This window comes from Oryza sativa, chromosome 7 (assembly GCF_034140825.1).
Source record: "Oryza sativa Japonica Group chromosome 7, ASM3414082v1".
In the NCBI taxonomy this organism is placed as follows: Eukaryota; Viridiplantae; Streptophyta; class Magnoliopsida; order Poales; family Poaceae; genus Oryza; species Oryza sativa.
In genome coordinates this window covers 17,539,458-17,610,454 of record NC_089041.1, presented here as the reverse complement: position 1 = coordinate 17,610,454, position 70,997 = coordinate 17,539,458, and the positions used below count along the sequence as shown (strand labels likewise).

At 40.1% G+C, this 70,997-nt stretch overlaps 5 protein-coding genes and 1 long non-coding RNA gene across 12 annotated transcripts; 3 read left to right on the top strand and 3 right to left on the bottom strand.

Annotated features, from left to right (window-relative positions):
* Positions 1–11,005: 11,005 nt before the first annotated feature.
* LOC136357381 (uncharacterized) lies at positions 11,006–11,510 on the bottom strand. The gene is made up of 2 exons (XR_010742718.1): positions 11,463–11,510; positions 11,006–11,399 (listed from the first exon to the last, which is right to left on the bottom strand). It is a non-coding gene; the product is annotated as an uncharacterized lncRNA (long non-coding RNA).
* A 3,931-nt stretch (positions 11,511–15,441) lies between these two features.
* LOC4343229 (uncharacterized) lies at positions 15,442–18,282 on the top strand. Of its 5 annotated transcripts, none has more exons than XM_015791980.3 (7): positions 15,442–15,693; positions 16,126–16,173; positions 16,843–16,958; positions 17,164–17,404; positions 17,505–17,592; positions 17,921–17,987; positions 18,068–18,282. In XM_015791980.3, the coding sequence occupies exons 3-7, from the start codon at positions 16,893–16,895 to the stop codon at positions 18,119–18,121; spliced, it is 516 nt and encodes a 171-aa protein (XP_015647466.1). In that variant the 5' UTR covers positions 15,442–15,693; positions 16,126–16,173; positions 16,843–16,892; the 3' UTR covers positions 18,122–18,282. The 5 variants fall into 5 exon arrangements, with proteins under 5 accessions (XP_015647466.1, XP_015647468.1, XP_015647465.1 ...); XM_066312185.1 differs by having other exon boundaries at positions 15,562–15,693; positions 17,169–17,404; XM_015791982.3 differs by lacking the exon at positions 16,126–16,173 and having other exon boundaries at positions 17,169–17,404.
* Positions 18,283–19,394: 1,112 nt separating this feature from the next.
* LOC4343227 (vacuolar protein sorting-associated protein 24 homolog 1) lies at positions 19,395–23,547 on the top strand. Of its 2 annotated transcripts, none has more exons than XM_015791976.3 (6): positions 19,395–19,621; positions 19,992–20,068; positions 21,771–21,873; positions 22,486–22,607; positions 22,789–22,980; positions 23,266–23,547. In XM_015791976.3, exons 1-6 carry the CDS (start codon positions 19,510–19,512, stop codon positions 23,347–23,349), a joined length of 690 nt encoding a protein of 229 aa, XP_015647462.1. In that variant the 5' UTR covers positions 19,395–19,509; the 3' UTR covers positions 23,350–23,547. The 2 variants fall into 2 exon arrangements, with proteins under 2 accessions (XP_015647462.1, XP_015647463.1); XM_015791977.3 differs by having other exon boundaries at positions 19,395–19,689.
* Positions 23,548–30,996: 7,449 nt separating this feature from the next.
* On the top strand, positions 30,997–34,821 carry LOC4343226 (serine carboxypeptidase-like). The gene is made up of 9 exons (NM_001403059.1): positions 30,997–31,425; positions 31,498–31,672; positions 31,790–31,909; positions 32,235–32,378; positions 32,473–32,623; positions 32,857–32,945; positions 33,020–33,278; positions 33,989–34,122; positions 34,333–34,821. Exons 1-9 carry the CDS (start codon positions 31,052–31,054, stop codon positions 34,459–34,461), a joined length of 1,575 nt encoding a protein of 524 aa, NP_001389988.1. The 5' UTR covers positions 30,997–31,051; the 3' UTR covers positions 34,462–34,821.
* Positions 34,822–35,064: 243 nt separating this feature from the next.
* LOC4343225 (mannose-P-dolichol utilization defect 1 protein homolog 2) lies at positions 35,065–40,211 on the bottom strand. Of its 2 annotated transcripts, none has more exons than XM_015791594.3 (8): positions 39,916–40,211; positions 37,340–37,493; positions 37,167–37,239; positions 36,948–37,014; positions 36,801–36,860; positions 36,462–36,522; positions 36,146–36,187; positions 35,065–35,519 (listed from the first exon to the last, which is right to left on the bottom strand). In XM_015791594.3, the coding sequence occupies exons 1-8, from the start codon at positions 40,087–40,089 to the stop codon at positions 35,416–35,418; spliced, it is 735 nt and encodes a 244-aa protein (XP_015647080.1). In that variant the 5' UTR covers positions 40,090–40,211; the 3' UTR covers positions 35,065–35,415. The 2 variants fall into 2 exon arrangements, with proteins under 2 accessions (XP_015647080.1, XP_066168455.1); XM_066312358.1 differs by lacking the exon at positions 39,916–40,211 and adding an exon at positions 39,024–39,489.
* Positions 40,212–41,811: 1,600 nt separating this feature from the next.
* LOC4343224 (NEP1-interacting protein 2) lies at positions 41,812–44,953 on the bottom strand. The gene is made up of 5 exons (XM_015789521.3): positions 44,574–44,953; positions 43,743–43,921; positions 43,324–43,407; positions 42,263–42,427; positions 41,812–42,172 (listed from the first exon to the last, which is right to left on the bottom strand). Exons 1-5 carry the CDS (start codon positions 44,749–44,751, stop codon positions 42,029–42,031), a joined length of 750 nt encoding a protein of 249 aa, XP_015645007.1. The 5' UTR covers positions 44,752–44,953; the 3' UTR covers positions 41,812–42,028.
* Between the last annotated feature and the right edge of the window lie 26,044 nt (positions 44,954–70,997).

Here is a 70,997-nt window from a genome sequence, read left to right as displayed (position 1 = left end):
CCTTGGACTGTATTTTTTTCCTTTGTAGCGCTCCTTGCTGTAATACTCGTAGCTCCTTTTAGCTAAGATAAGATTTCTCTCCCTGCTACGTGCATGATGAATATCCTACGCTGGGAGCATTCCGGGGTATATATAATTCTAACAACTCCGGCCTATGGATTGTGTGTAACCTAAATGTTTTCTCCTAATCAAATAACATGCAATCCTTTTGCGCATTCAAAAAAAAACTTCAGTTTTTAATTTGATTTAAGAGCATCTTGCTTTTTTCTGGACTAAAAGCATTTGTTTACTTCAAATACTCATCCCGAAATCCTTGCCCTTTCAAATGGTAGCAACAGAGTCTAATGCAAGATGTGTCTTTTTTTTTTCTTTGCACATAAGAACATATATCAAGCAAAAACAACCCATAGGAAAAGCCGAAAAGGGAACATAAAAGCAACTGTAAATAATTTATTTGCCATCAATTCTTACTAAATTCCAGCCTCGAAAGATCAAAGGCTATGAAATTCGACAATGAAGAAAAGGTAACCAACCAGTTCACCAGACAATTTCGAAACCTAAGAGAAAAACCACACATATGAATGATTGGAGCACCCCAAGCAATGGTTCCTAAGGAAATAATACCACCTTTTAGGACTCATCATTATCTTCTGGCATCTCATTGAGATCACATCCACAACCCCCAGTGCCAAAGCTCCTTGGAGGGCTAACTGGAGCAGGCAGCTCTATGTTGGCTTTGATCTCTTCTCCTGATATCTTCAGAGTTTCATCAACTAACTTCTCTACCTCTGGTGGTTGATCATTCAGATCAATGTGACAACCTCCATTACCAAACCTCATAGGTAGACTCATTGGAGCAGGAGGAGTCTCCACGCTTAATTTGACCTTGGGTAGCATCTCCAATGGCGCTAACGGTTTGTCAGTCATATTACCTAGCATCTCTAGGCTGGCCACCATCTCAGTGTTTTCTAACTTATCATGCGATGATATGGGATCTTCCACTGTGGCAATTGGCGCCTCTGGCTCGTACTTTCCCATGTGAAAGACCCTCAGTTGGTTTTGTTTGCCTGGATAGAAAATGGAAGGAAAAACAAAGTCAGTGATACATCAGTCAAGATCTATTGAGGTTAGATGTACAACATTTTCTCTAATACATAAATTGACAAATCATACTTAGGATGAACTAGAAGTGAAGTAAATATGGCACATACCATATTTACACTTCAGCGGTATATACCTAAAAATCTTACCGGCTCTTTGTTCCTCCCTCATACAGAAACTATACTACGTATAATAACATGTTATGCAAAGTACGTGGCAAAGTATTACAAAAGATGGATAACATGCAGGTCTAGCTTATATATGCAGATCACTTTATATTAGAACACGATCCAAAAAACCAACAAATACAAATCATGCTTATAGCAGAAGAACATATATGCGGTCAAATCAAGAGGATACAAGATAGTCTAGATACCAGTTGCAAGCACAGTAAAGAAAATCAATAACAAAAATTAACAAAAGCTTGGAAGATCTCAGCACACACAAACCGTTCTTCAAATGTTCACTCTGTTTTACAAGGGAGAGATCTGTTAGATCTGACATACTATCAAAGGAGAATAGTGACCAATATATAGGGGGAATTTTTTTATACTTAGGAAACAATAATGAGTATTAATGGGCACTTTACAGCAATATCTTTCTTATTTTATCTTTGGCAAAACTTTAACTTTCCCAGTCATTTTGTAGATAAAAACCAGCTCATTATTATGAATAGATAATTTCCTGCCATTCAAAGCAAAATAGAAATAAGTGACATCTATACTCATTTCTATACCCCGATGGAAATGGTAAATGATGTCATTATTCACACTCCCTTATAAGTTCTTATACATTAAAACTAAATGAAGGTACTTAAAGTGTAGAGTTGAAAAATAAAATCTCACAAGAGTTCATTTAATAATTCATGCACGTTTGTTGTGTGCGTACAAGGTTTTATCATAAAAATGCCTTTAAAAACTTTGCGACAACACTAAAATTCGTATATGCTTTATAACTTTTCCAACCATGACACCTCATTTGCTTTAAGTTAGCAACTAGCTTAGCTTTCTCTTCAGACAATATTTTGTATTCGTTCACATTTGATGATAAATTGGTACTATTCATGTTTGTATTTTGAAGTTGTGAAGCATGGTTTCTTCTTGTCATTTGCTCAATTGTGAATGGTGAGGTAGAGTAAGAGAGTGCTGGATATCTTAACTCGATTCTATCTCAGGTTTAATGTGTTCATTCTTATAAAAAGGAATAATCCGGCTTGTACGCCTAGACCAGATGTACACAACCAAGTTTGAATAGGTTTGACTATTGTAGGTTTGATGATGAGAATTTCTGAACAAAAATTGGTTACTAGTTGGGTATGTCGATGTGCATGTGAGTTAACCTTACTTAGTGGTGAAAAGAACCAGAATGTGCTCATGGGGTGGTATGGTTTAGCGTGATACCAATGGCAAGATAAACCATGCAGGAAGAATTGATACAACATGAATGTCACATTAAGTGATCCAAATCCAAAGTGAGGTTGTCTAAAATGAACCCGAAGTGAGAGAAACTTGTTAACCTGGAGAATGATTGATGGACCTCACAACTGAAAAGAATATACAGATTTTGTTGTATAGGTTATATTTCATTGGAACAAACAACACCATGTAGAGGGGGCAAAGGGGAAGCAGATGGCCTGGACATAGGTAGCTGTTACTGCAAAACACGGCGGCCTGGAAAATTTGCTTAACTCGAGTGCAGGTCCAAGTATCACCTCAAGTGTTAAGAGCGTGCTAGCTAGTTTAATCCTGCAACTAGCAAGGAAACGATAAATATAGTTAGATGAACGATAGCCGATCGGCCGATAAGCCGATGTTGTATTGTTAGGGCCTAGCCAATGCAATTAAACCAAATCAGCTCTGTCTTTATGATGAACTGAACAAAGCAAAACCCTATATATGTCACATCGGCTATAATACTAACTATCTAGGTTTTATCAATCATGTTTTAAACAGTATTATAAAATAGCCGATGATCCAATACTTAGAGTATAATAGATAATGCACTAGCTATTTCTCTAGTACAATCATATATAGACAAATCAATGTGAATAAATATACCAAATAATCATCAATCTCACATACAACAGTTTGATCAAGATTGATTAAGGCTTGATATATTTAGATAGAGTAATCTGTCTAAATAAGTGGCAAATGTATATAAAACAAACTAGAAAGCATGCATGTACTATATACTAGGTAAGATCGGCTGAAACTCCGATACTATCCTTAGTTATGATTAATTCTAGGTTAGTTTTTAGGGTTCTAGACAAGACTAGGGTTGATGCAACTCAAAATATGTAAAGAAACCTAAAGTCTAAACAATCAAGTAATTAATAAATTTTCAGGATGGTAAATACCTTAGCTAATTTAATCTAGCAAGGCGATCTAGCCGATACTAGTATAAACCCTAAGGCGAATCTTAGCCGATACGACTAAATCAAGATACTAAACTAGATTAACTAAGATATATGATAAATGACAGTTACAAGAACGAGATTAATACATCTAAAGCGACGTAATAGCCCTGATAATACAAACTATCAAGACAAGTTACCTCTTGTCGAGAGACCATAACTGATGCCCCGACTTGAAGCAAGAACTCGTCGAAAACTTAAAAGAAAAAGGTGGCGATGCGCCAAAAGTGGTACTGATTGGATGTTCGTCTCTTTTTTACATGGTCTTGGGTTTATATTTATACCCAAAGTACAAAACATGTCCTTTATGGACATGACTCAAACTTTCCTATTATGGACATGACTCAAAGATAAAAGGAAAAACAAACAAGTCCACATGGCGGACTCTTACCAATTCTCTAATTCAAACTGTCGATGTTTGATGTCGCGATTCCGGTATTTGCATAGTATGGGGATCGTTGGTACCAGGGTATATGCGAGATTGAGGTAAAAGAGATGGAGACGAGGATTTTTATACAGGTTCGGGCCCCTGAATTGTCAGGTAATAACCCTACATCCTGTTGGCCAAATCCGGTATTGCTCTTATTCACCATAATCACACCAGTACAATGTTTGGGGTAGCCTATCTAACTGTTGTCGACATGGCGGTCTGAAGGTATGACTCGTAGTCGACAACAGGGTAGTCTTCCTCCTCGAATCCGTGCCCAGCGAGATCAGAGATAGCACTTTCGTCTCTCCTGACAATATCCAGAGACACCATAGTGGACTAGCCGTGCTTATCCCTGAAGTCGATATCCGGCGTCTTGTCTTGGTGTATGTTGGCTTGTACGTTGATCTTCTGTCTTGATCTATTGTCCTGTGTATGTTGATTGTGGGTGTGTGGATTGTCCTCTCTCCTCCTAGGGGGTCTTGTATTTATACCCATAGATGTCCCCTTGTCCAAGTAGAATTAGGGAAGCCAATATACAATCCGAGTAATCCTTGTCGTTTCCATGTAGAACTCTGGTTGTCCTTCCTTATCCGGAACTCCTCCTATATCCGCAGGTTGTTTCCGTATAGGACATGGTATATGGTAGGTCCTGCTGAGATTTAGTCAACTACTATTAGGTATGTGGTATCCATAACCCTGACACAAACCGACATCAATATCTTAATTAATAGATATAGTTGCCTTAAATGGGCTCTATCCCTATACGACAATACTCAGCCATCTCAATCTAGGCCTAAATCGAGCCCAAGTCAAACCATATCGGCTCAATTGAATCCTATTCTGTTTCCAGCTGATGCGACATCCATCCGATGCGCAGTCCATCTTCAACCCGACTCGATCCCGCACAAAATCCGCTTCGATTTGTTTCTCCTTCTCCGAGTCTAATGCCAGATTCTGTTGTTAACAGTAGCTAAAATCCTCTCGAGCCACCCACGTGCTAGGCGCTCCGTCCTCGTCCACCGTGTGCTTCACTCCATAGATTTGGTGTAGAGTGTGGGAGACAAAGATGGGGACTGCAGCGACCTCTAGGATCTATGAAGCACTGAAGATGTTGCAACCACCACCTTGGGTCCATGCTCGTCCTCATCTCTGCCTCTACCACGTAACCCTCGTGGTACTCACCACCAACTTATCAAGTCCCCTTTTCTGGCCACCCTTTCCACTCGCTTTGCATTTCGCCGGTTCCAGTAGCGTCACCATTGCCAGGGCATTCATCCCTGACACCATCAACAAGGCCATTGGCACCGACAAGAAGGCCACCGAGTATGCCGATTTGTGTGATTTTCTGATCTCCTAAAATTGGCAGCTATTTTAGTCATGAATAAAAGACGAACCAAACTAACCAAAAATGATTTGCTCCGTTTTACTATTGTACAATGCATTTCAGCCTTCTGTTTTAGTTGACTGAAATTTCCTAAACAACAACATACCAACTCGAACTTTTTGGTGGGACCAAATACCTACCCTTAATTAGGGGTGGTTTATTCGGTTAAAGTGGTTCGGTTTCTTCGGTTATATAGAATATCGGTTTCTTAAAAATACCAGCTGAAGTATTCGCTAAAAAAAATGGAAACCACAGAAAAATAAATCGATGTATTTTGGTTCCGTTTCATGTTTAACAGGGAAAACTGACCTGCTCATGCGACACATGTTCCAAGAGGCGTTGGGGTGGCAAGAGATGAGTGCCCATGTGTCATTCACGGAGTAAACAACCTCCACGTGATACTTTAATATTATCACTAGAAAATAGATGCGGCCTTGCCACACAATGCACCAGCCAGTATGAAATATTCCATCCGTTATATATTGATCATCAATCGACTAAAATCAAAAATTTCAAGTTGATTATTATGTAATGTTGGTGTAGTATTACTACATCTAAGCATGAAAATTGGGTTTGCATGCATGCATATAGGCATTTGAGGTAGTAAAGCTCTCTTTTCTTGTTGGGGGGGGGGGGGGGGCGGGGGGGGGGCGAGTTAAAAATGTGCATGCTTCCTTATTCTTCACCACCACTTAAGTTTTTTTTTTGGTGAAAAAACTAATCAATATGAAATGGGAGGAATAAATAATATGGTCTTATAAGTACATCTATTTTCTCTATCTATTTAATGCTTGAAATTATAGAAATTTACCCTTTTATTCATATATTAATTGAAAGCAGCGAGACATTGAGATGATGGACATAAGTTGGAAGACGAATACGTGCGTACAAATTCTGAATTCCAACCAACCAAAGTAATGAAACTACTTATTTTCCCTCCACATGTGTATAAGAATCGAGGAAATCCTTTTTTTTAAAAAAAATAATTTTATCTTCTTATTCCTTAAATATAACGTTCTAAGTGCATAACATTAAAAAGTTCAAGTTACACAGTAAAGGAAACTAATGAATTGATTATTTGTTTGAAAATTTGGTACTCAAGGAGCATAACGTTTGCATCAAGCGGGAGCAAAAGATGTCGGTAGCATTCTTTTCCTAGAATTTTACCTCAATTTTCGTTAGCACACTTTTCAAACATCGGTGTGTTTCATGTAATAAAAAATCTTTGTGAAAGTTGCTTTAAAATATCAAATATATCAATTTTTCAAGTTTGTAATAATTAAAACTTAATTAATTATGCGCTAATAGTTATCTCGTTTTGCATGTCCGCATTTAATCTAAATCTTCGTCAGATTCGAATACAGTATTCTCATTTACTACTTCATTCTATCCTGGATAAAAGATTGCAAAGAGGCCTGGCTTTTTTTTATTATTGTCCTTCCCAGTCCGCAGTCCCCACTCTCGAGTCTCGACTCCTCCGCTGCTCTCCACTCATCAATTTGCTCCTCGCTCGACCTCGGTGTCTCCATCTTCGCCGCGGTACGACCGTATCGCTGCTACAACGGCCTTCAGTCTATGGCCTTCTTCGCATGAAGCTCGAAGGCGCCTGCGTCTGCAAGATTGAAGTTGCGCCGGCAACATCAGCAAAGAGAAATCTGCGATGCGCTCCCTGTCCCCCACCTCCTGCAATCCCTCATGCTTCTCGGGCCAGCGGCCGGATCCGCAGCCCACGATACCTTCGCCCGCCGCATCCGGAAGACAACTCCCATATTCCCAAGCCGATGTGATTATCGGCGCAAAAATCTGGTAGTGAGCTTTGGTGCTGGACAAAGCACCAGTGAGTGTGAGTTGTGCGATACAGCTAGCGTTGCTTGCGTCCATTCACTTGCTCTCTGCCTCTTTTGCTCATTTGCATCACCATCCAGTATCCCTTAGTATAGGCTCGGTGATTTTGGTACTCGCCTGCAGGCAGGCATGCATGCATCCTACTTGGGTATTTTCCTCTCTACAAGTTCAACGAAAGATCTAAAGAGAACCAGTGATCCTAGGGAAGACACTGCTTGATTTTCTTTGCTGAAAACATCTCAACACGTGCCTTAATTTAGCACCAATTGCAGGTAATTTTAACCAGTTCTTTGGTGTTCTAAATGGAAGGAGTATAAATAAAGGACACGAGCGGGTGGTTCGCCGTGGCGTCATCGGCCGTGATGCGCAGGTGGCGGAGGATCCGGCACGGCGCCACCGCTCACTCGCACACGCCGCCTCCTCTCCTCCTCCGCTAGCTAGCGCCCCTCCCTTCTCCTGATCCGGGCCGATGGCCAGTGCCGTCCCTCTTCTTTCTCCCCGGGTTCAATGGATTTGGCAAGTCTGTATTGGGACGGGCGTTCTCGAGGGTGACTCCTGTCGGTGAGATAGAAGCGTTTAGGAAGGGCAGCAGCATGGCGGCGGGAGGCACAGGGGAGGGCGAGGTGGCCGGGCGAATGTGAAGAAGACGAGCCCAACGCCGTTGAGGGAGAACATGAAGCGGGTGGTCGGCCGCAACGCGCGAGTAGCGGAGGAGCCGGTGGATTAGGGTCGAGCAATTCTGCAAATAAAAAATACAATAACTCCGTAGTTTTACGATGAGGTCCACCGCAACGAACTTTAGCCGTCGATACTTAATCAAACGGTGCAAGAGGAGTGCCAAGGAGACACGTGGCAGATTTCTAGAGAGGTGAAGCTTGATTTCTAGAGTGCCACGTGGCCCAATCAAGTGCCAGGATTCGGGCCCTGCAATCGGTATATAAGATTGGGTTAATGGGCTTTGGGCTACTCAAATTAAGTGGGCCTTGAGAGTTTCACGTTGAAAAAGATCACGGAAGGACTTGGAATAAGTTCACCGAAGGTCCCTCAACTTAACAACGAGATTTTTGAGGTCCCCTAACCATAGAACCAGAAATGTGTACCCCTAAACTTACACAAACTATGCACACAAGATCCTATGGCAGTATATATGGGTGGTTTCGCTGACGTGGCATCCTAGTCAGCAAAAAAAAAATGTTACGTGGGGCCCACATGTCAGCTGCACATCTTTTTTCTTCTCTTTTCTTCTCCTTCTCTTCTCTTTTCTCTCTTCTCTCTTCTCTTCTTCAGGCCAGCGGTGGGCAGAGCAGCGATGGGAAAGCGCGGATGCGGGCGGCAGGCGAGCGCGGTAGCGGAGGGAAACACTAGTGTGTACTCTCGTTCTGGCTCGGCCAGTCGCCCCACCGCCGCTCGCTTCCTGGCTCAGGTAGGGCTGCAATTTCGCGCTCCATATAACGCCGCTGTGGACGTACAGCAGAGGCCACGTGCAAACCCTGCCTGCGCCGTGTGTTGTCATACGGGCGTGTGGCGGTGGGCTGGCGGCCATGTCCCCGTATGAGGCTATGGGCGTAGCGGCGGCTGGGACGCAGCTATAGGCGGAGGAGGTGGCATCTTGGATTCAGTGTCCATCTTGGAGGCGGTACGTGGTGCCCCCCGAGTAGGGGTGTAAGTGGCTAACCCGCAAAACCCACTTATAGGCTAAAATAAGCTGCGAGCCCGCTTATTTTGACCTATAAGTGGGTTCGCGGCTGACCCACTTACACCCCTACCCCGAGTGTGGCGTGCCACGTGCTTCAGCGTTGATAGCGAGTGACATCGCATTCCCTCCGGCTGCATCGACCCTCTACTTCCAACGCTGTCGGCAAGCACATCCACTGCAACGTGCGACCACAACTCCTTCTCTGCATCCTCGTCGTCATGGACGAAGATCACCAACGAGAACAAGTAGCTCAAGGGACAAAAAAGGACAACCACAACCAACAAATCAAATCAAATCACCATACCAGCGCCGCACTCGAGGAGCGTCACACCGGTTGAGCTTTTCGCCACGGGTTGTGAATTACTTGTGGAGCAAGAGAGGAGAGGTGCATGGCGATGGCCGGCCAGGTTGTCACCGTCATCGTGTGGTGCGATTGCAATGTGGATAGCAGCACCCTGGCTAGGGACGACGTCTATGGCATGAACGATAAGCATCCTGTCGGGTCGACGAGTTCCTAGACCCAAGCTTGCCTGACGGAGCGAACGACGGGACACGCTCCTTGACAGGTTCCATGAGCGCACTAATCCTAGTGCTATGCCGCTACGCTCCGCCGCCACTCTCGTCCGCCATCCGCTCCGTCCACAGCCAGCCACCTCTCAGCTACCTCCGCTCCGCCGCCGCGCTCGCCCGCCGTCCGCTCTGCCCGCAACCCGCCGCCGTTCTGCTACCGTGCTCGCCCACCGCTGCACTTGCCCCGCCGCTGGCCCAAAGAAGGGAAGAGAGAAGAGAAGAAAAAAGATGTGCGGTTGACATATGGGCCCCACGTACTTTTTTTAATTTTTTTTTCTAACTAGGATGCCACGTCAGCGAAACCACCCATATATATTGCCATAGAACCTTGTGTGCACGGTTTGTGCAATTCTAGAGGTACACATTTTTTGTTTTGTGGTTAAGGGATCTTAAAAAAATCTCGCTATTAAGTTGAGGGACCTCCGGTGAACTTATTCCGAAGGGCTTTGAATTAGCAACGCTCCTACATAGTGAATTTTTTTTATTTTTAATTTTTTTTATTAAAAGTTTTACAAAAATAATTTTCCATTTTGAAAATTGACGGAAGTAGTCGCCTACCGCCCTCTGGGAAGGCGATTTTTAAAAATCGCCCTCCCAGAGGGCGGCGAAAATGACGTGGCAGACGGCCGTTCGCTCTCGGGCGACGGCCGTCAACGAAATTTGCAGGCGGCCCCCTTGCCGCCCTCCGCGAGGGCGATTTTGTACTGTGCGGGGGGCCGCCTGCAAATGGGCGGCGAGGGGGGGCATGGAATTTTGCAGGCGGCCCCCTTGCCGCCCTCCGCGAGGGCGATTTTCTACTGTGCGGGGGGCCGCCTGCAAATGGGCGGCGAGGGGGCATGGAATTTTGCAGGCGGCCCCCTTGCCGCCCTCCGCAAGGGCGATTTTGTACTGTGCTCTATATTTTTGTATAAATATCAATAGTTATCAAATCTTTTTATATTGAAAACTATACAAGATTAAAATCTCCAAGACTGGTAAAATACAATTTTATTATTTTTTAGGGCATATTTGGATTGTTACCGTACAAATATTTTGTTACCGTACAAATATTTTATTAATTTTTAGGGCATATTTGGATTGTTAGTGCCAAATTTTTCTTCACGACCAAATATTTGGTAAGGTAAAATTGCATTTGATCATATTTGGTTTGCTGCCAAAATGTAAAATTGTAGTGAAGAATGTTCTACATAATCTCAAATCTAGATTACGTATTACCAATGAATAGGCTTCCATTTTCGTGTGTTGTGTGCTAGTGGGAAAGAAGATATGAAGAGGTTGCCTTCAGATTGTCAATTATATAGCGTCGTTTTCACTGCAATATATGTGAACTCAATGAGATACATTATTCATTAGATGTGACAAGACGATCACGCGTGGGCGTGATTCACTTTATGTAAACAGGCAGCGCCGAAAGTTGATAGTGATAACTCGAGCTGCCGCTTTTCATGTGTGCTGTTGTGGACTGTGCGCGCTACTGGATCTGACACTACCGTGCAGCGCCGAAAGTGTGTTGTCGTGAGCATAAGTTGTTCTAGCACCATATGAATGAAAAGAACTATGTAGACGAGACAAACACAAGTAGTACTGCAGTAGTAATAGCAAAAGTAGTACTGCTTTACAAGTTTGTAAGCCAAAAGAAACGGTCACATAAGGACTGAAGAGGTAGAACACTACTGACGAGGCCTCTTACCCCTGTCCCTCCTACCCTGCGCCCTAATGTGCCCGTGGGAGTACGTGAGTCGGTCCGGGGGTACGGCACGGCCAACCCGTCCTGCCTGTACAGGTGTGACCTCTGGCTGCTCCTGAGTGTGCGCCTCTGGAGCTCCTCCAAGCTGAGAGGAGCCTAGTACGTCGTGGTGGTCTGCACCGTGCAAGTCGTCGTCGTAGAACTGGCTAGTAGGACCAGTCCTACCGGCGTGAGACGAAGAGGCCCCAGTACCGAAGATCCCGGCTGCAAATCCTGCTGGACAAGGACCATCAGTTTCGTACAGGTATTTAACAGTATTAATAAAAAGTAAAGTACCGTGTGGGCGAGGGATCGACGCTCCGTGAGAGGAAGAGCTGGCGAACGCACCCGAAGAGGTGGCGAACGCCCCTGCGGAGCTCGTGGAAGCGCCGGTCGTGCCTGCGGCCATGGACGGACCAATTTTCTTGTATCGATCCCTAAAGTACGCTTGCGTGCCGTGAAGGATGAATTCAACAATAGCAACCAATGGAAGTACCCGAACTCCTCGCATTACCCAGTTGTACACCTCTGCCAAATTGGTTGTCATTATGCCATACCGAGATCCATCGGTGTCGAACAATAGAGACCACTTCTCCTTAGGCTCATTCTCAATCCACTGAGTGAAATTTCTGATGGACGACCCTGACCTCCTTCTCATTGTTGGTGGGTCATCATGTAATGCACCAAGAGGTATGGGAGGCTCGTCACCTTCAACTAGTGGTCTGCGAGATTGCTCATCTGTTTGCTTCGTTGTCAACTCATCCAACTTGTCCCACAACTCATTAAATTTCTTCTCTTGGTTCTGTGCATAGAGCCTCTTAAAGAGCTCCATAAGATGCTTGTTCTTGAATTGCTTGTAGAAATTTGCACCCATGTGACGCATGCACCACCGACTCCGAACATCAGGCCACTTAGCTGGAAGTCCCTTCTCATCCCAACCGTTCTGCAAGTAGTCAATAGCCCGCAACATACCCGCATGACGATCATGTATAAGGCAAACGTTGGGCCTCATACGCACCACTGCAATGTGCACTCTCTCTAGGAACCAGTACCAGCTTTCAGTGTTCTCACTCTCTACAAATGCAAAAGCCATAGGTAGAACCTGGTTGTTCCCATCACACCCAATTGCTGTCAATATCTGACCTCGGTATTTACCTGTCATAAAAGTTCCATCTATGCATAGAACAGGTCGACAATGCACAAAAGCATTGATGCAAGCACCCAATGAGAAAAAGGCTCTCTGCAGCACACTCTTTGTTCGATCATCAACCGATGTAAATGTATGTAGGTCATAGTACGTATTATTATTCCTCTGGGCAATGGTGGCTAACAAACGAGGCAAATTATCATAAGAAGCTTCAAATGTGCCATACCTCATCTCAATGATCTTTTGTTTGGCTCTCCAGGCCTTTGCATAGCTTATGGTGTACTTGAATTTGTTCTCGATGTGCCTAATAATTGATTTTGGTTCAAAGCCAATGTTACCAACAACACTGCTGTACATCTCACTTGCCACAAAAGCTGAAGTGATGTTTCGGTGATACTTCTCCACCCCTTGTAAGTAGCACTTGTGCTCGGTCACAATGCTAACTTTCCAATAATCATTCCATTTACCCTTATATGCATGGACACGCCACGGACAATCTTCCTTCATGCACCTCACTTCATACACATAATTTGTTGACTTGACCACCCTAAACTCTCTCTGCAAGGAAACTGCCCAATGCTTCACCGCCTCCTTCATCTCATCCTTATGAGCATATCTTGCACCCTCAATTACCTCGTTCTCCTTATACTCCCAGGGTACATGATCACCATCTGATATAACAAGTCCAGAGAAGTCCTCATTTGCCCAATCAGTGGCCATTACATCACCTTCCTCATCGGATGATGCGTCGTCGTCCACTTCCTCATTATCCGAATCTTCCCTCTCCATTTCATCAACAATTATACCGACTCTCTCCCCCTCATCCGCCATGCCCATAGCCTGCTCCTCCCTTGGTTGATTTTCCTCATTTTGCATCGATGGTCCAACAACATCCCCTGCATTGATAGGACCCTCTACATCTTCGGTTTGCATTGAAACATTTATATCTTTCTCTTGTACCGATACAAATATAACGAGGGGCCATGACCGTTCAAAAGCCATTTCCACATACCGTCTCCAAGCATCAGTGCTGTCCATCGGCATTAGTTCCCAAAAATAACCTTCTGTTGCACGACTCACTACAACTGACACTGACATTGTGTAGACTTCTTGGTCTATTCTAAATCCTCTCAACAACCAACTATAAATTGACTGAAATGTTCTCTCCGCAGGCCTATCGATGCCCTTAGATGTCATTACAAAATCTGACAGATCAACACCATCTGGACCAAATCTAATATTTCCTTCACCGTGAACTATCTGAAATGTGACCTTACTTGACATTGTGCCTGATGAAAACAATAACTGCGTTAACCTCGCATTTCTGTACTACGCCCTAAGTTACATTCTCTACAATATTGTTCTCTAAATTTCTAAAATTACATTACATTCTCCAGATCAAACTAAACTACATCTTACAATTAACACTACTGTCTATGTCTCAATTCATACTATTATATTCTATGCTCTGGATCTTCACATATGTGCTGTGTGCTACAGATGTGCTAAAATATATGGAACTAAAACTAAAACGCAACATATATACTCAAACATAACATATTAGTACAAATGCAAAAGATGTATGGGAGCATACCTGTGATGAATTGAGCGAACCAGCAGGGCTTCGCCGCTCCCCTTCTGCTGCCCTCCCCTCTCTCTCTTTTGTTTTTTTTGGATTTTTAGTGAATATAATGAAATTTCACAGAGGAGGGACTGGGCTTTATAGGGGGAGAGGCAAAAATCGCCCTCCCCCAGGGCGGCAAGGGGGCCGCCTGCAAAATTCCATGCCCCCTCGCCGCCCATTTGCAGGCGGCCCCCCCCACAGTACAAAATCGCCCTAGCGGAGGGCGGCAAGGGGGCCGCCTGCAAAATTCCATGCCCCCCCTCGCCGCCAATTTGCAGGCGGCCCCCCGCACAGTATAAAATCGCCCTAGCGGAGGGCGGCAAGGGGGCCGCCTGCAAATTTCGTTGACGGCCGTCGCCCGAGAGCGAACGGCCGTCTGCCACGTCATTTTCGCCGCCCTCTGAGAGGGCGAGGGCGGTAGGCGACTCCTTCCGTCAATTTTCAAAATGGAAAATTATTTTTGTAAAACTTTTAATACAAAAAATTATAAATAAAAAAAATTCCCTACATAGTTTGGTTGTTTGGCTGCGTTGGTTTTAAGAATAGCAAACCAAACAAAAACCAACCATGGAACAAACGGAGAAATTAAAACCGAAGAAAAAACCAAACATAGAAAAAACTGCTACTTCGGCTCGGTTCGGCTCGGTGTCCGGTTTTCTATATTTTTTTCCCACCCCTACCCCCACCCTTAATCCAAGTTACTACCTATTCTCAGTCAACCCAACACAAACACTAAAATAAAGATAAATTCAATTTCCATTTGGATTTAAATTGAAGGTCCAACTCAATTCAATCTAAACACAAATATAGATATATTCAAACGTTGGTCTAGGAGCGATCGATCTCATATAGTTGTGATGAGTTTGGTGCTAAGACTTCCCCCTCAGTGGCTTGTGTTTGTATGGTCGGTGCATCATTCTCAACTATGCGCTCCGATGCACGGCCAAGCTTGATGGTCTTTTGTGTCTCCCCCCCTCCTCTTAATACTATTAGAATGCTATGCTGAAAAAGAAAAAAAATAGTACTGCTACACGTAAATACTCATGTACAACTAAATACATGTACTCGTAGATCAATTAAAGAAGAACATCTTTACATACGTACGTGAGTTGTTTAGTTAGATCGTATGCATACCATTTTCCAAAAAAAAAATTCGTTGAAGGCCAAGTCCATTGTGCAACGTGTGTCAAAAGGTCAAAACGTTTGTCTGCGCCTGCTAGTGCACTTGCACTTGCATTGCAGCAGGTAGGCAAAACGAAGACCACCCAAATCTTCCGTTCCCATTTTTCGTGTCCCTTCCATCATCCTTTCCCCCTCTATATTTTCGAGGCGGGGGCTCCACCGACCAAACGCTGCGCTCGGTCCACCACACACCTCCGCCTGCACGGATCACGACCGCGCGGTGCACGGCGTCCACGCCCCGTGGACCATGTCCACGGAGGGGAAGAAGAAGCCGACCCAACCTAACCCAACCCAACACATTCTTCCTCCTCCGCGTTTGCTCCAATCTCTTTCTCTCTCCTCCTCCTCCACCTGAATCTCCCTCTCTCTCCTCCAAGAACAGGGGCGGCGAAGCAGCTAAGCCGGATTTCGTGGTTGGTGGCCTCTCCCCTTCCACCACCAGGCTCGCCCCGCCGCTGCCGCGAGGTGCCCGGCCGCCTGTTTCTTCTCTCCGGTGCATTTCGATCTGATTCCCCCGTCCGATTTCGTGTCCGTCCTGCTTCACACCCGGATGGTTCGAATCGATTCTTAAGGAGGTGAGGCGTTTAATTTGTTGTTGAGCTACGTGTAAATCCCCCCCTTTACATATGCGTGGAGAGATTGGAGCGGGCGTATGGAGCTTCGCTGAGCTCACGGCTTCTTCGGGATAGGCGGGGGAGGAGGGGGTGATGGTGCCATGGTTGGCATGAAGCTTCGTTTCTCATTTTCCATGGTGTTGGAATGCAGCTTCTCAGCTTGAGCAATTTGAGGGAAATATTGTCAAACCCAGGGAGCGTTTTCTCAGAGCAGTGATTATAATTTTTCGGTTTATTAGCATTCTTTTTTTAAGTATACAACTTCCTATTTTCATGTAACTATATATTTTCAAGGATTGTTACTGTTTAATTTGACATCACGGCTGCATGGATCCATTTCCTCCTAGATAGTTGCAGCTTCAACTCAATCTGCTTACACGCCTTTCTTGTTAGTGCTATAGGTTTATCGAGAACCTCATAAATCAGCTGTATTTTGTTCAGGTAATGACCTTCCCCCTTATCAAATGTCTCACCTGGAATACCTACCAGAACGTTATGGAGCTGGATAACTATGATTTCTCAACAATTGGATTATTCTAAAGCGTTAGTGGCGCCTGTTTTCTTGTAACGGTGTGACCTGTTGCAGATTGGTTGCTTTAGATTAACTTTGTCTGTGGTGATGCACCATGCATCTGATTAGTCAAAACTAGCATCCAGTAAGCGATGCCAAAGTGATTGAATTGGACATAGCATGGAAGCTTTAGAGTGAATGTGTTAATTGATAAGTGTAGTCCCTCCTTTCATTTGTTAAAAGTCTCATCTGTTTATTTGGACAAAAAAAAATCTTTGGTTGTTATAAAATGGAATACTTATGTGTTGAAAGATGAAAGCCATTAAGCATATGTCATGTCAAGTTGATCTATATGTCAACAAACAATTTTTAATGTCAAGTTGAGAGGCTCTGTTTTTAACTTGATCTTAAGGTGAGTTGTTTAGCTACTTGCTGAAAACATAATTAGTCGTGCATTGTCTGCCCATACCATATATAGCTGCAACAAGGTTATCTTACTGTGCAACTGCACAAATTACAATGACTAGTAGTTGTTCATTCCTCAGTATTAGTAACTTTATTTAAGTGAAAGTTTTATAATATTCTATCTTTTATTTCAGAAACAAATGAATCGTGGCGAATGAAGAGTTTAGCGATGTGCCTTAGTTGAATGGTTCCATTGCCACCCTGTTTGGCTGATTTTGTTCAGACGAACTCATCTTCAAGCTTATATGGGGTAGGTTCTCCTCGTGTTTACCTGGAATAAACTTAGTATCATGTTTTTTTAAGGGAAACTTTAGTATCATGTTCATATCTCCTTCCATTTTCAATTCAAATTAGGCCACATTATATCCTTTGCTTATTCATGAAGGACTACTATTTTCAATGCTATCATTGGGGCAATTCACACCTCAAGCATTTCTGATGTTTACTTCATGCAGTACAGTTGCTGCATAGGTAATTTGAGCAAGTCCCAGCCACTTCCAGATTATAAACCAAAAACATCTGTAAGAAAGAAGCCTCGCCATTTATCTATTGGAAAAAGAAGGCAATGCTCATCAGGCCTAGAAGCAATGGAGAACAATGTTAGTGTATCCGTGTCCCTTGAGGGGAATATATCATCACTTCCCAACTCTATCATCAATGATTCTAATGGGAAAGATACCTCATTCATCAACCATGGTATGCATGATTTTAACTTCTTAGTTTCTTGAGTTGCTCAGTTCAATAGCTTCTATTTGTAGTTATGTGTATGTGTTCTATAAAAATCTTCTTTCTGCAGCGGCTATAGCATGGGCCGAGATGAGAAGGCAATGGACCGGAGACCAGGAGAAAGTTCCTAAAGAGGCATCACAAGAGCCAATAATAAGGTTCGGTTTCATCTTCCATCTGTTTGCAGTTTGCTCACACGTGACTTGCATTAGTGGATATGGAAAGTTTTTTCATAAACTGGGTTGTTCATTCCCAGTTGTGAGTTCTAGTTATTCAGGGATGGTTTGTAACTACCCCTGCAAACAAGCGCGTAATTTCATCACAATATTCTTTGCCAAGGCTGTAAATAAAGATTGTAGCTGCCTTACCAAATATTCATTGCCAAGGCTGTAATAAGTTCTTGATTTCTTATTCCATGCCACCAACTTCTTTTCTCACACCAGCCATTAGTACAATGATTAACACCTTTATTTATGTTTATCACAGCTGGTGCACAACATATGATGATCTGTTGTCGACAAGTGAGCGTTTTCCGCAGCCAATCCCGTTATCTGTAAGATCCATAACCAAAATGTTTCTTATATTCCATAGATTATTTACACGGTGATCTCCTGACCTACAAAATTCTTGCAGGAGATGGTTGATTTTTTGGTTGACATATGGCATGAAGAAGGGCTCTATGATTAGTTGGGTTTGACTGTTTCTAATAGTTATCCTGAAAAAAAAAAAGAAAAGAAACTACAAATTAGTAAGCAGGATTAATCTCAAATTGGGTATTGGAAAAGAAAACTGTAATTGTAAAAGCTACAAAATGGTGTTGATATGATTTTGTGCTAGTTGGACCTCAAGCTCTCAGATGTGTTGCTATCTGCTGAATGACCCTATGACATGTAACTGTCATAGGTAAAAACTGAAAGGCACATAAACATTGTTTGTAAACACGGCAACTTCACAACAAACATCCATTTTCTTGAGGTTGAGGTCTCGAGGAGCATTGGAAAATTTCCCAAATGCCAGAAAAAGTTTTTCTATGACCGATGTTGGCCTCTCACATGTCCGTAAACAGCAACAGGGGTAAAAACGCCACTACCTGCACCTGGCGTGGTTTGACCTTGTTCTATTAATCCCTCCTCTCCCACAAGGGGAATGAGCCTATTCTTGTTCGATTAATTCCTCCCACAAGGATATTGAGCACCTATTCAAGATAATCGGTAGGATCGTTTTTTGATTTGTAGTATCATAGTATCCCGATTTAGAAAATACACATTTTTATATTAATATATAATATGTTGTATAAATTAAAACATATAATATCGATTTTGATAAATTTAATTGGTTTTTAATGTAAACTTGAGCATGTTTATTCACATTATTTTCAATCCATCTTTTTTTAAATAATGTTTTTTAGGATCGTAGATCATAGGTAACGTAGTGTCGGGATACCATCTAAGATTGCGTAAGATCATGTGGAAATGAATAGTAAAATCAGGTTACTATGATTATTAAGATACAAGGTGAGATCGGTATTGTTATGACTTCGTAGGATTGGGATAGCAACAACCTTGCACCTATTATAGTGTGGAACTATTCCCTCGAAACCCTATTTTTGAGATCTTGTTTTTGTTTGGTTAATCCCTCTCACAATCCCCTCCAATTCTCGTTTTAAATTTCCCAAAATTACATATAATTTGATAAAATTATCAAAAAACTACAGATTTAGAACCAATTTTATCAAACAACTACAAATTTAAGATGGACAGCCACCAAACCACATATTTAGTTTTTAAATTATCACAAAACTATATGTTTTATACCATGTTAAGTGCAATATTATAACATTTATAACTCTTAACATAATATTAGTGGTGAGGATTTAAACTGTAAAATCTATAATTTTACTTAAGTTTTTTTTTTCGGGTCAAAAACAAATGGAAGTCTCTCACGCACACAGACGGTTTTTGCCTTTCCCTTTTCCCTTTCCTCGCTCCTCGTCCTGTCTGGCTGTCTCTCCTCCTCCCCGCGTGGCGGCGTCGGTAGATACCGCGTGATTCATCCGGCGGCGGCGAGCTCCGCCGATGGAGAAGGTGAAGGGTCTGCTGAAGCCGCGGCCGACGCCGCAGCAGCAGCTGCGGGAGTGGCAGCGCAAGCTCCGCAACGAGTGCCGCGTCCTCGACCGCCAGATCCGAGGTTCGCTCCCCCATCTCCTCCTCCTCCCCCGACGCGCGACCCGACCTTCACGCGAGGTCTTTGTCTAGGTGTGTTCTCTTCCATATGATCGGGGGGGGGGGGGCTTATACTTCTGAATCGGGCAAGATTGTTTTCCTTGTTGGTGCCTCTGATTAAGCCGGCTGCGGTAAACATTTGCGTTGCCTCAGCGAGCAAATCGCGGGCTTGATTAGCGTTAGCAGCGCCCGTTTCTGCGATCGCTGGGACAAATTCCTAACCATCCCTCTCATTCGTGCCACATATGTTGTTTATTAATACTAGTCTTGTGTTCGTAGATGTTCTCGTGCCACATATGTTGGTAATTAGTAGTGTTTGTCTCTTGTGTTCGCAGATGTGCAGAGGGAGGAGAAGAACGTGGAGAAGTCTATCAGGGAGGCTGCAAAGCGCAATGACATTGGATCCGCAAAGGTGTGCTGTACTAATCATGCTGCTTTTGCTTAAGCACTCCGGTTTGTAAATTGTGATGCAGTACACACGAACATCATTTTTTTTACCCCCTTCTGTATATGCCTATATGGCTGGTTGGATCCCATTCGTCAGTTAATGCAAGTTTAAAGTTGATTTAATTTTATTACGTTGAGCAAAATGCTGCTCATTTGGCTTTGCAAACATCGAACCTGGTAGGGGAATGTGGACACTGCTTAGATTGTAATTGTTCGCTAAAACTTTTGGACCTACCATGTGCTATACCTCAGGTGCTCAGAACCATGTCGCTTTGATCTCATTGACATGTGGAATACACATACTATTTTTTTCTTTCTGCTGTTTAGTTGCTATCCAACTATGAACAACGTACCCTTTTGGTCTTGTATCCCACAATGGTAAGTTAGAGAGTAACTGTGAGCGTTATCCTGACTCCTCCGACCTTTGTTCCATGTCATTTGATGTTAGCTGCAGGATGCATTATTGACATACTCATGTGAAGCTTGCTAAGAAAACCAAAGTCTGGATTGATAAAATAAAATTCCATTTAGAAGTTCAACAATTCAGTAAAATGATTTTAGAATGAACAGCACATGAGTATATGACTTGATGAGTAAAATCGTAAATATTCTTATTCCCAGTAAAGCATGCCTTGTCATGCCTTGTGCCAGAGCACAAACTGTAGCAGTGGTTGACTGGAGGCTTTGGTCTGTAGCCGCCAACCAGGGCCACGGTGAATAGTAGCTGTTGTCATGGGATAAGCATGCACATGGTACACGAGAAGAACAGAAACAGAGGAAGGGGGAGATTAGCTATTTGCTTGTTTGAGTAACTTAAATTCTTCAGGCCACTTGTAAAGAGGTGTGCTGATCCTAACAATGCGAAACTAAATCTGATAGCTTACCATTGGACTAGTAAACTGAATCAAATGGATAATGGTTGGAGCCAAGATGGAGCTGACATCATTGGGCCTTGGCGCTATGCCTGGTGCAGGAACAGTCCCACATGGCATACCATAAATGCATACTATGACTGTATGATATCATTCTTTTAACTTCCATGTTTTTTTACAGTAGGAATTGACATAGTAATTTAGTTGCACTAGAGTGGGTCCATGTGTATGTTGGTCGATTGAGACAAAACATCAGTGTACATGCATCCAAAACCATAATGGTATAATCACAAATTTACTAAATCCTAGATAAATGGTTGGTTCCACTTCTCTATTGTTTTGGTTTCTATTTTTCATGCACTTCACAATATAAAAGGCTAATTTCTTAAAATTTTTATTCTATTTATGTTGTCACTTTCTCTTTATGTTGTCTTGTGGTATATGTGTCTCCATTTATCTTGCAATTACTACTCTGATGTTAATACACATGTAGAGTTCTCTTGGGTTATGATGTTTCTTGAACACTCAAGTACTCAACTCATTCTGTATACACAGATCTGTCCATACACTTTTCAATTGTTACAATGTTACATAGGGTAAATTATTAGTTCCTGAAAGCTCTCCCATTAATTTTCATGATGAGCATGCACTAGTTCTTATACATCAATATATGTTTTTGTCCCACATATGATGTTGAGAGTTTCAGACATTATCCAGTGCCAAGTTTTTACAGTTGGCAGAGTAAGGTGAAGACCTTTGTACTGTTGATGTGAATATTTCATTTTTATATGTCAGGCTCTTGCTAAGGAACTAGTGAGGTCAAGACGTGCTGTTAATCGTCTCTATGAAAACAAGGCTCAACTAAATTCAGTATCAATGCATCTTGGAGAAATTGTTGGTATGTTCTTTTTCTTTTTATGAGCTGATAGAGAGGATTTATTAGCAATTCAGCCTAACCTTCATCGTATCAGCCCACAAGTTCCTTGCAGGCAATTACATTACAATCTGTTAGAGCTAACTGAATTTCTTCACTACTTATCTGTTCGCGCTGATACTGGACTGGAATACTGAAAGGATTCAGTCACAGTTTAAATTGAAATTTGCATATGCCACTGAAAAGTTTTATCCCTTTGTAATTAAAATTCGGTGCCTCACTGGTATGTAGGATCTCACCCACCTCATAAGCACCTGATTGTAACATTTTCTACAGAATTGGAACATAAAATTGTTAATTTTGGACTTGTTTTAGTAACTGTGTAGCACCTGACAAAATCAGTTTCTGTGCTCATGTCATTTGATATGTAATGCAGTATATTTTATAAAGGTTTGCTTGTTAGTTGTTAGCATGTGAGTGAACTTAGGTCGAAGCCAGGAATGAGAGAACCATTCTTGTTACCTTAATACATTTCACTTCCGTTCTGTTGAGATCTCCAAACATGACTAAGGAGTAGTACTTCATTTATTTGTTTTGTTTATTACAAACTATTAACTTCTGTTCATGCAATTTCAGCAACGGCAAGAACTGTCGGTCATCTGTCAAAAAGTGCTGAAGTTATGAAAATCGTTAACAATCTAATGAAAGCTCCAGAATTGGCTGCCACCATGCAAGAATTTAGTAAAGAAATGACAAAGGTAATCCGCTATTTCTGTTTTCTTAGTTCAATATGTACCATATCAACCATCTCTTCCATTTCTTGTGCATAGTTTAAAGACGTCAGGTCTGTTACTCTGCACTGATATTGATCTTTGTGTTAAACTGGCAAACTGATCATTGAGCCATGTGCTTGAACTCACTGACCTTTTTGCACTCTAGGCTGGTGTGATGGAAGAGATGGTCAACGATGCAGTTGATTCAGCTTTGGACTCTGAGGACATGGAGGAGGAAATTGAAGAGGAGGTTGACAAGGTTCTTGCTTCAGTAGCTGGGGAGACTGCCTCACAGCTACCCGATGCTGTGAGGAAACAGAGGATAAACCAAGCTTCAACAAGCAGGGTCCCAGAAGAGGTAGATGCTTCACACTTTTGTTTGTGCGTTTTGTTGTTAGGATGGCATGAAAAATCAACTGTGCAAAATAGTAGTCCTCCAGAAGCTATTTACTGGAAGGTTGCTTTTGAGTAGTTAAGCTGTCCTATATAGACAGCAACATCCTTATTGTAGTCACTTAATAATACTAAAATGAATAGATTCGTAAACTCCAGCAATTTTATCTGACAAAAATATCCTTTTGTTATGGACCATTTTATTATTTAAATTATTAAGAGCAATTATGTTTCTTTTTCTATTTTGTAGCGACAAGCTGTTGCTGAGGGCGCTGATGATGATGAGGAAGATCTGGAAGAGATCAGAGCACGGCTTGCTAAAGTGAGGTCATAACATTCTAACTTTGGGAGTTCCCTAGATAACATCCAGACCAATCTATGATAGATTGGCCTCGGTTGACCAAGTTTGAACTAGCAATGTACTGTTGTATACTTGTATAGTAAACATCCTGTATCTTGATCTGTCTAGAGACAAAAAAAAATGAATAATGTAATCTCCTGGTGGCTCTATCGAGTATCGACTTTTGTAGGACTCCCTTGTTTCAAATTACTTGTCACTTTTAGCTTCGTTTTTAAGTCAAATAATTTTTTTAATTATAACCATCCATTTTTAGAAATTCATATAATTTAACAAGTGAAATAAATATTAGCTTGTAGTTTTATTTTCTAAAATCGAGTTATGTATTTAATTCCTTCCTTTTAAAAAATACTTTCCTAAAAAAAGAAAGAAAAAGCACATTTCTCTAAAAACTTCAAGTGTTGTTGTAGCTCTATCTTGAAGGCACTCCTTTGGTTTTCGATTTGAAGGTATGAACATAAAAGGACTATGCTAAACGACCTTTAGACAACGCGAAATCTATTTCGAGAACGCTCTCGGTTTAGCTCTACAGCGCGACGCATCTCAGAGCCGTCTAACTGTGCACGTCGCTATGATGTCCATCCACATGGGTGTCTTTTTCCTTTCAAATAAAGTTCACGTGGGTGTCTTTTTCCTATTCAAATAAAGTTTCCTCTCAAATTACTTATCTGATGTACAATCCGATTACACCATTGTGTTCATTACAATTAAATCTTCACAACAAGATCTTACATGATTATGTTACGATGAAAAAATATTTATATTTGTAAGTTACTTTTATCATATATATATAAGTTACTTTTAGATTTGAATAAATTACTTCTTAGACATATAAAAGTAAATTCAATAAAATCTAAAAGTAATTTACATAATTCTAAAAGTAACTTAAAACAAAACAGAAGTGACTTTGTCACGACATTAGAAGTAAATTCGTTTTAGGGATAAAATATGACTTTTTAGTTAATTCCATAATTTGTGCTTATTAATTTAATTTCTAGATAGAGTCATGTTTTTATCTCTACAACGGATTTACTTCAAATGACATGCCAAAGTTACCTTCGTTTTGTTCTAAGTTACTTCTATAACATATATAAATTACTTGTAGACTTACTGAATTTACTTTTAAATTTATAGTTTAAGAAGTAACTTAGTGAAATCTAAAAATAATTTAAACATATCATAAAAGTAATTTGTGATTTTTCATCAAAATATAATCATGTGAGATCTTGATGTAAAGATTCAATTGCAACGAACACAACGGCGTAATCGGATTATAAATCGAATAAGTAATTTAAGAGAAACTTCTCTAAGAAGGAAAAAAAATACATAGATATTGAGTGTACAAGTAGCTTTTTTTTTAAAGAAGGGTGTCTCTCTTTAGCACTATCCAGCTAGCACTCTCGGTGTAGTCGCGTTCTTTAGATAACCCTAACTTTTCTTAAAACAAAATGGATGTTTACTAACTGGATAAAAAACATACGAAGGATCTGGATTCTATTTTTTTTGGGCCAAAATTTGGATATTTACAATCTTATATTTATAATATGATATTTTTGGAATTTTTATCCAAATTTTAGAAGTTTTTATCCCAAAGGTATTTTGGTCATTTGGACAATATTGTACGGTGCTAATGGAGGCTAACCGGACGGTGATGGTAAATCGTAAAAGTTAAGCAAAAGTCGATGGCATGTTGTAGAACGTAACAAAGTTAGTGGCAAATCGTACACCTGTGACAAAGTCAGTGGCATATAATGGATTCTCTCCAGATAGATATCAAGCGATAGACTCAAAAATTCGAAATGATAGCTTTTCGCATGGTTTAGGAGGGTGAAACCCTCTGTTTTAATGACATACTAATTGACTTGTGAACCCAACCAACAACATAACCTTACTCGACTGATTGACTAGCTTAAAGCCACAAGAAACTACTACTTTTGTCCCATAATATAACAACTTTTAGCGATGTAACTGATTATACCCTTGTCCAGATATAGAGCTAGAAATTGTTATATTTTGGGATGGATGAGGTATCCGAAATTGTCCCCGGAGGATAATGGCTTTATCCATCCTCGATATTTATGATATTAAATTATATAAATCTATAGTAGTTGATCCAAGTTAGAAATTTTTGACTTATCACAAAGCTAAAACAACAAGTAATTTAAAACAGAGCGAGTATGTTAGACCTCAAGGCCTCAATTAGTTATGAGGACCTTGTGTACCATTCTTGAATGAAGAAGTTTGGCGAGTAATCGGGGACTTGCCTTTTGTCAAGGCGCTGGCGTTGGATGGCTTCATGGGCCGATTCCATAAGAGCTGCTGGCCGACTATCAAGAATGAAGTTATGGCTGCCCTCCGAGAGCTCTATCTGGCCAACGGTAGAGGTTTTCATCTTCTAAATGATGCTCTCATCTTCCCCCCGTCAAAGAACGGCGAGGCCATGGATGTTCGGGATTTTTGGCAGATCAATCTCGTTCAAAGCTTTAGTAAACTCTTCTCAAACCAATGGTGGGAGGGGGATTAACCCAATTCCCCCATAGACTATTTTCCATGTGTGAAACGTTCCCCACTTGCCGAACAAGGACTTAGGGTATTGCATGAGAGACCTATGAACCGAGGTGATCTAACCGTAGCGACCACCTTATCTCGATGGCTTTTTTAATCGATGTTATATGGTTTGATGTTATGTGAATAAAACAACAAACTGGTTTTGTGATGCATAAGGCTCTATATCTAATAATAGGTGAATGCTTTGCATCGTGCGTCCAATGGAATCGGACGCTACATTGGAAACCCACCCACATGTGAGCAAATTTCTAGCGCAGGGAGAAAAAAAAGAAAGAAAAACAAAGGGAGGGAGTAATATTTAGATGAGAGATTTAAAATAAATTATTTAAACTACTTATCCAATCATATTTTGATGAAAATAATATAACTTTTTTAACTGTGCGAATTCAATGCTTCAACTAGACTTCATCGTTTTTGCACATTTTAAGTTGTTTTGTTGCAATGGATCTTTTTAATGTTGCACACCATGTTATCATTGTTTCAATTAGTATTGTTTTTATGTTTTAGTAGTTCATTTACAAATGTTGCATATGATGTTATTAAGACGTTTCAATAAGCATTTTGTGACGTTTCACTAATTATTTCACGAGTGTTGCATGTAGTGTTTTTTAATATTTCAGACAGTATTTTGTGGTGTTTCAACTGTTATAACTCAATGTTTTATATATAATATAAAATGTTTTAATTTAAAAAATGATCATATATTGTTTTAAATTACAAGTGAGATATTGTTATAAAGTTTTAATTGAGGTGAATATAATGGTGCAATCAGAATGCAAATAGAATAAATAATTTAAACTTTTACTAAATGAAGTTGCTATAAAAATGAGAGTTGAAGAGAAGAGCGACATTCAGATTCTGTGCATGCGGTGAAACAAGGATATAGATCGATGCATGCATGCAGCACAGAGAGACGACGTGCATGCATGAAGACAAGGGAGGTGAAGTACGTGCATACTGATGCATGAAGATAATGAAGTATGTTTTGTGTAGAAGCTTGAAAAAATGGAGGGGAGGGGGTGCCCCATTTTTTTTTAAAAAAAGTTCAGACGCACAATTTGTAGTAGCATCCCTAATAGTAATGAGTAAATTTAATAAAACCCTACCTATTATTGTGCAAGTTGTATAAAACCACATGGAATTTGGTACATGTCGACGGGGGATACCCGTAGACCGGATGAATAAGGTATTGGGATACGTTGGTACGAGGATCTATACGATACGACATCAAGCGAATAAGTAGACAAGGATTATACTGGTTCAGGCCCCTCGCAAGGTAATATCCCTAATCCAGTTTATATGAGATTGATATGAAAAAACCACATATTACAATAGAAGACCGATGATCACGTGATTACCGGCGAGATCCTTGTCGAGATGGTTTCGACGAGATCTCCCGACGAGTAGGCTTCGCATCCTCTGGTTCGTAGACTATGGTGTGTGGTGTTGGTGTTAAGATTCGATGATCTCGACCCCTCAGGGGGTGCGCCTTTTATACCGTGAGTCACCTTAGTCTCTAAGTAGAACTCGGAGACTATGGACCCTGCATGATATAGCATAAACCCAATCCTCTCTGAGTAGGACTCTGCTATTTACTTGCCCGTGAGGATAATTACCATAATTTCTTGTTAATTTCCTTATCGTATACGGAAGTATATCATACATACGAAGGTATGCCGTATCCGTATATCCCATAAGTCGTCGGATAGGAGGTATGCCTTACCCGTAACCATGACAGGACATGACACATAACTCTTGGTACTATGATCCTAAAGTTTCACGAAACAACGCCATTAGCCAAATTGATACTCTTGTATCGAAATTTTGAAAAGGTATACTTACATGGATGTAACATTTATATGATAGAGAAAGAACTCATAAATTTACATAATTTAAGATATGATTGTAGAACTCAAAGGTGTAGTAAATCAAAATCAAAATGACAAATAGTGTGATTTTTTGAAACTTTATGGTTGATACATAGGGTTATTTGCCACATGCCAAAACCACTGTGTTTTTTTTGTAACTTATACGCCATAATACTTGTGGTTAGGTAAAATTTACTCAGTAATAATAAGCAGCGCTGCCTATGTGGCTAGCTAAATTATTATTATTTTTTTGAATTTATTGGTAACATTTTATGAAGAATGTATTTGCAATCACCACGACATCAATCTTCCTATACAACTTCTTTTTCCTAAGAAACCTAAGAAAAAAATATACTCCCTCCGTCCCAAAATATAAGCATTTTTGGACTTCGATACAATCTTTAAGACGCTACTTTGACCAATAATATCTATAAAAATAAAATGTTTTAAATAAAAAAGGTGCATATTATGATAACTTGTTTAAAATAAATCTAGTAACAACAATTATACATGATTAATCTTTTTTTATTAATAGTCAAATTTAAAAATGGTTGACTTGACACAATGCTAGAAATGCTTATATTTTGGGATAGAGAGAGTACATGACATGTTTACAGCTAGGCGTCTTATGTGAGCTAACAAATATTTTCTCCATTAATGCAAATATAAAATAAAGTCATTACTTCGCCATGGGTAAACAACACATCAACGTGTACGCTTCCCAAACCGCCAAAGAAGTCGATTTGCACCAGTTTTCAAGGATGGGGAATTGAGGGGGGCAATTTGATCAAGGGTAAGAGATGAGGGAGTCAAAACATATTTATTTTGCTAGGCTTTGGTTTTCATAGAAATGGAACAGCGGCTCACGGTGTATCGCACGGTCACGAAAACTCAAGCTCTCTCTATATCCACCGGAGTGACACAAGCCATGGGTGCCATTCCTACCGAACTTCAGCTCCCCCTCTCTTGCATTCTCTGACACAAACCTAGATTGGACTAGGAGGCGACTGATTTCCATCTCCCCTTCGCCTCTTGTTGTTGTTGCCGCCGATGAATCCGGAATCCCCAATAGAAACTTTAGAGACCAGTTTGGGTTGTCATGCAGGAGTTTTTTTTCTTTCTTTTTTCTTTTTTTTTTGAATACACGACTTCATGCGATCCTTCGGCATGTGGTTGTTTTTGGGAGGTGAGATGTGGTAGACTCATCCTGTTTTTTAAGATGGATGATCCCATTCATTCTTTTGGTATGACCATACGAGGGATGGGATGGTAATATTTTTTAAGGGATGGATCATATATAAGCGAGAGAAGAGTGGGTTAGTTCGGTCCATTAGTTTTTAAGGGCTTATTTCATTAGGCCAACTTATGATTTTGGACAACATTATATATAAGCCAAGCCAATATAATACACAAAATTTCATACAATTTAGAAACCAATTTCATATGCATTCTCTCCACCTTAAAAAAAAACAAATTCTAGAGTTTATTCTATGGCGGCTATTAATGGCCTCACTGTTTCGCCTATAACTAATTATAAGTTGTAATGCATATTAGTGACAAAACTAATTTATGGGCAAAATTTTTAGCGATGCTGAAAAATAAACTACAAGAAAAAGCATGAGAAATCAACTCTATAGTTATAAAATTAAAATTTTATAGCCCCATCGGATGGCCTAATAAGCCAAAGCAAAAAGTTAAATTTTGATTTTTCGAAATATTTTCAGCTTTATTTCTTTTTAGCGTTGGCTTTTAAATCGTTACAAACAAATATATAAAAGTTTTAATTATAAATTAATTTTTATTCCCTAATAAGCTATTTTTGCTTATGAAGGAATATGGGTAACCGATGAGACTATTAATAAGTGGAAGGGCAGAAGATCAGAACGTGAGTCTTGAAATCTACTGGAAGAATCTAAATTATTTTGAGGAGTGCAAAAATTTTGAAGTGGTTGCAGTTACCAAACTTAACATATATACTCATTATGTTGGGTAAAGTCTTTAGACTGCTTTTCTTCCAGAAATTCAAACAACTTTCTTTCATTAGTACGTTTTACAAAATATTAAATGGTACGTTTTGTGAAAAAAATTCTATATAAAAGATTTTTAAAAAATTAAATAAATTTATTTATCAAATTTATAATAATTAATCTTATAGCTTATCTGGTCTCTTATGCTACTGAAAATCCCCATGCAACTTCTAAAACGAACGCACAGTATTCGTAGTACAGTAGGCAGGAACAGTGAATAGTCCTACAAACAAAGTCTCAAGTCTTTTTATATAGAGAAAATCCTCTGTGTACCCCTGAAAGTTCACCTAATCCTTCTGTACCCTTGAATTTTACTCAATCTCCTGGATACCCCTGAATTTTAGTTTGGATCTCTCCCATGCCCTTTCCGCTAGTTGACCGTTAAATTCTTATGAAAAAGTCCATTTTTGCCCTTTGGTATAAAGAAGTATATAAATTAATAGAGTATATTGTTGGAGCATAGAAATGTATTATATGAGACTATTATGTTTATGAGATAGTTATGCACTATATTATTTGCGATAAATATACTTTTAGATATGACATAAAAAAATAATACTTATTTATTTTTTTAGCATATGTGTTCTGATAGTAATAAACAAATATGTTATATTACTATGAAAACACATATGCTACATAAAAGAACTTTTAATAACTAATAAATAAGTATTAAATTTTTATATCATATGTAAAAGTAAATTTGTCACAAATAATATGGTGCATCACAGACTCATAAATATAATAGTCTCATCCAATAAATTTTTACATTCCAACAATGTACTTCATTAATTTATTATGTTTCTTCATAGGAAAAGACAAAATGAACTTTTTCAAAAGAATTTAACGGTCAACTAACGGACAACTAGCGGAAAGGGCATGGAAGAGATCCAAACTAAAATTTAGGGATATGTAAGGGATTGAACAAAATTCAAAGATATAGAAGAGATTAGGTGAAGTTTCATGGATACGTAGGGGATTTTCTCTTTTATATATAGTGGTTGTAGTAGTTGCTCTCCATTTATAGCTCAGATCTTTGTCAACTCTCTCGCACGTGACGTAGCACGTGACAGCTCGCCCACTTTCACTGACAGGGTGGTCCCACCGCCCACCCTACTTTTTCCCCACGCGATAAATATCCGTCGCCTCCAAAAGCTTCTCTCATCAGTTTCTCTCACTCCCCTCGGTTGGTTCGCTCGCTCCCCGGGATTATCAGCCATGGGGCCCACCCGTCAGTCTCACTCCCTCCTCCTCACCTTCCTCCTCGTCGGCGCCGCCGCCGCCGCCGCCGCGGCCTCGCCGGAGGACGGGAGCCCCTTCCTCCGCCTCCCCACCGCCTCGGACCTCCCCGTCCCCGCCGGGCAGCTCCCCCGCTCCGCCGCCGTCGGCCTCATCCGCGCCCTCAACCTCCACCCGCGCGACGCCTCCCCCTCCCCCTCCAGCCGCGGTGATGGCGACGTCCCCGCCGGAACCCTAGTCGAGAGGCCCATCCACCTCGCCTCCATGGCCACCGGGAAGAGCGGCGGCTCGTCGGCTGAAGACCTCGGCCACCACGCCGGGTACTACCGCCTCCCCAACACCCACGACGCAAGGTGACCTCATCTCATCTCATCCCTCCTCCGACGAGCTCGGTTTCCTCAACTGCGGCTGACTCGCGCTCGCAGGCTGTTCTACTTCTTCTTCGAGTCGAGGGGGAGCAAGGGGGAGGACGACCCCGTGGTGATCTGGCTGACGGGGGGCCCCGGCTGCAGCAGCGAGCTCGCGCTCTTCTACGAGAACGGGCCGTTCCACATCGCCGACAACATGTCTCTCGTCTGGAACGACTTTGGCTGGGATCAGGTACACCAAACCTTCTGATAATCAATCATAAGCTAGTGGTAATTTTGCTATATTGTTACAATATGCCATTTGTTTTGTTGATTGTTGAGATCATTGTGTAAAATTTTTCAATTGCAGGAGTCGAATCTGATATATGTTGATCAGCCCACGGGTACTGGGTTCAGCTACAGCTCCAATCCGCGCGACACCCGTCACGATGAAGCTGGTGTTAGCAACGACCTGTATGCCTTTCTTCAGGTAGGAACTCTTATTACTATAACATGATGCATTCCTAGGTGGAATGTTCACTGTACACATGCATCATTATATATCATCTTCGTGCATTGAATTACTAAATTTGTTTTGTTATATATAGCAAAGTTGTAGCTTGTAGGACATCGACAAGGCACTACTCACCTGTTTGAACCAGAAATAGCAGTATCCGTTTATTTGTGTTGTGAGGATATAAATAGGCAAGAAAATGAGGCAAACTACATAGCAATGAACTATATGGAAAACTGCCTTTTTAATTTCTCTTTCATAAAGTAAGCTCCTTAAACTTTTCTTTCCATCATGTTGACAGGCCTTCTTCACTGAGCACCCGAATTTTGCTAAAAATGATTTCTATATTACTGGGGAATCGTATGCTGGACACTATATTCCTGCCTTTGCAAGTCGAGTGTACAAGGGGAACAAGAACAGTGAGGGCATTCACATCAATTTGAAGGTTTTGTTTTTCTCTCTTTCTGGAAGTATCTTAATGGTTCTGCCCTATATGTGATTACAGTCATGGTGAAAACCTCTCTTTCGTGATTTTCCAGGGTTTTGCTATTGGCAATGGGTTAACGGATCCAGCAATACAATACAAGGCATACACTGATTACTCATTGGATATGGGGTTAATTACAAAATCACAGTTTAACAGGATTAACAAAATTGTTCCAACTTGTGAACTTGCTATCAAGCTCTGTGGTAAGTCATGGTTTCCTTGTTAAAAATCTCCCCCATTTTTACTAACATAGCCTCTTGGCCTTGCACAGTAAAACATAACCTGAAGCGTTGTTCAGAAATGTAGTTAGTATTTTTGCCTGTATGTTTTGTTATGACAATGTTATTTTTTTTCCCATTTTATTCAAAAAGCTCCAAGGCTACTTCTGATTCCTTATAACATGTATATCAATCTCGCTTTCTGTTTTATGATGTAGGTACCTCTGGCACTATATCTTGCCTTGGCGCATATGTTGTCTGCAATCTAATATTCTCTTCCATCGAGACAATAATTGGGAAGAAAAATGTAGGGTTAACTACATAACTAATTCTTTGTTTCCATGTTAAACAACCTAATCTGTGTTCATCGCTTCCTGGCAGTATTATGACATCAGGAAGCCATGTGTGGGGAGCCTATGCTATGACCTCTCTAATATGGAGAAGTTTCTCCAATTGAAATCAGTCAGAGAGAGCCTAGGTGTTGGAGACATACAGTTTGTATCATGCAGCCCAACTGTATATCAGGCCATGCTGCTAGATTGGATGAGGAACCTTGAAGTTGGAATCCCTGAACTCCTTGAGAATGACATCAAAGTGTTGATTTATGCTGGAGAGTATGATCTCATATGCAACTGGTTAGGTGAGTATCTTGCTACTTCCTTCATACATCCATAATATCAATGTTTTTTTGACTTGTAGTCTGCAATATGCAAGCCTTTTGTATATGAGTTGTTTTCCTGTAATATAACAGCAAAAGTAGTAAAGTTTACTTTGTTAAGAAGCATTTTGCTGGGTGGCCCAATGGCAATATTTCCATCTAGTCATTATATGCTTTTACATATATTAAATTAATTTTCAAAGTTCTGAAAGATTGACTGCATGGATCCCATGGGGACCTATATTTAGAGACAGAGAGTAGAGATGGCAAGTATGGAGAACCCTGTGCTGTAGTTTATCTGTTGTGTCACAGGTTGTGACATCAAATCCCACTGTACAATGTCACTTGCGCTCCTCTGTGAATGGGTTCTGTGAAACAGATACATTAAGAAATTTCACGATCTTCATTCTCCGCATTTATTATTTTTTTATGGAAGTACAATGTGGAAAACATGTTGTAACAACACATTTGGCCCATTGTAGGCTGTCTATTAGTCTAATAAGAAACGATGATAAACCTTTTATTGTTTAGAATGGCAAGGTATATTAACAATGTACTCCTTCCGTCTCAAAACATAACAACCTAGTACCAGATTAGACTGTACTTTCCTAAATTTTGTCTGTATTTGGTTCTCCTAATTCTAGCTGTTCTCTGCCAATGTGTATGCATAATCAATTTCTTGATTTGAGCAGGAAACTCAAGATGGGTGAATTCTATGGAATGGTCTGGAAAGGAGGCTTTTGTGTCCTCATCTGAGGAACCTTTCACAGTTGATGGAAAAGAAGCCGGTATTCTGAAAAGCTATGGACCTTTGAGTTTCTTGAAGGTCAGTTCTACAATCCGTACTGAAAATCCCTTTATAATACTGGACAAAAACACATGCAGGCATACATGATTACATTGCTTATAGAAATGCATTAAAACATAGCAACAAAATTATAAACCAGAGACTTGTAGCGATTTGCACTCATTATCTTTTTCAAAAGAAAGAAATTTGGACGCACTGCCAAACTTAGTAGAGAGATTTTGTGAACAGGTCCACGATGCTGGCCACATGGTACCAATGGATCAACCGAAGGTCGCTCTGGAGATGCTGATGAGGTGGACCTCAGGAAACCTTTCCAACGCATCCTCGAGCTTCCAGAGGCTCGATTTTACCATGTGATATACACACTCTGTCCTCTTGTGACACGATCAGAGGAACATGGTTTCCCCATAAATTAGTATAAAGTGCTTAGTAGGCACGTCAGAATGATTTTAGGTGATGACAAGCTCACTGCTACCGTACAGATGTTATTTCCCTTGTACGGTGCTTGAGTCACTGAAGTATCGGTGACGCCACTCGATTGTTAGCATGTAATAAAGCTTAGAATTGTTATGGACAGAAGCCAATCTCTTTGTTATGAGGGCTGTTTATGTCCAGGTCTTGTATGCTATTATAATACTTATGGCTTGTGCTATGGATGGTATAATCTGTGCTCCAAACTATACAGTAAATATTTTTGCGGGAATTGGGCGTTCCAAACAGCTTGGATGAAGTGTTTATACATATAGATTTTTGCTATATGTGATAAGAAAAGCCCATTCAATTTTCTTACCCATTAAAATATGAATGGCAAGATCCATCAGAATCAGTGCCCTTACTCTCACCTTTCTTTTAATGAAAAATCTCCATGAGTGGAAATTCATGCTAACAGCCAGTTGCAAACTGAAGAATTAGGAGACTTTATTTGGCACATTAAAAAAAGAAGATAATTGGGTGCGGTGATTGAGAAACAACTTTCTGGATTTTGTATGTAGCCCCGTGCTTACAATATTTATGCCTGAAAAATAAACAGACGATAAAAAAATAGTCTCAAACATAGAGTTAAGAGAACAGTTTTTCCACTGTCAGTAGCTTGCACAGTACAGCAATCTAACAATAATCTAACATCAGTCATGACACTTCTAAATGCTAAAACTAAGTACGCAAGATATCCATATCTAGTCTGTATATGGTGCCCATCGTTTTTCATCATCACACGACTCTGCAAGAAATTCATACACTGGAGCCTTTTGCTTGTCTGAAGATGGACACAGAGATGAACATTCTGCCTTTTCTTGTGTTGTGCAGTTGTGCTCAATCTCTCTTCTTCTCTTTCTTTGGAGCAGGCTTCTGGTACAACACTATCTGACCCAAGAGCGTACCATTCATCACAATGCCAATTGCAGATCCCAGTATCACTTTCAAGGAGTTAAGGGTACAAAATATTACTACCTCCGTTTTCTAATAGATGACGCTGTTGACTTTTTCTCACATGTTTGACCATTCGTCTTATTCAAAAAATTTACGTAATTATAATTTATTTTGTTATGAGTTGTTTTATCACTCATAGTACTTTAAGTGTGATTTATATCTTATACGATTGCATAAAATTTTTGAATAAGACGAATGGTCAAATATGTGAGAAAAAGTCAACGGCGTCATCTATTAAAAAACGGAGGGAGTAGCAAGTAGGCAAATATTTATGGAAAACTCTTTTGCTGATGTACAATACCAGCAAGGCAGCAAATTGACAAGTATCAATGTTACACTGACAGTACCGTATTCTTTGAGAAAAGCATGTTCAAGTTGAGCGGTTTTTTCAGATCAACTGAACTATGGAGGATTTTAATAGAATGAACTGACAAGTAGGATGATTCTATAGGCTCTTTTTTTCATTAAAGAAATTCTGAAACTATCATGTATTAGGGTAAAGAAAGAAATTTGTCGGCAATATGCAATGCACCTATATAATAATATGCACACTTGGAAGAAAGTAGAAAAATAGGATCCTTAAGAATGTATGTAATCAGAACTAAAAGGATACCACTTAAGGGAGTCTTCTCCTGGATGCTGGTGAACACTCTTACTGCAACAGAATATCAGATAAAGTTTAGCTAGCTTTAAACACATCATATAAAAGGAAAAAGTATAACACAGGACAGGTATACTGGCTGCACAGAAGGATCTACTCAGCCGAATAAGGATGTGATTATTTCAAGCCATGCTCCCTATTCAGTATTCAGAACATTTGACTACTTTGTGCTTATACTACTTAATTTCAAACAAAGAAGAGAATAAAATGGATTGTGAAGTAAAAAAGTAATGCCTTGGTAACTAATCTGGCATGTACTTAAGCTTACCTATGGAACCAGCAAAGTTCATGAAACAGGTCAGAAAGCTCAGCTCGCCAGTGCCCTTGTTCTGCGTATCGTAGCAACAGGTCAGAAAGTTTGTACATGCAAATTGTCAAACGACTTGTTAGAAGCCTCCACTCACAAAATTGGTACAAAATGCTGACTGATAGATGAAAAGTTCATTGTCATACTAGTCAATCCCAAATTATTTATTCTAAGGTCCAGACCATAAGATTCATTTAAATTTAAGGTTACCATTTTACTATTTAGTACACCTAGTTACAGCAACTTTCCATGAAAAGATAAACCTAATATAGCTAGATGTACAGAAATCTAACAACGAACCATAAAATTCTTCCATATCTGTGGAAGCCTAGCAAAGAAGAAGATAGCATGCTGAGAAGCCTGCAAAATATATTACACACAATCAAAAGACAAGCATATACGAATATATCAAGTGCTACACAAAATAATCTTTCATTTATAACTTACATAGAGGACTTCAAAAAGAGCAGGGTCAATTTTCCCACCCAATACTGTTGGAGCCAGTCCGCAATATCTAGACAAGCACTGTTCAGGAAAAGCAGGTCAGAAGTAGAAAGATTCTCATAACATTCTGTGGATCTTTTCGATGTTTCCATGAGGATTAGGGCATCGTTGTTGTCAGCACCCAAAGAATAATTAAAAATAAACAGATAAACTGAAGGATACAGTAAAGCTTTCATCCATGTCTTGGTTCCCATTGGTGGGGAGTAATAGTAAATGATTGCAACCAAAATAATTGCTGCATACCAGACAGACGTTAAATAAATCAGCTTTCGTCACGTAAAAGGAAGTTCAGATATCAATATGCAGTCCATTTGGACATTAGGTGAAACACAAACCTTGGATTAACAGAAAAGCTAGTTCCCCATACGCAGAAAATGGCAGTCCTTTATGAATACAATATGCTAGAGCAATTGTGTAGCCGACAACCTCAAGCTCAAAGGATGCTACACTAAGTCCTCTTACACTTCCGTGCTTCAAAATCTTTAATATCTGCAACAAGAAATTTGTAGTTATGTCAAAAACATAAAAAATGAAAGGTTATCCTATAATGCAAGAAGGATTTTGCTTAAGAGGGGAAAAAAAAATCTTAAAATCATTTATTTTTCCTACTGTTTGGTTAAGGCAAGGAACCAAACCAACCCTTAACCACTCACTATGGTATATGTTGTGTCGTGGTGCTTCCCTACACAAGGCAAACATATTTCAGGTATTCATATGATACATTCATGGCATACTCCATATATCTATTATATTGAACTGTTTCTCGTAGCTTTGAGTGGTGGCGCAGCTGTGGGGGGTGCCAGAGGGGGCCAACACCATCCTATCCGAACACCAACACCACCACACCCCCAGTTTTTACTCTATATAAGATAGGTAATTATCTAGTTTATTTGTGTAGCTTGGAATTATTATCAGTTTAGTTAGTTAGCAAGTCTAAAAAACACTAGCAAGAAACATGATCTACAAAATTAGTTTGTGATTTCTCATCTTTTTCAAAGATACTTATTTGCGAGATTATTCAATAGTTTACATTAAAGGGATTTAGCAACAAAGATTAGTTCCAAACTATCAATGGTATTATTAAAGAGCTAAAATTCAAGATTTTTTTAAAGGACTAGTTTACGCATTGATTGTTATTGACAGTGACTATTTGACCTCCTTTGCTATTGATATTGGTTGTTCAGTCTTATGGCTCATCACCCCCCCCCCCCAAAATCTCAAATCCGCCCCTGGCTTTGAGACATGTGAACGGTATGATTCTATCCAACATCTTCATGGGTGGCTGAAGATTGTATAAATTTATTATGTATAAAGTTTCAACGTTTCTTTATATCATAAATGATTTCATCAGACTTCTTTATATTGGAAGCCTTATTTTCAATATACGTTGATCGAGTGAGTCCATAGTTTTGCGTACATAACTGGGCTTGTTGCACCTGAGACATCTCTGTTCTACCTTATTCTCTGTAAAAGGAACACTTTGCCACTAGGCCCACTACAGATACCACTACATGCTATTTAAAGAATGATCATAGCATATTCCTATAATGCACCATTCTCTAACTTCACTGATTGATCAATACATGTTACAGATTTTGCTAGGCTACTATCAGTCAGCACACATTCTCAAGTAGTCAGATCACGCACTACCCTTCCCTAGTTCCCCTCATTGACACTAACAATCCAAGCCAATAAGTAAATTCTGCAAGTTCTTCCACTTAACAATTTGAGCAAAATAGCAACCCAATTTCCCCTAAGCATAATTGCATCCAGTGACATTTCAACTGTCCATGTATTACACAAAACAAAGCAAGAATCATGTGAACCGTAGCAATTTAACAAACAGAAATAACATGTTTTTATTTGTTAATTCCTTTCCAAAAATTGGCACAAAAATACAGCTACGATCATAAGCTGCTGGACCTAATTATACATGCATAATTGCACCACAATGAGAAGAGGCAAACTCATGCACACATAGCAAACTAGTTTGTTAGTGATGACCCTAGATACAGGCACCTGAGGGAGCTTGCCAATAGCGGATGCAGCAACGACATGGTAGCCGAGGATCTTAGACATCAAACGAAGCAGGCATTCCTTGGATGGAATTTTGGAATCCAAAGGAACCGAAAGTATGCGCCCTGAGCTCCTGCACATGATTCCCACATATGTCCCAGTGGCTGGCCTCATCCTATTGCTCATCCGCAAGGCCCCCAAACGTTGTCGCATTGGTGGTGACTGGGTTCTTGCATCAGGCATTTGCGAGAAACAAACTATCAAGGACAAAGGTTTCCTCGATAGTTTTACCACTGTAGGCGAGGGCTTTCTGCGACATGCTGTTCGATTGATTGGCCAAGATTGCGATGTGCTAACGCCAGTGCCAGAGCAGAGCACGGAGAGCCCGAAAGCCATGCTCACCAATCAGACTGTAGATTGAAAGGAGGGGTTGAGAAGTGAGAATTGCAGGCCATTATTGAGCAAGGAGGGCTTAATATTTCTCATGGGGAAGAAAACATTGCTAGAATTCATGCCCTGCACTGCACACGAGCACCACGAGGATCACCACCACCCCCACCCCCCACAGCTATCCAACAAACAAACAAAGAACTCCACTGGCGACTGGTCGATTCCTCCGTTCTTTTTGCCACGCCGCGCCAAGATCACAGCCCAAGCTACTAGAAACCGCAGCGTTTTTTTGTGCAAAATCTCACACGCCACGCTAATTCTCCTCTCACCCAGCACAAAATCCACCTATCGCTAATTCTCCTCCAACCCAGCACGAAATTCACCTGTCGAGCACACAGATCAGTACGCCACAAGCAAGCGCACGCATCTCATCTCATCACATCTCATCGTTGGGCGCATATGGCGAATTGTGTGTGTGTGGTGGGGGAGAGGATGGGAGAAAAACCTGAGGGAGCTTGACGGTGGTGGAGGCGGCGACGATGGCGTAGCCGAGCAGCTTGGAGGCGAGCGGGAGCAGGCAGTCCTTCTCCGGGATCTTGGCGTCCGCGAGCGCCGCGAGGACGCACCCGAAGTTGATCCCCAGGATCTCCAGCTCCATCGTCCCCGCCGCTGCCACCATGGCACACGCGTCTCGCCGGCGGCGAACTAGCTAGCTCCGGCCCCGCCCCGATTCCCTCGACGTCGCCGCGGCGGAGGGAGGAGATGGCGTGTGGTGTGGTGGGGAGATGCGTCCGTGACGTCAGCTGCCTGTGGCTGGGAGGAGGAGGAAGGAAAGCCCAGATGCGTGACGTGTTGGGCCGAACCCACCAACGCGCGGTTGCGTGGGCCTCGTGTTGTCATGTAGGCTTTGGGCTGTGTGGCCTTTGGGCCTCTTTGGGCACAAGAGAGGGATTAGGGAAAGGGAGAGTAAGTTTAAACCGAGAAATTGCGTGAGGAACATAAATTTGGAAAGATGTTTTTTTTTTCTTTTTTGGGTGTGGAATGGAGAACGTTGCGCCATGTTTTTGAACTCAAAGTTTGTTCCGATTTGTGTTCTTCATTTTTTGTTGTTATTCCAACCGCAAGTCGAATTTGAACGGAGATTTTAAATGGATAAATATTGAATTAAGAACAACGTTAAAATTCAAAACCATGTGTTCCAAAGGGAAAAGAAATAGAGGAATTCTAATTCATAGGAATAATCCCACCATGCCTCATTTGATTTGCATGATTCCTTAAGAATTTCATAGTATAGGGGAATTCTTTTTCACATTTTGGCAGAATTCAAGCAAAAAAAATGTCTACCCCCATGTTTCCAATGTCCTTTGAAAATCCTAATACACCTTTATTTTTCTCTCCCTTCTCTAACAAATGAACATATTACCCTAATTTTATTGCATTTTTCCTATAATAACATCTGTGTCTTTTTTCTATTCCTAAATTTTTGTTCCAAGGCACGTCTTTGATTCTACATAGACACCCTGTGGCAAAACCACAATCAAACAAGCAATGGGAATGGATCCGGCACGGTACCAAGTTAAGGAATAAATATTTTTCTATATTTTTTGTAAAACATGGTACAAATGTAAGTGCTCACAACATACGTACACTCTACCATGTATGAGAAATACTAGACTTTCCTATTCTAGTAGAACTATATGATTTTCTTTGATCATCCACAGGAGGCAGAACCGCACAAGTGGTTAGCTAGCTGATTATACACACAGTTTGTAGGTGTGTAGCCATAAACTTCTCCATAAAAAAAAATGAAAATGTTGCCACATCCATGCTTATTAAAAACTTGATTAATGGTTGTAGCTAGCATCTTGTGTCAATCAGTTTTATGTCATGCTTTGCATCTTTCGATTTCGTTTTTTTCTGTATGTAAGAAGGCACGTCACTTTCTCTTATAAACATGACAGTGAAAGGGTGGCACACAAAGCTTCAGTTTCAGCCCCCAGCAAAGGTGTTCCATTTCTTTCATGTGTCATCCAACGTGACAGGACTGTGCTGTCAGCCTCAGATTTTTCCATCTCCTTTCTCGGCTTCTTCATGGTGAAGCTTTTGACCATCTAAATCTCAAGATTAATTTAATGATGCGGTAGTAGCTGATTTGAAACGTAATGCTCTATTAGGAAACAGACAATAGCTAGAGTTTCGGCCATGAACACCAACCTTCTGCAATTGCACTGCAATTGACTCTTTGCCCGTCCTTGCAGCAGTTGCAAAGTAGCAAACAATTACCTAAAGCCAGTCATTGTCAGCAGCTAACAGCAAAGAAAAACAGATCAAATTCAGAGAGATTGTTAGTTCATTCTCAGAATGCACACACCAGAGTTCTTGAGGCTCCAGTACACAGCCATAATTCAGAGACTGTTAGTTTAGTTCTTTTTTTCAGAATGTATATTAGTACATAACTTGTTATTGCTGTAACAAAAAAACGTGCGGCTGGAACATAGCTCCACACAAAGACTGGGAAGAAAAAAAGGCCTCCTATGTGTACAAGACTATACTTATGATACGGACCGCGGGCACGGGTATTCGCCTGAAAATACACCAGGTGCGCTGCGAGTTCTATTTTACATATGTATATGGTCTATATGCACACCAGCCCTGCATAGCGGGCATGATGCGTGCCTGAAAAGCCAGTTGTCGATGCATCGTGCGTGGAACGTGTGCTGGCAATGAGGCAGGACCCGAACAAATTGCGATGCTCCAAAATCCTGGCAATCAGAAGTTATGGTGCGTCAGTACAAGAAACTAATCTGTTTAGCATCTGTGGTTAGAATGCAGCATTCTAGGTTCACACTAACCTGAAGGCAAACTGCACAACAGTTATCAGTTTCCTGATCAGGATTGGTTGCAGCGCTGAATGTGGTCTTTGGGATTCTGTTAATTAGATCTCTTGACATGCCTCCTGTATTTCCGGTTTCAAAAAGGTCATTGTTGTCAATGAATGGTGTACTCAGTAGACTCATCTGCATTAGAGAGAATAATGAATCAGACTTAGAATTATACATAGACCCTGTTGCAATCGCATAGAACCTTGCAAAGTTAAATCAACGAAATGCAATTATATGCTTATCATGCCTAAAAAGTTGTTGCTTCCGGCAATTGAGTTTTGCATATAATGGATAAATATCCTGCCCTATAAAATCTGACAAGGGTATGTGGACAGAAGGAAACACCACCTGGTCCAATAAAAAAAAACCTTATGTGTAGGCCTTGGATGTTGGGAGGTTGTATTCATTCATAAATCCAGGTTCATAGCAAAAAATACGCTCTTTTATGGACGGAAATAGTATATGTATTAAGTTTTTTGTTTTCATTTTTTTTTTAAAAAATTACACCATACTTACTTACAGCATTAAAATTCATGCATAACACCTTTTAATATATGTTTTAAGTTATGGTTCCGTGTCTTGTTACCTTTATTGGATAATTCAGTTTCAAAATTCCGAACGCTTTTAACAAGGTTCCTACCAGGCCAGGTTACACAACCCTATATTAGTTGTACTCTCAGTGTTCCCAAGTACTACTTGACCATCCATACATTATATATGGGATGGAGTAATGCTTTCTGTCACATGTCCACAGGAAGCCATTAGATGTCTCTAGGGGTTGATGTCTTTAGCATTAAAATGCTATTCTTGATATTCTAGTTGCTATAGAGGTCTTCCTGTTGCAGTATGGGGCATCATTCTCCCCTAAAATCATTTCCATACTTAAAAATATTTTCTTTTCATACATTAAAACCATCTAACCCCCTAAAAACTGAAATAGCTAGCAGTGCAAACTATTATTTGAGCCATAAGAGAGTAATGGTTTCTTACTCGATCGAACATTATGAAAGCTCAAAGGAAGAGCTGCATACCTGACTCTGCACCGCGCGCTGCAGTGCTGGGCTGACCTTCTCCCACACAATCCTTCCACTGAAGAGGCTAGAGATGATGTCAAGCTGAAACAACCGACAGAGTACATCAGAGCAAATAAAAATCAACTACACTCATCACCTGCTGCTATTGTATTTGCGCACACAAGAAATTGTGACATACTATAGATAATAAAGTCCAAAACATTTGCTTTACGACTTACGAGTAAAATTTCCTTGCTTTCTTCATTTCTCGGCAATTATTAGTAGTAAAGCACATATTTTTCTCACATGCAAATGTCAAGCTTACATCAAAGTGATGTATGCACACGCTAGAGTAGTTGTGTGAAAATGATCTCTCACCTTTCTCAACACACAAAAGTAAAAAGGGAAGGTTGGGTCTTGGATTCTTGCACACTCACCACGAAGATAATGCTGTATTTTCCTGATTCACTTGATCTCCAGATTTCGATGCACGATTCGACGGCCTCGATGGAGAAGACCGCGCCGGAGACCACCCCGACGCCTGCGCCTCGTAGCATGCCGCTTTCCGTGGACATCCCCATGAACGCGCCGATGAAGACTCCAACTAATGAGCCCACTGCATTCAACAGAAGAGATGAAAACACCAATGAGAGCTTTCATAAAAAAATTGCTGACTAATATGCACCTACTCTTTATTGGAAAACCCAAAAATTCTGTGAACTAAAACTTGCAAGAAGGAAAGATACAAAAACAATGGAACAAACAAAATAGAAGAAACTGATGAACCATGAAGCCCATAAAACCTAGAGAAGAAAGGGGGGAATAAAAGAAAAAGGTAGAAGCGTCTGAGTGAAGTATATACTAAATCCTGAGACGGAAGTGGCAAAGAACCTCCAAAATTTTTGCTTGCGGGATTGAATTGTTCCCAATTTGAGCAAGCAGCAGCCTACCACACCACAACGTGTAAAAGTCGTAAAGCAAGGAGAGCCAAAGAACACACTATCAACTACAGAGTCTCCGAGGGCGGCAAGAGTGAACAGAACCTATGGTGATTCGATTAATTCCCACCATGAATCACAACATATTCCAGGAACACACCACCCACCGAATCAATCCAAGAACTTAGTAGGACCAATAGACTCCCATGAAGCAAGAATCCGAGGAGGCAAACATCTAAAAAATCAAATAAAAATCACCCCACCCCAAGATTGCACTCGCGCGACAAGCAATGGGAAGGAGGAGGCCGCGGGCGAGAGAGGGGGATGTACCGACGGCGAAGACGCAGGTGAGCAGCGCGCAGACCGTCCACCCGGCGGCGGAGGCGGCGGCGGCGCCGCAGCCCCCGCACGCCCTCCACAGCCTGTCGAGGCAGCACCCCGACGCCGCCGCCGCCGCCGCAGCGGCAGAAGAAGAAGGAGAAGGAGAAGGCATGGCGGAGTAATCCATGGGGGAGAGGGAGGTGAGGTCAGGGCGCAGCGGCAACCATCCAAGAAAACAACCACTGTGGGTGCGCAAGTGCAAGGACGCAGGGATGGGCGCGTATATATAGGCGGCGGTGGTGGCGGGGTAAGAGGACAAAGTGGTGAGGAAATCTCGGCGGCTAAGCGGGAGGAGGAGGAGTCGACGCGAGGTAGAAGAAGAAGGCGATGAGGAGGAGGAGGAGGGGATAGGGGAAGGGGAGCAATTAATGCAGCAGAGGGAGCAACACAACCCAACCCAAGGGAACGGAAGCAGAGGGGAGGGAGAACCGGAGAAGCTGTGTGTATCCTTCTCGTAAACCGGGTGGTCCTTTCGTTAAGCCTCAATCAGCGGCACCCGTTTTTTTTTTTTTGGGCCCTAATATACCATTACAAAATTCTATCATATTAGAAACATATCATTATTATTATTAGAGTAAAATTCACTTTGAACCACATATTTATTATAATAAATTTTACGTTAGATCATCTTTTATTACCGAGGTTTCGTTTTGGACCGTCCTTTTAACCAACTTTTCATTAGAACCGGGTATTTTTTATCATTGTGACACTTTGAACCATCCTCAACTTTTTTTATACATTTGCATCCAACTTATTATATGCCAAAGAGATGGTCTTACATATAGCTGTGGGTGTTTATTGATAAGTAGGAGTTGACGTAATCAAGAGTGTTCATATGCTTTAGAAGGGAATCATGTGGTCTGAAGTTAAACAAGGTAAGTTTACTCCGTCCAAAGTGAAAACACTAGGTAAATGGTGGCTTTTAAAGTGATATTTATTTTTATTATCTTATTGGTTAGTTGTCACTGAAATTTTATAAAATTAAAATTAAAATTAAAATTATGCTATGGCCGTCACTTTTTTCAAAATTTACTTAGAAGAATTAAATCGTGGACGGAATAACCGAGCAATTCTACTTGCTGACGCTCCGATTTTGATTTCAAATATAGGTCGTTTTAAATTTACTTAGTAGTGCTTGAGGTCGCGGGCTCCGGTGGTGGCTCTCCCCCACCCTCCCCGTGCGGATCTGGTGACGGGCACAAGCGGGAGGCCGGCAGCGGCTCTCTCCCGTCCTCTCCGGGCGGATCCGGCGGCAGGCGACACAGTGGCGGTAAGCGTGGGCTCTGGCGACGACGGGAGGTGCAGCGGCACCAGCGGAGATGGGAGAGGCGGATCCGTTGGCGACGATGGTGGCGGCAACGATAGTGGCTGGCTAGGGTTAGTGTTAGGTTTTTTATTTTTGGAATTTTTACTTTTTTGCAGTTTTTTATTTTCACGTGTGGGCGCGCCACCTGCATGAAAAGTTCATTATTTTTGCAAACCCTTCCAGATGGGCGGTTAGTCTACCGCACACAAAAAGCGATTTGGATCGTTTGGGAAAAAAAATCCTTTTGTAGTAGTGATAAGAAATAGTAAATCAATAAAAAAATCTCTGTAATTGTTCATTGTGGGATTTTGCATCACGATTTGCTCCTGACAACGGGTAGGTCTTATTCTCGAGCATCGGTGGCCCGTTTGATTAAAAAAAAGAGAATAGGTCTAATATGGTAGGCGATGTGTAGATGTCATTAAGTTGTGTGAAATTTCAATTTATTTATTACTCGAAATGTGTCAAATCGACTAATCTGAAGTTTGGAACTTGAACTTACTATATAAGTTATTAACATATCATGTCCAAAATTTTGAAGCTTACAAATCCGAATTTAAAATTTCCAAACTTATAGTTACATGATCATAATTTATAACTTATTTTCATAATTTCTTTATTAAATTCTAAAATAGAAAACAAACAAACTTTAGAAAACAATTGATTATTCAAAACAGATATGCTTGCTCCTAGTTTTGGATAATGGAAGCCCTTATTGCATTTAGCTAATTACATTAAGGTGATAAAATTAAATTGAGCACACTCTCAACCATTCTTTGCTCCTACTTGTGGTCATCTTATGGCGATTTTTGTCAGCTGGGCATGGTTGCTCATCATTATCGAACTCAGGGATGATCCAGAACAAGATTAGAGGGAGCACTCATCTCCTTCTTCCTCCTTCAAACCCCCATCTCTTCCTCTTATTTCTCCTTCTTTCTCTCTTTCTATCCATGATGATCTAGCAGGGTAGGGGGCACTCAAGTCCTCCTATCACTCACGCTGGATCTGTACTTGGTCGAACCCGCCAAGGGCCGCCACCCATATATCCCCCATATGGCCCTATTTATTTGGTCAAGAATCAAGATTGTAGAGATTTTTTTTCATCTTGTACAGAATTGACTTATTCTTTTCGAGAACGAGAGCTGGAAGTCAAATAATGACCAACCATGGTGACCATTCAGGCATTCAGCAGGGATTGTTTGAATTGAACAACATCAAAGCAGTCTATGGTACAGAGGAAAAAAAAAGCACGGGTGTATACTATAATAACGGAACTTTGCAAGGAGTTCGTTTTTCACATCGAGAATTTTAAGCAAGTACGGATGGCCGGCCCTGCCGTTCGATGCAGCATCGTGGTACATTAATTGACCAGTCAAAAAGAACAAAAGAGATACACTTTATAGTTTATACATGCATTGTACTATGTAATTGACATTATAAAACATTGACACAAACGGAGAGTACGGTGTGGATGTACCATTTCAACAAAATGTACATACAAACTTTTGGACGTACATGCATGCTATCATGATAATTACAAAATTTACAACTATATATATGGTTTGAAACTTTGTACATTGCGTGTGCTATATATGTGTTACACAACCGAGACTTTTTGAACAATACTTCTCATGCACATTTTGAATGCCCTTTTGTGCAACGGAGCACGGGAGCATTCAACTAGAGCAGTAGAGCTGTTGCAGTTCCAATATGCATGGTAGTGTTCTATGTATAAAAATACCAGTATCTGTCCTAAAATATAAAAAAAACACAAGGTTTATATTTTTTTACGTGATCTTGGATATTGCATTTTGACCATTATTTTTTCATATAATATATTATCAACCGTTATAATTTTAACACAATATAAAAGTTTATTTTCAAGAAAATATAATGGTATAGTACTAGCTACCTGCAAGTCCCTGAACATAAATACATATTACAAGTCTAATTATTAGCTTGTTAAAAGATTTGACTTTACTAACATATTGGGCGTCTTCTATATATACTCCCTCCGTCTCTAAATATTTTATACATAAAAGTATATTTAACAATTAATCAAATCTTTTATATTTAACAATTAATCAAATGATAGGAAAAGAATTAATAATTACTTAATTTTTTTTAATAAAACGAATGGTCAAACATATTTAAAAAAGTCGGCAGCGTCAAATATTTAGGGACATGGGAATATATACTAGTCCAAAGTTACAATCTATAGCTACTCTATGTCGTTGGGTGTGCAACGTACAGACGTAGTACGTACGTACAGAAAGAGGCATTCATCCAGATATATATTGCCGTAGTGGCCTAACCTGGAGTGCAGTGTACCCAACGGTATACGACGACGATGGTGAGATATCGCAATACTTCGTCGTCCCAAATATCCGGTGTGCTTATGCCAGCCGTTGGAGCATCCCCATCGATCAGATCGATCAGGCTCTCCTATATATTGTTAAGAAACTGCGGGTGATCTCATCCACCCAAGAAAATAGGAACAACGGTTCCTATCTAACCGGTAGAGAAGAGGAGATTGCTCCTCTCTCTCCCTTTGGCGTCCCTCTCGACAACCGATGCGATGTTCCCAAACATCGCGTCCCCTGCGGTTGACACCGCTTCACATTGTATAAATGTACTGTTGATCAATGAGAAATCGATCGATTCGCTCTATTTGTGTTCAATTCTCTCTCTCGCTCAATCTCTTTCGCTCAATCAATTCTATCCACATTCAATATGTTATTAGCACTTTCGCTCTCGCGAAGGAGATCGCGAAGTGAAAGAAGTAAGAAACATCGCTTTTGATCTAACAGAAAAGCGAACAGAAGATTCAACAAAGAAGTACCGATGCCTACCTTTCATTGGATTATGGATGCTGTTCTCGGCCTCCCTCGCAATCAGCGCGCCCGTCGCCTTCGCCATCTTCTCCGTCGATCGGAGAGGGGTCGCCACCACCACCACGGTCGCCGCCAACACCATGAACGTCGGGCTAGGGCTGGTGGCCGTCGCCACCACCCTCGCCGACGCATCATGGTGACTACTCCGGTTGCTCCTCCTCCGCCTCTGTCTCCGGTTGCCGTCGTGCCTCACCGTATCTGTGTGCAGGGGGTGCAGTTCTGCGCCTACCACGGATGGACGGCAGTGGTGACACTGCCCGGCGAGCCATGTGACCTTTCCCCGGAGATAGAGTCGCTGCCGCCACCACCGACCGCCCCTTCACCACCTCCACCGACACCAAGCCGACGCCAACGCCGTTCCCCCACTCCCGCGCCACCGGGGTCCGGCAGGACCGGTACCCTGGCTGCGCGCACGGGGGAGCCGCCCTTCTTCAATCCGTCCACATCTCGTCGTCATGCCGGTGAAGCCGCCGCTCGCCGTCCCGGCCTCCGCCACACCTTCATCGCCGTTCCCCATAGCTCTCCTAGCTGTACACTCCCTAACGGGGTGCCGGGGAATGGCGTCCGGGCTCGGCCGGCCTCCGATTCCGATGAGGATCGGGAGCCGTCGGCCTAATCTGGCCGGCAAACCGCCGGCGGATGGAGGGGCGGCCGTGGCGGCAGTGGATGGTGGATGGCGACAACGGTGGGCATCCCCATCGATCAGATCGATCAGGCTCTCCTATATATGACGTCCCTTTTTATATGTAGATCAGGCTGGATCAACAGCGTTATTACCAACTATTTTTTTTTTAAAAAATAGTGCTGTTACACCGGCAACCTTTGACAAAAACACGCAGCGAAATTGCTTGTACTAGAAGATAAAACTAGTGCGTAAGCATTATTTATACTCTCCTCTCCATATTATAAGGTATATTAGTCAAACTTATCATATTTATAGAAAAATATACACCAACACACATATAGGACATAAAATTAGGTTTAAATTCACCATAATAATATATATTGATAGTGTATTTATTTGGAATTATAAATGTTTTTATAAATCTGGTCAAAGTTTAAGAAGACTATGGCTTGTTTGGTAGAGCTCCAACTCCTAAATATAGTTTTAGGAGTTGGGTCTGGAATAGAGCTATGGAGCAACCTAAACCTAGCTCCACCTCTTTAGTTCATTTTGTGAGAGTGCTCCACTCAGCTCCACTCATACTTTAGGTGGAGCTGAAACTATTTGGCTGGGAAGCTAGAGCTATGTCAAACAGGCCCCTGGCTGAGGAGCTGGAGCTATGTCAAACAGGCCCCTGGTGACAGAGCTTGATCAAAAGTCTTGTAGGGGCCAGCTATTGAAACATGTCACTAACTTAAAACACAATAAGCCCCATCGTTTCACTTATTTGGGGAATAAGCCAAACAATATATTTGCAAACGAAAAATAATTTGTGAAAAAAATTATATACATGTTCTTAACGATCTAAAAGCAAAGACTGAAAAATAAACTTCGATAAAATAATCCCAAAATCAACTCCAAATTTAATGTTGAAAATTCAAATTTTGGCTGATAAGCATAAGCATAAGAAAAAGATAAGGCTGAATATGTTTGAAGAATCATTAGGTTTAAAAGAGCTATTTTCATAAAATATACTCCCTCTATAAGTCGTTTTGATTTTTTTAAGTCAAAACCTTTTTAAGTAAAGAAAACTATAGCAACATTTCTAACACAAAATAAACATATTATCAAAATATATTTAACTTTATATTTAATAAAACTAATTTTTATATTGTAGATATTAATAATTTTTTCTGCAAAATTAGTCAAACCAAATATGTTTGATTAGAAAAAAAAATTAAAGTGACTTATAGGATTAAACAGGGGAGTAGTACATGTTAAATAACATGTCAGTAACTAAAGACAAAGTTTGAAGAAGTATTGGGTTCAAAAGAGCTATTTTTCTTAAAAATAATATAACATATATGTTAAATAATACTAACTCTAATGAATACTAGAAGAGAGAGAGCGCAAGCCGAGAAAACAATTCTTGAATAGAACAGGAAACAATTCTTAAATACTAAGTTTCAAGTTTAACTAAGTTTATAAACAAATATACTAATATTTATAATACTAAATTAGTTTCATCAAATCAATAATTGAATATATTTTCATAATAAATTTATTTTACTATTTTTTTATAAACTTGGTCAAAATTAAAGCAGTTTGACTTTTATCAAAGTTAAAATGTCTTATAACCTGAAACGGAGGGAGTAGAATAGAGATGGCAGCTGAGGGAGGGAAAATAATGGTTTCTCACGAAAAGAGAAGAAGGCAAAAGTTTTTGAATAGACCAGAGAGGTGCTGAGGGATGGAAAAGAATGATTTCTCAAAAAAGGAAAGAGAAGAAAAGAGGGAATCACAAGGAATCAAACTTTGGACGTATTAGTGGGCTACACGTCACAACCACCTTAGTGTATAACATAGATGTGTTACTGGTAATTATTAACTATGGAAAATTGCTGATTGGACCCTATTTTATAGCCGAATTATCAATCTGATCTTACTTCTTATGTTTACTCATTTAACCTTTCTTGTTTCACTACACCGTCAGCTTCCATTTAGGAAAAATAACAAATAAATTTGCTAGAGCGAACTAACCAAAATACTCCTAATTATACATAGTCCTATCTCAAACGAACAATCCAGTCTTGACCAACTCCTCGGCGGTGTGGCTGGCTGGAGCTAGGGTCTTCCTCGCCGGTGCAGAGGAAGGGGCAGCGCTAGCGTGCAAAGACACAGGATAATTTGCTCTTTAGTTAACAATGTTACCTTGCCTTAACGGAATAGGGTCAGTCAGCTTGATCTTCAGTTTTGAAAAACATAATCAAATGAGCAACTTAAAAAAAATTAAGGCCTGGTTAATTTTTAGGCTTCAGAGTAGGGTCAAACGAGGAATTACCGATAATATCTAACACCTTATGTTATAAAATGATGGGACTATGGTGTAGCAATATGGTGTATCAAGTTTCTAGATCAGCTAGTATACTCCATAGATACTAGCCAGTAGTTCTTCCGGGATCCCCGAGTTAGCTTCTTGATTTGGAAGCCAGGAATTGTTGCGAGTTGCCCGGAACTAGTGTCCGTCCATCGGTCGATCTTCTCAGCGGGGCTGATTAGTTAACGGCCTGTTACTAGATTCTGAAGAGAATGATGGCGACACACCAACAAAAATGCTTCAGTCTGCAGAACGCGGTGCACTGGTGCTTTTGGTTCTCTGATGATTTTTCTTTTCCTTTGCTTCGAGGGAACCCCACCTCTGCATATAGTACATAGAATGATTCAATTCGACGTACAAATGTACCATCAAATCCGGCGATTTGTGCATATATTGTAGTACACATAATTATGGCATGTATTTAGGCTGCGTTTAGTTCCCTTCAAATTTCCAACTTTTCCATCACATAAAATGTTTGGACACATGCATGTAGCATTAAGTATGGAAAAAAAACCAATTGCGCAGTTTGCATGTAAATTGCGAGATGAATCTTTTGAGCCTAATTACGCTATAATTTGAGAACGTGGTGCTACAGTAAATATTTGTTAATGACGGATTAATTAGTCTTAATAGATTCGTCTCGCAGTTTACAGGCAGAATCTCTAATTTGTTTTGTTATTAGTCTACGTTTAATACTTCAAATGCGTGTCCATATACGTCAATTTTTTTTTACCAAAACAACTAAACACGGCCTTACTTGTTTTGTTCCAAAATAAGTGCAGCCGTTTAGTTTAAATTTAAAGTAAATGGCTACACTTATTTTGAGACGGAGAAAGCATTTATATAGTACATAGACATTAGAAATTTTTTTGCATACTAATTGTCTATGAGCATGTATGTATGTACATGATCTGGCGTAAAATAGAACATGATGTACTCCCTCCGTACTAAAATATAAAATATACAAGAGTAACTATTTTATTTTATAACCCATAATAAAAACGTATACATGCAATTAAACATGTTGTACTCTCAAGATGTCTAATACATACTATTGAATGCATGCATTATATTTATTAGAAAAAAAAGTATATTTTACTCTCCCAAACTAATTTAATGGATCACATAACCTACTAAACTATTTTTGGCTTATTTTATCTCCTAAACTATTAAAAATAAACGTTTTTGTTCATTTTTGTTACTATTTATACAAGTTGTATTTTAAGCTGAAATTTGCCAGAGCCATAGATGACGCCATTACCAAGGTTCAAAATATTTTGAAATTTTTCATGGCGTTTGCTTGAACTTTAAAATTTTGATGCTTAAATAAGTTTGAAGTGCTTTCAACCTATGTAAACAGTAAGAAAAAAATAAAAAAATGTTGAGATGTATGTTTTGGATGCATCTATATTCTACCAAAATTTCAGTGACTTATACAGTGAGAACTAAAAAAGAGAAATAGCGTTAGGGGAGTGATGTGAACCTTTTTCAATAGTTTTGGGGGGTTGTAAAATGAGCCAAAAATAGTTTAACGGATTATGTTCTCTAGTAAAATAGTTTGGGGAAGTAAAATGGACTTTTTTTTTCTATTTATTGTGGTAATCAAACAAAAAGATAATAATATTTTTTTTAGTGACGGTTGCCTTATATTTTAGTTGTATTAATTATGTCTGGTACTTTTGTTGCCGTGCTTCATATATGAATTTGACACTTTTTTTTCATGCTTATATAGGATGATACTGTTGATTTCAGGTTTAGCATTTTTTTTCTGCTGCCAATTAACCTCGTCTGCTTAGATAATCCAGCACCATGTGGAGGAGGGGTTTTATCTTATACAAGTTTTTTAGCTAGTACTGCTAGCTAAAAAAACTTTATTTCTAGCTATGCATACGAACGATATTAGTAAACAGTTAATTTATTTTTTTTCCATGGTAACTCCCCCTCGTCTCTGTTTCGGCGACAGCATGGATAGTGGAATTCTACTTAGGCATTAGTGCTTACTAGTTTAAGCTATTCATATATGATTAATTGAGTTCGATTTGTTTATAAATGGTGATGCCGGAGAATAAGAAGGTGACAGCCGCATGATGCTTCGTCAACCTGATTGAAATGGTTCTTTGCTTGTCTCTTAATTACATTCAACAATGTTTAAGGGACCTTGTAAATTTTGGTACTATCTCGTTTCTTATTATAAGTCACTTAACTAATCAAACTTTTTAAGTTTAATTAAATATATAGAAAAATTTAGCAACAATTAAAATACTAAATTAATTTTATTTAATCTAACATTGAATATGTTTTATATATTTTTTAAAAAATATTACTATATTATTTTATAAATTTAGTCAAACTTAAAGAAATTTGATTAGTAAGCAACTTATAATATAAAATGGAGGAAGTATGTTTTTTTTTGTTAACATGAAATTTCATCGTGACACACGAGGAGCTGGGAGATTTTCTAAATATTGGATTCGGGCGTATCAGTCAGTTTAATCCTGCAACTGACAAGATGGATAAATTGATGATCAAAGAGCTGATCGGCCAATAAGCCGATGTTGATAGGGTTTTGAACAATTGGCTATATACCCGATGTAGATTCTGATAGTTTGATAAAGACACTTAAAGAACTTGAACAAACAATCCATTTGGCCAATGCTACCATTATGAAGTAGATATCCAATGAACCAATCGACCGATATTGATACAAAATATTAAATGTAGAGTTGATGGTCAAAGCATATATCGACTGGAGGTCCGATGTAAAGATAACTTATCGGCTAGCACTCAGATAAAATGTAGCACAAATCTATAAACTTAGCAAAACTTAGATTATCAACAGTAATATAGATGATCGGACCCAACCGAGATAGTTCTAGATTACCTCTAATCAAATAAGTTAGATAAGCTGATAGATCTAAATGCTAACGTGATGGATATAACAAATATATTTAAAACAATATTATGATTCTAGAGATATATCAACTAAGAGATAAGATTGGACCTAACCAAGATAGTCCCAACTAAACTGATATGTTTTTAAACACAATGCAATTAAAGATAGAATTAAAATATTAGGTAGACAAAGATAGAGCAATCGAAGATATTGAAGCGATGCTACCTTGAACAACGCCAACATAGCCGATATAACTGCCAGGGTCAGCGGAACTTAGGACCTACCATTTCGCTGGAGATCGAAGAGATGTAGCCCCGCGTCAGGTGCCAAGTTCCGTGGTGATAAAACCTCGAATAAAAAGGTGGCGATGTACCGAGAGAAGTATTGATCAAGAGATATTTTACAATGATCTTGGGTGTACATATTTATATCCATGGATGGCACAAACTTTCTTAGAGATAAAATAAGAGAAACAAATCTTGATCGGACACTAAACAAACTTGCCTAAAGATAAAAAGGAATTTAGTTGTCTCTGCCTAATTAATAGATAAATTACCATGATAAAATTCTTTTAATTGATTAATTTCTTTAACCGAATCCACTAAAAAACCGACTGCTGGTGACTGATAATTTCCATGGACCAATTTTAAGACTCTGAGGCCGATACTGACTCTAAGCCGATAACGACTTAGGCGCTTACCAAATTTTGGCTTTAATAGTTTTATCATTTTTGTCAAACTCTTCTTCATTAGTATAAGAGTAAAATGCACTAGTTGTCCTTAAACTTGTCATGAGGTTTCACTTAGGTCCACGAACTTGCAAAGCGCACATCGAGGTTCCTAAACTTGGTTTATTGTATCATCCCGATTCAAAACATCGTTTGACCATGGTCTTATCTACGTGGCACGCCATGTGGACGATGATATGGCGTTTTTTTCCTTTTCCCTTTTCTTTTTCCTCCTATTCTTTTATCTTCTTCCTCTACTAGTGCCACCTCGAGCTCTCCCACGTCGAAGAGGCCGAAGAAGACAGAAATGAAAGAGGAAGAAGGGAGAAAAAAAGAAATAATAATAAAAATGTGCTATGTCGTTGTTTACATGTCATGCCACGTAGGCAAGACCACGGTTAAATGAGACTTTAGACCGGGATGATACAATAAACCAAGTTTAGGGACCTCGATACACACTTTGTAAGTTCGTGGATCTAGATGAAACCTGCTTACAAGTTTAAGGACCACCAGTGCAATTTACTCTTAGTATAATTTAGTATGGAGAGAGGGAGCTGTGAGTTCCTATAGCATAGAAAAAAATATATTTGATTATATTTATTGTAATATTTTTCCTTTTCCCTATTCTGCATGTATTTATTCGTAATGTCAGGGGATTTGTAAGGTATATTTCAAAAACATGCACGAAAATATTTTACGTGCCCAACATCTACTGTATAATTAAAATGAGTAACGAGTTGTTAACTGAATAAAATGGCAAGTTGTGAAAAAAAAAACTATAGTTGATAGGCAAAAAGAACAATAGATAGATTTCACACGGTCTCTATCTCTAGAGGGGATCATGGGTATATTCAGCTGAGTAGCCCAAGTTTTTAGAAAATAGCACTCTATTTCTCTGCTATTATAAAAATAACTACAGCGGACACACCCATGGGTTGGCCGGCTCAGTTACGGTCCATGTTACCCCACACCCCCAAAACTCATTTTTAGTACTGTTTGTAGTATATTTGTCATCAATTCACTATTAAATGATCATATAAATTAATTGTTTTAATTAATGATAAAAAATTTATGAAAATTCGTGACCGAATGAGTATTATTTCTATGTAACTAGTAGCATTTTGACTATTTCTGATTTTGGCTATACATAAAATTTAATTTTTTTCTATTTCTTTAGCACATATTACAGTCTAAAGTAAATAGTTAAATCGGTAAATATATAAAAAAATCCACTTTACTCCCCTAGACTATTTTGGCAAAGCACTTAACTCCCTGCCCCAAATAATTTTTTATTTCTTTTTATACCCCCGAACTATTGAAAACGGTTCCCTTACTGGTTTACAATATTTCTCTTTTGTTTTTAGGAAAAATTAGAACCATGCCATTATAATTTTACAAAATTTGAGATATGACATCCTGACCAACATGTCATTGACTCATGTGGGTCCTACATGTCATTGAGATACCGATGGCATATCTCAAACTTTGCAAAATTATAATGGCATGGTTCCAAATTACCCTTGTTTTTATATCTCTCTACGTATAAGTCATATATATGTCGTATTTGAAAAAAAAAAGTAGGATTCATATATAGATCCACTATAATTGTATAATCTACCTCTTAACCATTTTGTTAATAATTTTTATCACTATTTATATATGTTTCGATGCAAGTATTTTGATACTTTGATGATTTTGCTTACAAAATATTTTCAAACTAGGCGCATTTAAGATCGCCGCTTCGGCTCACGATCGTTAGGCGGATATTCAGTCACTAGATTGGAACGGTTGTCCGCTAGTTAATCCTGCCGCCTTCTGTTGCTAACATCCATCGTCTCGATCGATCGATCGCCGGCCGCCGGAGAGAGCGGCGGCCGGCAGCGTCACGTGCACGCGGGCCCCACCTCCCACGTGACCGGCGCCGTGCCGCTACGACGCGCGCGCGATCCGATCGATCGACCACCGCAGCGTGCGCGCGCGTGTCACGGAACGGGGACGTATATACGGGCGCTCCATGCCTACGTGTCCGCGTATATACTGATACGTACGTGTATTATACGTAGGCGTATATAGCAGCAGCTAGTATGTGCAACGGAACATCATGGAGGCATCCATCGAGAGATCTCTGCGGCTTAATTGGGAAGGGAAACAACAAATTTAGGCTGCATGGCGCGTCCGGGTGGGTCAGGTGGCCTCCTATCTGGCCTATACGGCGGTTTGCCCCCTCTTAACCGGAGAAAATATATGGAAAAAAACATTATATATACACTTTATAAAGTTTTACAATTCATTAAATCTGAAGCTCAACAAAAAGCATTTTCGCTGACGTTGGGTATTTATTTTCGCAGGCGGACATGACCCTCGGAACCAAATAGCCGTCTACAAAAATACAAACCAGGGTGAAACTCGCTGTCCGTCTGCAAAAATACGCTTCATTTTTGCAGACGGCCTGCAAATATACACTTGGAATATAAATACCGCCTACATAGGGGAGATTTTTTTCTAAGTCCTCTTCTCCCTCACCACTCCTCTCCCGCGTCCCTCCTCTCTCCCCTCCCCTCCACATCTCTCCTCTCCCCTCCCCTCACCTCTCCTCCTCTCCCCGGCCACCGGCCGGAGGCGGCGGTGGATACCGGTGGCAGTGGTGTGTGCTCCCGGCGACGGGCAGCGTGGCCCCTCCCTCCCTCCCCCTCCTAGATCTGACCGGACGGGGGCTCCCCTCCCCTCCCTCCCAGATCCGCCCGAGGGGGGGAGGGGGGGAGGGGGGGAGGCCGGTGGCCAGCGGCGATGGAAGATTGCTTAGTAATTCCCGTAGCAAAACACAGTGAATCATCTTGTGATTGTATATATTGAAAACCTGGAAACTATATTGGATTTAAAAATGGACGTTTGAAATTTGTCCACATCATAAAAAATGTGAAAATTTACTCCCAGTAAAATTTTCACCTATACTTGAATTGGGGAGTAAAATTATAGATTTTGGTGATGTGGAGAAATCTCAGTTATCCATTTTTCAAGATCCAATGGTATGACATTCATTTTTTAAGATCCAACGTTAGTTTGTAAGTTTTCATTTGCACTACATAATTTTCTCTTATCCATGTGTTATTTAATCAACTATAGTGCTATATATATGTGCTTTGTGATGGGATTAAAACAAATATGGAAGAATGATACCATGAGGTTCAATTTTATTTATCCAGTTTTTCTAGTGTGTTGATTTCATATGGAAATTTTGTTTTTCAATGGGGCGATTTTTCTAGGCATGTGTTTTTTTATCTGGTAGGGAAAGTAAGTATGATAGTGGGGAAGGAGGAGGATGAATCCGCTAATTTACAGTGGAGATATGGGAATACACTCCCTGTAAAAAAAATTAACTTTTTTATACATGAATCTGGATATAGCCCATGTTCAAATTCGTTTATAAAAGTTTATTTATTATGGCAGTACATATTTGTGTTCTTCCAAAGGAAAAATAATTCTATCCAAACTAAGAATATACATAACTATTCCCTGCAAAAAAAAAGAATATACATAACTATATTTATAAATTTGAACCTAGATATATAGAGTCATACACTCATAACTCTATCGCAAACACCAATAGTACTTCTCAATAATACAATATTAATATTATAATTTCTCTAAGAATGATTTTATTTAGGTGCTGGCATTTACATTACTCTATGGGCCCGTTCTAAACTACGTTTTGGCTTTGGTACTTCCTCAATTTCTGTTAGCGCACTTTTTAAACTATTAAACAATGTGTTTCGTATGGAAACTTTATTACATAGAAGTTGCTTTAAAAGTCAAATAAGTCTATTTTTCATATTTTTAATAAGTAATAATCAATTAACCATATGCTAATCATGTTTCAACCATGTTTCACATTTTGTGCGTGGCTAATCATCCGTTTCAAAAAAAAAAACTTTAGAACAGCCACTATGTCACTACTACAAAAATCGTTTTTCTGTACGAGGGGGTCGGTAGGTTCCATACGGGCCGCTTGTGGCAGCGCCTGCAAAAACCGCCCCCCCGGGGGCGGGTTGATTAGCTGCATGCGAAGATCCATTATCGCATGCGGCTGTCTCTATTTTCGCATGCGGCCGTCTTAAGGGGCCGCATGTATTAGGGCATGCGGCTCCTTAAGACGGCCGCATGCGAAAATAGGCCCATTATCGCATGCGGCTGTCCTAAGCAGCCACATGCGATAATGGATCTTCGCATGCGGCTGGCTTAAGGGACCGCATGCGATGATCGGCCATATATGCTCCTCCAGGCCCGAGCTTGACCATTTGAAAACGAAGCTTTCTCTCTCCTAAAGCAAGCACCAATTAGGGGGGGAGGTTTTCAACTCGAAATTTTTACTTGAACTCTATACGAAAGGTGAAAAACTCTCTATCCTGCTTCATTTGGCTCCATTTTTGTTATATTTCGTTGGTGGAAAGTGGAGTTTTTTTAATATTTTGACAAGGTTTGTTCTAACTATTTTTTGCAAAATCTAGCTTCAAAATATATGTTTTGATGGGCAAATTTTGCATGTAATCAATTGTACATACTAGCTAGATGTATTGTTGTATTTTTTTTGGGAGACAAATGCATTTAAACTTTTGTATGAAATACCTACGGTCTATTTTTTTATCTGTAACTTTTTTGCCTTTATATAATTAGATGGATCGGTCGTCATGGATGTATGAGATGCGGAGAACGCAGCCGATATTTATTAAGGAAGCATCTAAATTTATTGAACAGGCTAAGGCGCATGCTTTGAGGGAGAATATGACAAAGATCTTTTGTCCGTGCCGTCATTGCAAGAATCAGAAATTGTTGGTAGATCCTGGTGAAATATTGGGTCACATAATGGAGTACGGATTCACCGCCAACTACAAGGTTTGGACCTATCACGGGGAATTCGCCAATCCGGAAGATGATGATGAAGAGTTAAGTTTCGAGATGAATGAGGCAGAGAATTTTATAATCGAAGACATGTCGCGTGAAAGAATGGTTGTCGATGTTTCCACCGATAGTGATGATTTCGATGGTGGTTTTGATTTAGAGGATATGCTACGCCATGTTGAACCAGAGGTGCTAGCGGGCAGGTCACGAGGATTGGAGAATTGGCAGGCATTAGAGAAGGCATCGAAGGATCTTCTTTACGATGAAACGAAGGGATGTGATAAGGATTTCACAGTCTTGCGTTCAGTGCTTAAACTTCTGAGATTGAAGGCTAAACATGGATGGTCGGACACAAGTTTTAATGATCTGATGAGTTTGTTGCGTGTGTTGCTTCCTAAGCCTAACTTTGTACCATCGAACACGTATCAAGCGAAGAAACTCATATGTCCTTTATCTCTTGGTGTAGAAAAGATTCATGCTTGTAAGAATCACTGCATATTATACCGTAAAGAATATGCGGAATTGGAATGTTGCCCAACGTGTGGCACAAGTCAGTATAAAACGGGGAATGGGCCTGTAGATTCAGAGTGTACCGATCTAGATTCTGATAAGGGTAAGCGCGGGAAGATTCCTTCAATGGTGATGTGGTACCTACCAATTAAGGACCGCCTGAAGCGTCTGTACTCAAACCGACTGATGCTGAGTTGATGAGATGGCATCAAGAGAGCCGGAAAATAGATGGTATGATTCGACATCCCGCCGACGCTCGCCAGTGGAAGACATTTGATGCAAAACACCCAGAATTTGCTAAGGATCCTAGGAATGTAAGGTTTGCGTTGAGCACTGATGGAATGAACCCGTTTGGTGACTTAAGCAGCTCGCACAGCACATGGCCAGTCCTTCTCACAATGTATAATCTTCCAACATGGATATGTCAGAAACGAAAGTACATTCTACTCACTATCCTCATACAAGGTCCAAACCAACCTGGAATCGACATAGATGTTTTCCTTGAGCCTTTGATGGAGGACATGGAGGAGCTTTGGAAAGAGGGGTTACGACTATGGGATGAGTTTAAGCGGGAGCACTTCAATCTATGTGCGATCATATTCGTTACCATCAATGACCTACCTGCAAACTTTTCATTATCTGGGCAGATTAAAGGGAAGACTGGATGTCTGATATGTCTGGAGAAAACTTCATACAAATACCTGACGTCGTCTTTGAAGACAGTGTACATGCGACATCGACGGTTCCTACCAATCGGCCGCGCTGGAAAGACTAAGGAGGTTGCAACGGGTTTAGCGATACCCGGACGTCAATTCCACAACACGGCAATCCCTGAGGATTACGCAAGGGTACAGGTCGCCAAGGTCCATAGCGACCACGTTTCCTTGGAACTAGACATACCTGCACCTGAGGGGATTGAACTTCTCGGTGATGCAGTGAATCAGTTTATCTTGTGGCACCGCAGAGACATAATCCTGAGCGCGGCCGTTCCTGCAGCAGGATCTTCAACCCCATCCTCATCGCAGGCAATGACTGCTGCTGCTCCTGCACCACCGTCGCCTCCTGAACCACCGTCACCTCGACATCCGCCGTCACCACCACCGCTTAGGTCACCGCCTCGCCAACCTACACCACCACCCTCCCCTTCTCAACAACCGCCTCTCCTGGCCCCGCAACCAGTTCAAGCCTCTCCCACCTCCCCAGCTAAACAGCATGCTCCCCCGGCTCCGCCCTCAGTTCAAACCTCTCCACCTACACCCCAATCTGCTCTGGTAGAACAAGTACACATACCAGATGGTACTACATCCGAACCGAAGTCTAATACTTTGGAACCTCGTCGTATAATTCCAAAGTTGATATCGACATACGACCCAAAGGAGATTGACAATGATAAGGAGAAGTTCATGTTTTCAGCTTTCAGGAATTCTGAGAAGAGAAAAGAACTTGCTCACGTCTTGTCAGACTCCCAGAAGTCAGTACTAGCGGCCCAAGATGAAGTGCAATCCTGGTTATTTGCCGATGTGCCTGAAACTTATGAGTATGGCAAGCCATTCTTGCCAACTTATCTTATGAACAAGCTACCATGGGAAATGAGGGTAATGCACGAATGGTATATGAAGGCATCTAGGAAAGGTCTCGGTTTCATAAGCGTCGCCGTCCCGGAAGGCGCTTTTATGAGTGGTCCTAATGGGATATTTTTTATCTCTTTCCGAGACCTTTACTCCCTCTACAAGCTAGATAAAATGGACGTTAATCTCGTTGCGGCTTTCTATCTGTAAGTCTGAACTCTTTATTACATGTTGCACGTTTCATTCGAAACAAATAAACCAAATCTCATTTCTTCTTTATTCATTGTATAGTATGCAATTCCACGAAGCTAATAGAACTGGAGCAAAGGTTGGATACGTCGATCCAACAAGAATATGCAAAACACAACACACCGTAGAGCTGAGAGTGGACTGCGAGCAATTGGTTGGCAAGACCCCGGAAGAAAAGGAAGAATATGTGAAGACATTGCACAAGAGGAAGAAGCTAGAAGTAGCAACATACTTGGCAATAGCAATGTTGGCGCACGCCGACAAAGATGTCTTAATGGTCCCCTACCAGTTCACGTAAGCTCTCTCTTCTTTTTGTTTAATTAATTTATCTTCTTCGGAATTTTCTGTCTCCAATAAGCCTATCTTATATGTAGAGACCACTACATATTATTCCTTGTATATCCGAAAGACCAATTTATCATATCATTGGACCCCGCACACTATGACAAGGAGACATTTATGGAATTCCTCACTATTTTGAATTTGTAAGTGATAAACATTTCATTACTATAAATTGTTTAGGTCGATCACCAGTCTTCTAACTACTAATAAAACAATTGTTTCCTTCAAACAGAGCACACAAGTACTACCGCAAAAGAGGTGGACCAGTACATATTCCATCCTAGAAGAAGTTATCCGTCAGGACTGGCTGGCCGGTACTATCAAATTTATACCAATACAACTAATTATCGAACAGTACATATATACTAAATATATCTACTGAGATCGGTCCCCATAATTATATCGTAGTGCTACAAACAACCACCAGGAACCAACTTGTGTGGTTATTACGTGTGCGAGATGCTCAGAGTAAATGGGAGGTACAAAACAACCAGTAACCGAGTAGGTCATCGAACTCTTCTCTACAAAGAAACCCATCTCGCACACACTTCTCACTGAGTACCATTTTATTTTCCTTTCTGTGTGCAGATCCCCGAAATCCCATATATTGCACAATGATTCAACGACACTACTATCTTGAACGTGGCCGCTGACCTCTGCCGATTCATCCGTCGCGATGTCTGCAACGCAAGAGGTCTCTTCTACGACAACCAGAGTGAACTCGCAATGGACGACAAATTTAAACCTCTCAGAGAGTGGAAGAAAGAACATATGCAATAACATGTACACTACTTATACATATGCAATAACATGATGAAGAAACTGTGCCACTTGCTATTATATATTTGTATGTAAATTACGATTGAATTAATGGTTATGTATTACATGTTTGTTATTGCGGCACTTGTCTTATCTTATATGCTTACTACTCCGAAATACGATAATAAATCCCTCAATAATTTAATATTAATTACGAGACACATCTCACCAAAATGCTAGAATAAATATTATTTTAGCTATTCGGAAATTGAATTTCGCATGCGGTCTACTTAAGACGCCCACATGCGAAAATAGATCTTCGCATGCGGTCTTCTTAGGTCGACCGCATGGAAAAATATATCTTTGCATGCGGCTTCTTATATGGACCGCATGCGAAGATCTATTTTCGCATGCGGCCGTCTTAAGTGACCATCTTCGCATGCGGCTGCGACGGCCGCATGCGCAAATGGTGATCTTTGCAGACCATTTCGCGCATGCGGGCCGGCCAACCGCATGTGAAGATCGATTCCGCCCGTATGCAAAAACGCTTTCTGTAGTAGTGTGTCACCATAGTGTGTTGTGGAATAAATTGGTATCATTGATAACAAAAATTGATATAGCTAATAAAGATGAAGACATAAAGACAATGTCATATTCAAGACATAATGCGATGCGAGAGATGGGAGACAAAATTAAGAAGTTTGCGTGTCCTATAATAATCACATGAGAGTCTTAATTTACGATGCTCTCTACTGGCAATCTAGACCCTCTATACCATTTTTCATCCAAAAGTTTATATCTAATTTTACTGCCAACTCAAAGGATGGTAATTGGGTGTAACTATCCAATAAAAAAACTTGGGCTGAAAAAAGTCATGTAAAGTATTCGTAGGCCTTTAAGATAAATTTCCTCACTTTCCACGTATATGTGTTTCTCCTCAGGCGAACTCAATGAAGTGGCGGCCGGCAGCAATGGGGTCGTGTCCTATCAGACGAATCCCGTAGGCATGCCATGCTCGACATGGCATTGCTACTCATTCGCACGAAAAGCATCGAACCCTGGCATGAATGCTTATGTGTGCCAGCAGCATCTAATCTTCATATGTACTATTCCCTCCATTTCATATTACAAGCTATTCTGATTTTTTCCTAGCCAAACTTTTTTAGGTTTAACTAAGTTTATATAAAAAATCATACCAACATTTTCAACACAAAATAAACATATTATCAAAATATATCTAATTTTATGTTTGATTAAACTGATTTGGTGTTGTAGATATCGCTAAATTTTTCAAGAAATTTGGTCAAACCTAAAGAAGTGGAATAAAATGGATTTTGTGGAAAACTACTCAAAAAATAACTTTTGTGGAAAACTACTGTAGTTTCTCACAAAACCGAGCCACGTATCAAGGCTAGAGACTAAATATAAAAAAATATTTTTCTGGGTGCTAAGAAAACCCTTCATGGTGGACATTAATGATCCAAACAAAATATTCAAGAAAGACATGCTAACAGTAAGTTAGTAACATACTAATAAAATTGGCTTTGCTAGTATTGTTGCTAAATATATACGTGTCATCAAAACTGGTTTCAATTTTTCGAGATCTAGTGTATCTGATGGTGTGTGACATGGAAATATGGACATACCCATGGAAAAGCTATATGCACTAGAAATATGGACATAGACATGTCATGTATGCACATATAAAAAATAAGTTGAATAGTCATACAAAATTCTAATGGCATGGAAACATTCATATTGACAATTACTTGTTGATATTGATGGATTTAATTAGAAAGTGATTAGCATCATGTGTCCTGGGTTGCAACACACATTTCGAACAAATATATCACATGTTGTAGCTTTTAAAAATCATGCAAGTATAATTTTATCAGCGACTGCCAACTATATGTATGCAGTATGCATATGTATTATACTTGGATAAAATATAACCCATGCTACCGGAATTAGGTGTGCATAGTGCACACCAACAACACACGCAGAGCATCCGTATACATGAACATGGCATATAATTAAGTGTTTGAGCAAGGAGATGTTTTATAGCGGTCTCTGCTAGTAATAGAAATCGATCTAATATGTTCATCTTTTCTAATTTAATGGAACGTATTATTTTATACTATCACCATTCACCACAACTATTAGTAATAGATTTTTTTTAGTAAATTTCACGTTAGGCTACCTTTGTTTACCAAAGTTCCATAATGGACTAGGGACAAGTCCATCTTTTCATTTAACACCACATATGTTTACCATCTGTTGCACTTTGAATCGGGGTTAGAGAACTTTGAGCTACCATGGCTTTGGTCTAAGAATGAACTTAGATTGTGCTACAAAGTTTGTATTTTTGTTGGCATAAATCACAGTGGTCGACCTGTGGGACTCCACCACAACCAAAGCCCGTGTCACTGAATACCAAAATACCAAATTATTCTCTCTTTTTTTTTACCTCAGACTTTTCTGAAACACCCAACTGCAAGAACAATTCATTGCACTTTTGTGTTTTTGGTTGCTGCCCTACAATCTTTTTACCTGTGTGATGCTCAGTTTGAAAAGAAAAACTCAGCACAGTGCTCATCTGAAGCAGGGATGAAGGCCCAAATTTTGAACCCTAGTCTAAAGTGCAAAAATGGTAATGATAGATGGTGTTAAGTGAAAAGTTAGTCTTACCCCTAGCCCATTATGAAATTTTGGTTAATAAAGATAGCCCAAAGAGAAATTTACTCTTTTTGAGTAAATTTTCAATTAACAGTAGAACTTATAAATCAATAGTTGAGATCACTTTTATTGGTGATGGTACTGGTAGTAGAATATTACCGGTAGATATTACTGTAAAGGTACCGTTGAGTGATAGGGAGCATAGGCTTTTATATGTATTTGTTATATGATGAGTATTTTACTTAACTAACTAAATATATATTCCAATGCTTATTTGGTAATGTTGAATATTTGAAATTGTATGGAACTTCAAAACAGTCATGTCAGAGTTACAAAATTTAGGTTGCAATAAGTTCGTGTTCTACGCAATAAACTTCAGTGTCCATACATTCTCAAATAAAAAAGAAAAACTTCAGAGTCCATACTAGGTTGAAAACCCGACATGCATACTCATATATATGTAAACCACCATGCATGCACCTATGGTATGTATAGATCGACTAAGACTGAGTTCTTTCCCCAACTTTCCCAACTCAACTCCATCGTTTTCCGTGTGTACGCTTTTTAAACTGCTAAATGGTACATTTTTTCAAAAATTTTCTATACGAAAGTTGCTTTAAAAATCATATTAATCTATTTTTCAAAAAAAAAACATAATTAATCATGAGAAAATGCGCCGCTCCGTTTTTCGTGCGCGGAAGGTGAGTTCCCAGCCTTACCTCCCGAACACAACCTAAATGGTCCGGAGAGAGTACTTCTAACTTCATGGCGGTCTGCCTTGTAGTTTTAAAACTTCTTCTTTTTTCCATTTAATATATTAACCATGGAGGCCTCCTCTGGAATGGTTTCAGTAAAAAGTTGTGCTCTCCCTTAACTTATGCCCAATGTGAGCTCTATATTTTTTTTCCTAGGAAGATATACCCAAAGTGTTCATAAATATGGGAACAAGGGGTTGAACCATGATTCTCTGAGTCATGATTAATTCCAACATTCCTCCATCACCAGAAAAAGATGTTTATCAAGAATTCAAACTACTGAATTAAATAGGTAGAGAATTATTTTAGTTAAAGTTTGTCAATAATTGAGTAATATTTTCATGTTTCAAGTTCAAGTTCCGTGTGCGTACAAAAGTCCATTTTACCAAAATATCAACAGTCACCTGAGTCTAAAAAATCATCCGTCAACTATGACATTGAACATTTTCTGCTTCTCAGCAATCTGGTTTGAAAGGTGATTATCATGACTTTTATCAAAATAAATGTCTTCTAGATAATGGGAGGATTTTATTAAGAAATAAAAATATTACACCGTACCTAACCTCTATGTCGACCAAGGACCCTCACAACGAAAATGAAAAAAAAAAGATAACTACAAATAGAGTCACTTACATGGTAAATAATATATGTTTTATTTTTTTTGGTAGCTTCCCTTTACATCTCTTATTAATTAGGCACCATATCATGTACTTCAAACAGTTTTGATAATAATAGAGGGGTGAAAACATTTGGGTTTGGCAGGTTCACTACAAGACCTGGGTGATAGCTAGGTTATATAATAGATCATGGTTTTCTCATAGATAATAATGAGTAATGGATCATGCATGGGTCGATGATATTTGACATGCATGAGAAATATACAAGTAGGCCAGAGAAACAAATTAATTAAGGAGCCGGTTGCTTGACGGCACGACGTCCTCGATCGTCAGGAGGAAGAAATGATATACTCCTACATATACTGTATATGTGTAGCATGTTCTAACTTGATGATGATCAGCTGCGTACGTCGTTGGCTGTCGATTCGATTGATCCAACGGGTGCCGTGCTGGAAAAAATAACGGCGATTAATAATTAGGCATATGGAGCTTGAGAAAAGCATACGTCGCAGATTAGGCCCAAATTAAATGGTGACCAGTACATTTTAGCCGACGGGTGCCTCAAAGAAATGCCACGAAATTCATAGCTAATAAGGAGTATATACTTAGTCTCTCCGTCCCAAAATAAACTAACCTCTAGAGTTTAAAATTTATCTCAAAATAAACCAACTACTGCCGTCTTACCTATCACTAATCCGCAAATCGAGAAATTTTATTACTTTAATACCCCTCACCATCCCATCAGCCAATATAACTTTCGTATTAATTAAGGGTGTTGTGGTATTTTGCTTCTATCCTTAAAGCTATCTTGGAATGCTATGGTTTGAATCTTCTGAGGACAGAGTTAGCAGAAAAAAATAGAACTTCCAACTAAAAATCTAAACATAGCCTACACTATATTCCCTTGAAAAAAAATAGTCTACACTACATTATATTTAAATACGTAGTCCTCTGTTTTTTTTTCCCAACAGAGTAAGTAAGTGTGTGTGTGAGAGAAAGCGCCACTAGAGACAGGGGTGGGCAAAATAAGACCGAACCGAAAAGATCGAGACCGAGACCGAAAAAACCGAGACCGAGAAATTCGGTTAGTAGTTCGGTCTTGGCCATTGAAAGACCGAAATTTATTCAGGTTATTCGGTCATTGCCCTCGGTTAACCGAATTAACCGAGAAAACCGAATTTTGGCCCAATAAGCCTAGGAGGCCCAGTAAGCCCAATAAACTACTAAACCCTAAAGGCAACCACACATCCAATCCAGCCTCACGCAACGCCGCCTCTCCCCATCGCGTCGCACTCGGCTCGGTCACGCCGCCTCCGCCTTCCGCCTCCATGGCGCCGCCTCCGCTTCCACGGCGCCTCCCTCGCCTCTGCCGCCTCCGCCTTCCGCCTCCACCATGCCGACTCTGCCTTTCCGCCTCCACCGTGTCGCCTATGCCTCCACCGCGGCGGCGCCGCCTCCACCTCCGCGGCTCCGCCTTCTGCCTCCACAGCGTCGCCTTCGCTCTCCGCCCGTCCGCCTGCATCGCGCCACCTCCGCCGGGCGCCAGCCCGTCCTCGACCTCTATCGCGTCGACGCCGCCTCCGCCGGTCCGTCCTCCGCGAGCCTGCCTCTGCCTCAACGCCGCCACCGCGTCGCCTCCGTCTCCAGCCAGACTGCGGTGGGGGATTCGATGCGTTCGCGTTTGAGCCGGTCCCCCTCTGTTAAAATTCGGTTAGACCGAGACCGAGACCGAATTTATCGGTCCTGAGTTTTTTTGGAAGAAATTCGGTACTCACTTTTTAAAGACTGAAATGACCGAAGACCGAGACCGAATTTTTGGGTCAGACCGAACACCCACCCTTAACTAGAGACATGTAGTTCATGGTGGCACGGATGCACGATCGTCGTGCTAAAGAAATTAGAGCAAATTAAGTTCAGAGGAACAAAAGTCAGAAAAGATCGAAATGGTATAATTCGTAATCGTTATCAGGATATTATCACCCCGTACGTGATCAGTACAATTGAAAGTAGAGCTCTTTATTGTCGTCATACTTGCTACTAGTGAACAGTGATATGATCGTGCATGTTGCGAGATTGGTGGAGCAACCGACAGGCATATGCATTCAAGTGCTCGATCGTGGTGAAGTGCTCCGTTTTCATTTTTTTTTTTAATGTCGAGATAGGATTCTAGGTGTATGATTCCTTCTATAAGGTCTATATTCTGATGTCCCGCAGTTGTATACAGATATACGTTTATCTGCCGAGCTATTTTATGGTAGAAGTATTTAAGAGGTACCGACAAGAGTTACTGATCTTTTAAATGATGTTTTTTTTATGGACACAACTACACCGAGAATACTAGCTGGATAGTGCTAAAGAGAGACCATTGTTTTCAAAAAAAAGCTACTAATACATTCAATATCTATGTATTTTTTTCTTCTTAGAGAAGTTTCTCTTAAATTACTCATCCGATTTATAATCCGATTACACCGTTGTGTTCGTAACAATTAAATCTTTACAACAAGATCTCACATGATTATATTTTGATGAAAAATCACAAATTACTTTTATGATATATCTAAATTACTTCTAAATTTCACTAAGTTACTTTTTAGACATATAAAAGTAAATTTAGTAAAGCTTAAAAGTAATTTACATATATTATAGAAGTAACTTATAACAAAAAGAAAGTAACTTTAATTTAGGACTATATCTAGATTCATTAACATCTATATAAATGTAGGCAATACTAAAATGACTTACATTATGAAACGGGGGGAGTAACTCTCTGTAGTAGAAATAATTATATTGTGAGTGAGCTGAAATAAGAATCTATGTAGAGTGAATTCGTAAGTAAAGTGTAGAGAAGATTTATAAAGTCCACAAAATATAGAATTAACTAAAAAATAATAAAAATAATCAACTTAGAGCATTATAAATGTATAGAAGTAATTTAGTCAAATCTGAAAGTAACTTATGTATATTATAAAAGTAACTTAGTATATAATAAAAGTAATTTACAAATATAAATATTTTTTCATCGTAATATAATCATGTAAGATCTTGTTGTGAAGATTTAATTATAACGAACACAATGGTGTAATTGGATTGTAAATCGGATAAGTAATTTGAGAGAAAACTTTATAAGAAGGAAGAAAAAGACACACATGTCTAAGAGGAAAAACAGCACGCATATCAGCACGTGTAGCAGTAATTCATCT

Coding starts and splice junctions, on each gene's coding strand:
- LOC4343229 (XM_015791978.3), top strand. Junction 17,405..17,504: donor TACCTCATTCATCAACCATG/GTATGCATGATT, acceptor TTCTTTCTGCAG/CGGCTATAGCATGGGCCGAG. Junction 17,988..18,067: donor CGCAGCCAATCCCGTTATCT/GTAAGATCCATA, acceptor AAATTCTTGCAG/GAGATGGTTGATTTTTTGGT.
- LOC4343227 (XM_015791976.3), top strand. CDS start 19,510: ATGGAGAAGGTGAAGGGTCTGCTGAAGCCGCGGCCGACGCCGCAGCAG. Junction 20,069..21,770: donor ATGACATTGGATCCGCAAAG/GTGTGCTGTACT, acceptor TTTATATGTCAG/GCTCTTGCTAAGGAACTAGT. Junction 21,874..22,485: donor GCATCTTGGAGAAATTGTTG/GTATGTTCTTTT, acceptor ATGCAATTTCAG/CAACGGCAAGAACTGTCGGT.
- LOC4343226 (NM_001403059.1), top strand. CDS start 31,052: ATGGGGCCCACCCGTCAGTCTCACTCCCTCCTCCTCACCTTCCTCCTC. Junction 31,673..31,789: donor ACGACTTTGGCTGGGATCAG/GTACACCAAACC, acceptor TTTCAATTGCAG/GAGTCGAATCTGATATATGT. Junction 32,624..32,856: donor ACTTGCTATCAAGCTCTGTG/GTAAGTCATGGT, acceptor TTTATGATGTAG/GTACCTCTGGCACTATATCT.
- LOC4343225 (XM_066312358.1), bottom strand. CDS start 39,416: ATGGCTTTCGGGCTCTCCGTGCTCTGCTCTGGCACTGGCGTTAGCACA. Junction 37,015..37,166: donor ACATGGATGAAAGCTTTACT/GTATCCTTCAGT, acceptor GTGCTTGTCTAG/ATATTGCGGACTGGCTCCAA. Junction 35,520..36,145: donor GGAGAAGACTCCCTTAAGTG/GTATCCTTTTAG, acceptor ACTCCTTGAAAG/TGATACTGGGATCTGCAATT.
- LOC4343224 (XM_015789521.3), bottom strand. CDS start 44,751: ATGGATTACTCCGCCATGCCTTCTCCTTCTCCTTCTTCTTCTGCCGCT. Junction 43,922..44,573: donor CACCTGCGTCTTCGCCGTCG/GTACATCCCCCT, acceptor TGTTGAATGCAG/TGGGCTCATTAGTTGGAGTC. Junction 42,428..43,323: donor AGCGCGCGGTGCAGAGTCAG/GTATGCAGCTCT, acceptor TCTCTAATGCAG/ATGAGTCTACTGAGTACACC.